This window comes from Falco peregrinus, chromosome 11 (assembly GCF_023634155.1).
Source record: "Falco peregrinus isolate bFalPer1 chromosome 11, bFalPer1.pri, whole genome shotgun sequence".
NCBI classification, from domain to species: domain Eukaryota; kingdom Metazoa; phylum Chordata; class Aves; order Falconiformes; family Falconidae; genus Falco; species Falco peregrinus.
The window spans coordinates 12,427,528-12,498,817 of record NC_073731.1 but is presented as its reverse complement, the minus strand read 5'-3'; the positions used below and the strand labels follow the sequence as shown (position 1 = coordinate 12,498,817).

Here is a 71,290-nt window from a genome sequence, read left to right as displayed (position 1 = left end):
AGGTGTCATAATCCTGAGGAAGACAGACATTTTTACACTGGCCGTCTGAGAAATCATTTGAGACTAGAGTAAAATTCACCTCTGAGCCAGCAGCCAACAGCTCAGCACCTCAGCAATGTGGCAAGCCACAGAAAGCCCTTACCCAAAACAGGTGGGTCAGGAGCTGACCTGGGAACATGTCTCTTGCTATGCTGTCACGTAGGTTTTTTTTTTATTTGAGGGGCCAGCTTTTTGGACCCAGGTGCTTCTAAGCTTCTTTTGATCCCTGTAGGCTTCAGTGTTTCTGCTACACTCTTCTGTCTCCCACCATTTCTCTGAAACTGGACCCAGTCTCAGCTGGTCTTGTCCTCCAGTAGCAGACCTGAGCAGACCAGATACCAGTGCTCCACCTCAGAGACAAGCAAGTTAGTTTCAATAGCAGTTTAGATGCCAAACTCCCTTGTGGCTCTACCCCCCAGCTGGAGCTTTGCTCTAGACACAATACTCAAGCTCTCAGCCTGGAATTTCTTGCAGCTCACAAAGACTTAGCCTATGGGGACCTGCATTTGGCCGTGGATGAATCCAAATAAGAGATGGGAGTCAGTGGCAAGGAAGCAGCAGCAGGTGGTGCGACACGCTGGTTGAAGACAAACAGTTGGCACCTGTGGTCAAGCTGGTCAGAAGTGCAGAGCCAGAGGGTTAGTCTGTCCCACCTCAAAGGAACACAGCACAACAACAAACTCCTCCCTGCTGCTCCAGCTGCACAGCAGCCCAGTGCCACCAAGGATTTGAAAGTCAGGTAGGCTTGTAGGCAAACATAAAGCAGGGCCTGGCAGCTGTATCACAGATGCCTATGGTAGCTCTGACTGCATAAACACCACATCAGATCAGACCATCATTCTGGCTGAGACTCCTGTTTGTGCAAATAGCAGGGAGCACATTCACACGGCAGAGAGGTGTTGGTAACCTGGGATCACTCATGGACCAAAGCCCTTAGGTGACAGCAAACATGCAGGGCTCCAGCCCCATGAAGGACAGGCATCAACACGGGGTTCTTCCCTGTGTCAGAATGTTCACATGGGTCCTTGCCCTTTTCCTTCACTGAGGTCTTGCCTCTCCTCTGCCTGTGAAAGTCCAAGGGGAGAAGACAGTGGTGCAGCAGCCACAGCCACAGTACCATACTGCAGTGACACCCTGCAGCCTCCTAACTATGCTGTCTAAATGCTATGGGCTTCCACCAGTTCCTGGGGGATCGTGGTTGGGATCCATCCCTTCACCAGGCAGAGGCTCTGCCTCTCCAGTCCTCCCAGTCTGACACGTCTGACACAGAGACCAGACATCTCTCCCTTGCCATCCAGCCCCTAAGCCCTTAAATGTGGTAGTGGAAAGGGGTGAGGTGTAAAGGCATAAAGGACACCCCTGTTGATCCCATGGCTGGGCCAGCACCAGCTCCTTCAACAGATGGGCCTTCAAAGAAAGGGCCACAAAGCGACATGGGCATGTTGTGAGTGTGCCCCACAGCAGCACATCTGTGACCCAGCTGCACACAGCTGGCAGCACTGGCAGCATCCAGAGCCTTCCCAAGGGGAGAGGAATTGCCAACCCATGTGTGCTGCATGGACTGTTCCTCTGACTCTGAGCAAGGGCCCAGTACCCTGCTACCAGCCTTTGAAGCGGGAGCTGGCTGGTACCCCGTGGAGGATTCTCCTCAGCAGGGCTTTGTGTCCAGATGTCACCACACAGGAATATCCAGTGAGGAAGGAGGATGGTGGCAAGGCCTTGCCTGTTCCCTGGTCACCTCCAGATCACTCACCACCTTGTCATGGTGACCCAGACAGTTGGTCTCTAGTGATTGCTTCCCCACCCCGAACACCCACCAGTGTTAATTCCTTCCATCTTAGCAGAAATGTCTCACAATGCAACAAGACTTCCCTTGTTTCCTCAATACCTGAGATTTAGAGCTTTGATTGCCCAACATTCATCTGATGGGCTTAAAGGGAGGGGGAGGAAGGTCCAGCTAACATCCTCAGAACTGATGAGTATCATCCTAAAACTGCCTCAAGCTTGTCGTGAAGGTCTGCCCAGAGTCATTCTCTGTTGAATTCAACAGAGTCATAGAGTAAACATCCCAGTCTTCAGTGCAGCAATGTCAGACGCCAAATGTCCCAATTGGCTGCTCACGTACACTACTCATGTATTATTAGAGAGCATTTACATCTTCATCACAGCATCAGAGTGGGGTTGTATTTTTCCAGTCTGTTGTGAGTCAGGGGGTGAGCAAGTGGGGACATGTGGGCTGTGTCTGGTGATGGTGTGCCATGCGCACGCATGTCTGGGACAGTAATTAGATGCATGGCCACGCTCTAACCTCAGCCCTCCTCTGTGGTCCCACACTCAACCTGAAAGCCAGAGACCCAGGGCAGAATCTGGGCCCTCTGACCCCAGGTCAGGGAGACTTCTGGTTTGAGGACGTGGCTGGGGTGAAAGATACTCCAGTGTTCACTTCAGCCCTCGCTACCCAGTGCCTTACAGGCAGGGTGAATGGCAGCAAGGTGATGAAAGGGGGAAGGGTGCTGGCGAGGCTCTCGGTTCCCAAGGCCCAGTACCACATCCTGCAGTGCACACCCCCCAGGTGCACCGTTCCCAGCCCCGACCACCCCCGTCACTCCACACAGACCCTCAGCTCAGCAGCATGTCAGGCAGGGCATCTTCCAGCAGGCACAGCCGGTGGGAAGGACAGGCACGCGCAGCTATGGGAGATGAGGCCCCATTCCTCAGGAGTCCCATGCTGGACATGCAGAGATGACATCCACAAAAATTTGCTCCATATTTGTAAAAGACCCTTTCCTTTCCTTACACCCCATCTCTCTCTCCCCACCACTGGGAGCCCTCCTACCTGTACTCCCAAGGAGGAGGCTATGATAACAGCAGAGCTGGATAATATCACTTCTCTGATGCCCAGAAAACCTTTGTATGTTTGCTAAGAGCTGTCTCAGGGTAGCTGCAGCCCGGGCTCAGGCAGGCTGAGGCACAGGGGAGGTTTTCTGCTGCCCACAACTCAGAAGGTGAGGACAGGCATTCTCCAGGCTAGGTGAAGGTGTGAGCATCATCACCCTGGCCCCTGCAGATAAACACCAGGGGTGAGACAGGGTGCAGCTGCTGGGAAGTGCCGGGGGGGGGGGGGGGGGGGGGGGGGGGGGGGGGGAAGCTACCCAGCTCTGCAGGGGAATCCTTCCAGATGAAGGATGGCTGTAACTTAAGAAATATAAAGTTTTCCCATATTTTCTTACCAGTGCACTCTCTACCCCACCTCACTTAACATCAGATCTCCAGCAACATGCAAGGAGCAGGACCATTGCAGGCAGCAGCGGAAAACCCACACACCCTCTGGCAGAGTCACTATCACCCACCAGTTCACACCAGTGAATATTCCTCCTCAGGGGCCAAAACACAACCGATTTTCTACACGGAGGGCTGCTGCAGGGCCATGGGATGGATGCTTCCCCCTCCCCAGTTCTGCCAAAGGGAGGGTAAGACATCCAAATCTGTAAACTGCCTGCATCCATTTTGAAAAATCCCTTCATCAGCATAACGAATCCTTCCTAACAACATATATCAAGGGTATCTGTGCTTCCATGCTCCGTATCAGAGCTAAGGCCTCCTGGCAAAGCCAGGCTGGGCTGGCAAAACCTGCTTGGCTATTACGGCCTGGCACAGTGGTTTGGGGGTTTCACACTGTTGCCTTTCAATGGCTCCTTAACACACAAAACATAAAAGCAGAAAGCTGCTCAACCTCTGCTCTCTACAGAGGAAGGAGAAGTGAGTGTTTGCAGGCTGCTTTTAGAGAAGACTAGCCTAGTCCAGCCCACCCTAGCCCTCCCCTTCACTCACAGCCAGGGAAAGGGCCCACCAGCCCCAGCTGTCTCCCCACCCCAGCTACCTTGCCAGATGTTGGCCATTAACAGGGACCAGCCTGAAGCAGGGCTGGCCTCTGGGAGCAGCCTCCATGTGCTGTTAGTGGTACATGTGTGTGAGCAAGAGCGTGCGTGTGCAAGCCAGCATCTGTGTTTGCAAGTGTGTCTCCAAGGGCTGCACTAACCGCTCCTTTGGCGCACTGCCAGAGGTGAAACGTCTTTCTCACACATGCACGCTCTTGGCTCTTTGCTCACCCTTGCCCCCTTGCTGTTTTGCAAAGCCCCAGACCCAGCTGACTCAACAGCTGAACTATCCAGAGGCCCAGAGCTGGAGGTCTCCCCCCTCCTCGGCCACGTTCACATCCAGCACACACCGCTTTCCTGGCGCGTGGAGGTGCCAGCTTCTGACGCCACTTCCACTATTCCCATTCAGCTCACTTGCTCGTCAGCCCACCTCAGCCTCACACACACAAAAAAGTACAGCTTTCTGATTCATCTGCCATGAGTCCTGAGGAAAATGAATCCTCAGCTTTTGTTTTGTGAGGATGGAGTGGGATCTGTTTACTCAGGGAGGCAATGAAGTAATTTTTGTCTCGTTTAAGCCAATAGCGGAAAACCATTTCAAAGGAAAAGGAGTGGGTTTGGATCTGGCCTCAGACAGAAGTTGAATGAACCCAGACCAGAATCAAAGGCAAACAAAGCTTCTGGGTGGCTTGTCCATAATACTGATAAGCCTGACCCATGTTCTCTGCCACCACAATCAAAAAAAGACTCTCTGTTATGGACAGGGTTACAGCCTACGAATCCTGGCTCCTCATCTTTCTGCCCACCCAACCTCACCCCCTCCCAGTTCTAGGACATGATTTCAGCCAGCTTGCCTCCTGGGGGCCTGCTTCATCCATTAGGTCAATTAGTCTGTGGAGCTGGAAGGGAAGCCCTGGAGTCCTGCTCCAGTTATTTGGCATGGGTATTTCGAAGAGCTCTTGTTCCACCCACTGAATCCAGCAGGAGCTGTGGAGGTGCCTAGGGATAAAGCATAAAGCAGGGATGACTTCATCTACACACATCGACCCTTCAAAACATGGATGTAGGATCCTCAGATCATGCCCAGCTCAATGCCGGTTGGATCTGAGGTCGGGTACATCTCAGAAGGATGCAGGAAAAGCCTTTGACCCAAACTGAATCTACAACAACATTTTCTCATGTAAGGTTTTTTCTCCTCAAATCTTTGTCTCGTCTTAAGGTTCTTCATCATCTGGCATTTACATGTTGCAGCACAGATCCCCAGCAGGTGCAACCAGAGTGCATCAGACACTGGGTGACTGCTTAGGAAGATGAGCAGAAGCTTGTTGCCTGCTTTGCTGAAGGATCACAACAACCATTGCTCCCACTGTTCAGTTGTAAGGAGCAGCACCCAGGAGGTGGCTGGTAGAGCCTAGTGGCTGATAGCTTCAGCATTTCCACAACTTTCTTGGCTACAGTGGGTCAGTGGTCCTAGGGGTGGCCCCAGCTCTCACACAGGCCTTTGCATGCAGGAAAAAAAATCACAGCAGAGTACAGAGCCATGGACAATGTATTTATGAAAACCTGTGTTGCTAAGCAGACATGCAGCTGGGATTCACACCAGTTGAAGTCTCCTTCATTCCCCCTTGGCTCTGTTCCCAGATATAATGAGTTGTACTCAAGGAGCTGAAGGGTCCTGCTGCCAGATCTGTGTCCAACAGAATAGGCATGGGGGCGATCCATGGTCGTGTAACCCCCCAGGACTGGAAATATCATCATTGACTTCACCGGGTACATTTCACTGTACTCCAGAACCCCACAGAGCGACTCACTGACATCATTCCTATGGCTGGACTTGGCAGAGGCAGTGGGGATGAGGTCCACAACAGCCAGCAGGCCAGGGATGGTTTGCATGGTTTCCATATGTTATTCTCGGGACTCTGTCTTTGCTGCTCAAAAGCCTCAAGTGCCCTCTTTAGCTCACTGGTGCAACAACCATGGCTGCTGCTATGTATGCAATTTCAAAAGACCTGCAGCGAGACGCCCTGGCTAATGGGGCAACCAACTGGAAATCCTTTAGCTGCTTCTGCTGTAGGCAAAGGGAAATTAACTGAGTCATCCATGCAAAGCCCTTTCTTTTTGTTGAGTTGGCTATGAAATGTAGCATTTTCACCACTGCTGGAATACTTTCAACAAGTCACAGTAGGATTTTGGACTATAGACATATCTGTGCTTCCCCAAAGGTACCTGGACAGTGGGCAAGTGGGACGTAAAGGTGCAAGCCAAGGGATGGGCAGAGGGGAAGGGGAGAGGAGGAGGGACAGCTGGAGAAGCACAATAGCAGAGCACCGCTCCAAAAATGATCAGCAGAAGAAGAATAATGGTTGCTGTTATTATTGAACATCATTACACCCCAACAGTTGAGGTCCACAGCATCCATAAAGTGTCACAAGAAGCTTCCTCCCAGTAATATTTTTCCCCAAAAGGAAATTGACCTCATCTGGAGCAAAAAGCACAAACCAAACCACGATGTTGTCCACAAACAGCCAATAAGAGTGACTGCACCTCAGCACTTCAAAGAGAGGAAAAAAAGGGCTGTAAGAATTATAACAAAAAGAATAAACATATCTTGTCCTAATGAGCAAGAGAACTAGCTCCTCAAATACACTAACAAATTAATGTATGTGCACAAAGCAATGTGTCTGAACTGAGGAGAGATTCCACTGCAGTTTGGAAACTGAGATGGTTTCTTACACACACACACACACACACACACACACAAGACTTCCACACACAGTCTTGGTCAGGATACTATAAACAGGGTTTTACTTTCTCACGAAAAATACCACTGGACTCTTCACTGATGAAGAGGAAGATGACAGGTCTGTTATCTCTGCCGGAAGATAGCACTTCCTACAGCCTACAGTTTCTCCTGGCACTAGGATGTGACATCGGGTTCAGCGAGAGAAAGTGCCAAATCTTGAATCATCAGGGCTTCCTGTTCACTGCAATGACTCAGAAGATACCTTTCTGACATCTACCCACTTCTTGTTTCCCTTTTCACCATGTTCATATTAAATATGGGTAGTCAGGCAGAAAATATTACACAGCCTGATTTCTGTTACCTGGTGTGTAAAAGTAAAGCTCCCTTATGTTTTTTCACTTGCATATACTAGTAGGCAAAATGCTTACTGGTAGGTTTACAGTGCATTTTTTTTTTCTATGAGATTGAGCTGGTGCAAAATGATTTCTGGTGCAGATTTTCTTCTGGGAAGAAGATTGACGTGTCTGGACTAGATTTTATTTGATATTTCTCAGCAAGCTTTTTTTTTTTATTATTTGATTGGAAATGAACCTCCTTGTGGAAACTTATCAGCGCTACCAGATCACACAGGCCAAGGTTAGGTACTCAAGTAGGATGTGGGAGACCCAGATTCATGGTCTGCATCAAATGGACCAGAGAGACTGATTCATTTACACTGCTGTGGTTCCTCTGGCAGGATGAGGCCTGTGCTCAGAACCCTCACCTAATGAATACTGAATCCCTTACACAACATGAAACAGCTCCTTGGGAAGAAGGAGAGCACCTCCAAACAAAAACTTGCAAGATGGGGAAAATGTCTGGGACGCTAGAGACTGAGATCTAGGTCCCTGCTTCAATTTTAGCAAGCAAATATTTAAGCAGCTCTCACTTACAGCATCTTCAAAATACTTTGTGCCACATTGCCCACGGTGCTCTGGGTGGCTACTGTGCTCACTGCTACTGCAGCGATCCTCATCTGGCAGATCTGACCTGAAGCACCACTTGTGTCCTTTCACTCAGGGAGATCAGTGAGGACAGCTGAGCTGCTCCCAAAGCACAAACCTCGTTGTTAAAGAGCTGAAGCAAAGGCCTGAACCCTGGCAGAGATCAGCCAAGTACCTACTACAAGGGTAGTAAATGGTGACCACAGGAGAGGTTAAACACTGTCTGGGCAGCCAGCTGATGAGCCAACTCATTGCCAGGAAAACAGCGAGGCCTAAGTCTCCTACAAAGTTCCCACTGGCACCCCAAAAAGCAGATGGGATTTCAGGTTCTTCAGGCTGCTCACTGGAGGCCCTTCTCCTTACAGGTCCTGGACAGCCCCTGCAGGCAGCACACAGTGGCCCCAGGCAAGTATTTTACCTCATCCTCCCCCCAGACCCCCTTGCCTGAGCAGCTCCCTAAACTGGTAAGAAGCTGGCACCTCCAGGAAGACTGAAAAACAAGACAGACCAGAGCAAATAAAAGCCACACTGCACACCTACTCCTCTCCAGCAGAAAGCCCACGGTATGAGTCCACAAGCCACATCCTGGTCATTCAGCCCCCAGTGTCTCAGCGCTCCTTATCGGGAGCATGGCCCCCACCACAGACCACATTCTGTCGTCACTGATGGACAGTAACTCTGACCCCCAGTGAGCCGCAACAGCCTGACAGACCAAGAACAAAACAATAATCAAACAAAACAACAAAGCTCAGACCTTGTGTCCTTTTTCTCTACCAACCTACACCTGATGTTGTAAGAGGCCACCTCTGGAGCCGGACACCAGCTGCAGGTTTGTTTTTCACAAGGGGAAAGCAAGCGTCCTCTGCTCGCTGCAGGGACTTAGAGCCTCTGCCTGCCTGCAGCAGCCCTGCGGTTGGGCACGTGTTTGCCATTCTGTGGGAAACTTGGCTATCAGGAGAGCTTTTCAAGCTGCTCCTTGGCAAAGCTGCTTTCTGGAGGAAGGAATTCCCCATCACTAGCTGGTTGCCATAGGCTAAGGAGGGCTGTACCTTCCCGGCATTCCTCCTGTTCTTCCTTCCCACTCCTGGGTGCTAGCCCTCACCCAGCTGGGAAGCAATCACTTGCTGCTCTTCTTCAGGGACAGCAACTCCTGGTCTGCAGGACCAGCCCTCCTGAGCTGGAGGACCAGCCCTCCTGACTGCAGAAAGGCTCTGTGCAAGGCAGCTACCCCGGACCCTGCCCCCTAAGGCAGCCCCATCCTGCTCCAAAAGCCCTGTTGGCAGAGTTCCTCCTGGCTCCTGAGAAAGCATCCCCTCGGGGGCTGTTCCTAATTGGTGGTTTCCTCCTTTTTCTCTTATGTCACTGCATTTTGCTTCCTAGCTCATATTTTATAAGGCTGGTTTTTAATAAGCCTTGCAGGCTGCCAGACCTGAGTCTACCTTCAAACTTCTACTACTGGGAGAAAACGTCCTGTTTGTAAACCAGAGGATAGCTGGGTCTTTGTGTCTGGATGCAGGCAGGGCCAGTGGGCCCATGCAGAGGCCAGTAAGAGCTCTGAGCTTTATCACAGTGATGGGCACTGCAGCCCAAAGAAGACAACCCGGGGGTGGTTTCCAGCATGCACTCCTGGGATCTGCTAACCCACGGCATGGTGTATGTGATGGGCAAGAAAGACCTTCATAGACTGTACACAGCCTAAATATTACCCTCTCGTCATTGGTATATCCTCCTTCTCCAGGGGATCACCAGCTGGGACAGGGAATAGATGAACCTGAAAACAGCACTGCCTGGAATGCAGGCAGGTTCTACTGCTGTATGCCCCAGCTGCTGAGAAAAGAGTGACTAGACACAGGTAATTTTCCAAGACATGACAAACACAGGAGGAGCCTTATGCTTCCTTCAATGAGCCAGGCATAGAAGACAGAGGTTGGCAGATGCAGCACGCTCCCTTCCCGCTGCCTTGGTCCTTTGTGTCTCCATCCTGCCCCCGAGAACCAGGTCCCCCCTGAGAGACAAGACACTGCTGTCTCCAAGGCTCCTTTGGCCCTTTCTTCCCATGCAGGGACTTGAGGGGTGGTCTGGGCAGCAAAGTTGATATACTGAATCTGAACGCCTACAGCACACCAGAAGCAACTGGGCCTGGCAGCATCTTTCCCTTTGACCTGAGAGCAAGTCTTGGTTCTGGCAGGGCTGTCTCAGCAGCAGGGCTTGTGTCCACTCCCAGATGAGCCTCCACTTGTCTGAACAGTCCTACTCCACACTCAAGGAGGAGGAGGTATGGAGGCACATGGCTATGGCTGATCAAAGCCACAAGCGGTTCTCCAAAAGGAAGCCCAGGCTGAACTCTGCAGCGGCAGCTGCAGTCCCGGTCCCTGAAGGCAGACCATAGTGAGGAGGAAGCCAAAAAAAGCCCCACACATGAGCACAGACAAAATCTTCCTCCCTCCTTCCAGCAGACCTGCTGCCCTGCCAGCTGCTCAGCTCCTCACCTCCAGATCCCCACCAGCTCCTAGATCTAAGCAAATCCACAATTTATCAAACCTCACCTGCCTCTTTGCTCAGAACCAATCTGGTGAGCCATCACCCTCCCTGCTACCACCTCTCACCTTCATCACAGTTCCACTGCTGCTTGGAAAGGTTTCTCCTCTGCAAGGAGCCCACACACGGTGTGACTAGTGAACCCCACACGTGGCTGGCAAGTCATGAGGGTCTGTTTGTGCTCCCGCTCCAATCTGCAGAACTGGCCAACATACCATGAATTACAAGTGTCAGATATCACAAGCATATCTCCAGCTGGATTTTCCATTCAGAGGGAAGGTATTGGTTCAACAAACAGCAGAAAGTGCCTCCCAAGTGTAAGAATGAGGGGTGACTGTCAGAGAAGGGTCAGGGCTGGATTCCCTGCATCCATCTCTCCTCCTCACTCACTTGTGAGCTGAGGATGGGTTGCTCTGAAGTCCATCCCCTGTCACTGCCTGAGGCAAATATACAGGCAGTCTATCTCGTATCTCTGAGCCTTTGATCCTATTTGCATACAAATGTCCTCGAAGATAAGGGGCAAAGGAAAGAGACAGAGGCAGGATTGTTTCTAGAGGGAATGGTGTGCCCTCTGCTTTCCCATAGAGAATCAGGAGCACTGCATCCCTTCCAAGGCACTGGCCCGGTTGTGCTCTGGGGATGAGCCCCACACCAAGCCTGGGCACCAGGTCACCAAGAAGGAGCTCTCAGCTCAGCCCTGTGAATTGCAGAGCAGGGTTTATTTAAGTGTGAATTATTGCCAATTGCGGTATGCACTAAAGCAGAACGTAGAGGTTCCAGTTGAAATCATGGTTTGCAGGCACAAACATATATACACAAAAGCTCATCCCTGCCACAGAGCTTATAGTCTAAAGAGGAGCAGATGCTGATGAAAAAGGTCACAGCAGGAGACAGACCAGAGGATGTCTCAGTCCAAGCTGAGTGCCCCAGCTATCACGTAACACATGTAGGGAGGGAAAAACACTGAAGGGAAGCAGGGTCTGTAAAAGTAAGCAGGTAAAGTACGTGGGAGACTCAAGCAAAGTGATTCACTGGCACAAATCCCCAGCCCCATGCATTCTTGCAACCAGAAGGCATCCTGATGAAAGCATACAAAATACAGAGCTAAAGACAACTGGGTGTTGCTGTTGTCCTTGGACACACAAGGGTGAACAGATACTCAATAAGATGAAAAAGCAACCAGTCCAAACTTCATCAAAGTGAATAATTTCCTTCACATCATCTGTAACTGGACTAAGCCATCCCTAACACAAGAAGCTGGGGAAGCCAAGAACTTAGCAAACGTTAGAAAAAGATTGGACAATGATGTGGATGAAAAGGAAAAAAAAAAAAAAAAAAGCTGCTAGCTAATAACACTTTTGGAAAATATGTTAAAATTCATATTCCTGGTCCCAATCCCATCTCTAATGGGTAAGAAAGCAATGTTAAGTGTGGAATAGATTATGTTACATCTGCCTACTGCAAAGATCTTGCATCTTCCCCTGAAGCATCTGGCAAAGGCATCAGAGAAAGTATCAGAGCATTAGAGACAGGATCCAGGAATAAATGGATTTGGGGGCTCACCTAGATTGACCATTTCAAGGCTCCAGCACTTCCAGGGTTATGATTGCAATCTCCATATTTGCGTATATAAAGTCCTTGCAGACACCAGTGAAGTGAAGCCATTTGAAGTGGTATTGCTATTGCTAGTGCTTGTGATAGGTTGTGGATCTCATTATACTGTTCCTGTCTTTCCTTAAAGCTCCAGATCCTGACGACAGATGATTAGGTGAGAAACATATTTTTTACATAAGACAAGTTTCTAGTCCTCTTGTTTGTGAGGAAAACTGATTATGACCCCAATGCAGCATGTTTTCTACATGAGAGACATTTCTAGCGCTCTTCACTGTGGGAAAAACTACAAAATGTGATTTGAAGGCAACTCTAAGGCTCAGAAAGCAAGAGGCAAAGAGTGAAAATGCAGCATTTATTCTCTTACAAAAGCTCATTATTTTAAAGTTATCACAAATTTTTGTGGTCCAGCTTGAAATGTCTAAAACCTTGGGGTTTAGAATACCGAATTTAAGGCAATATGAACTGTTGTAAGCTCCCTCATATCTCAGTTCTTGCCAGCTTCTCTCAGTTCCAGGACTTCTGCTCAGTAGCTCTTCAGAAGCCCTCCTCAGCAGGGTCTGTCTCCCCTGTGCTGCTGACTTTCTAGATTTCACCAGACATCCCATTTGAGTCACTGTTTTTCTTAAAGCTCCAGCTCTCAGACTCACTCAATTATGTGAAAACATACGTCTTATAAGGGAAAGTTCCTACTCTCCATAGCTGCCAGGAAAAGCTAGCAATGGAGCCTGACTGTAACCTAAAAGCCCAATATTGCAGGGCTGAGAAAAACACCCGTATCTTCTTACACTACCGAGACATTTATGATTTGAGAGGTTTGGGTCTTGGATCGTGCATCTGAACTCCTTCTCCTGGCAACATTGCTTTCCCCACCCCTTGATTTTGAATGGGTCTCTCTTGCCTCCAGCCTGCTGCTTATGCCCTCCTAAACTTACGCTACCACTTCCTAAAAAGGCTAAAAAGGGCTCCGCAGTAGTACGGATTCTGAATGAAAAGGAGATTGATGTTCAGTTTCTTCCTTTGAATGCCAGAGCTCTGGCAGAGTTCAGTCCAGCTCAGGCACTAGTGGCATGTCCTTAGCACGGTCCTGAGCCTTGACCCAGTAAATGTCACCATCATGCCCGCCACCCACCCTCCAGCTGAGCTGTGTCCCTCTCCCTCATCCCAAGGCACAGCATCCCCTGGTGCCACAGAGAGAAAGCAGCTCTCCCACCTCTGCTCCATTGCTGGCTCCCCAATCAGTTGAGCAGTTAACTAGGAGCTGGTAAAGATTACAACCAGTTTCCCAGTGCTGTTGTAATTTGGCTCTTGTTTCTGCAGCACAGCACCCAGTCAAAGCTGGGCTTTCAGAGCCCCAAAGGCTTTCTGACGGAAGATGGAAGGAGTTGGACCTGAGGGTTAGGGCATTCACGGTTTGCACGGGAAGCAAGTTAGTGCTCAAACCCAGGCTCTGACCCAGGTTTAGCATACAATGTGAACGTACCCACATACTACATCTTGTCCTGGGGCCAAAGTCTTATGGCAGCATCTTGAAAGTGAATGTATGCATCTCCTAACTTTGTGCAACCTGCTCAGCAAGGGGTTTCCAGAGTGTCCCTCACCCTGGTATGCAGGTGTGTGAGATTTGCATCTGTGGCTTCTGCACAGGTCAGAGCTCTCCAGGGAAGGTGTGTTTTCCAGCTCTTTCCTGTGCCAGGATTGCCGCCACCTGGAGATGAGAGGAATGAAGGGCTCCCAGCCATTTCCCTACCTTCATCCCTCTGCCTTTTCTCAGCCACCAAGCACCCTCCTCTATTTCAGCTGGAAGGAGAGCTGGCAGCCTCCCAGGTCCTGTGGTTATGATGTCCCATGCATGCAGCCTGTTGTAAGTCCTGCTCTGAGAAGGATGGGGCCCTTACACTCTTGGTAAAAACACAGCTCCTGGGTACTAGGGGAGGCTTTGGTGAAAGAAAGCAACCCCCACTCAGCGCACTCTCAGTGCTGCACCTTCTGGGAGGAGGCAACTTGCCCTGGGCTTTCCTGTCCTTGTTAGTTTAGAATTTAAGTTGCAGATCTGTGCGAATGAATACAGGCTTGTGTGTTCAGCAGAGCTGTGCACGTAAAGAAGGGGTTTCTGCACTTATTTTATGGCACTGTCTGGGTACAGAGATGGGAGGAAGCCTGTGCACTGCATGTGCACGTGCACATTTTCATGTTGTCTGCACGTGTGTGCATGTGTATATGCATTTCCATATTGTGTCTAATAGGCTCTTTGTTTCTCCAGAGAAGAAGGAAAAGGAAATCCGCATGTAATGAATCCATTTATTTTATGGAGCTCCCCTGGAGAGGGGCAGGGGAGCACAATTTATGCAAAAAAACAGGCAGCTGCTGTTGGGAGGGGGACATCAATCTGGTTTTGATTTTCTTTCATAAGTGGAGGTGGCCACACAAGCCAAGGCCTCGTAAACTCCCTGTAGAGGAGAGTGGCCCGTTGGTGTGAGGCTGTCAGAGCCTATCTGGCCATTAGTATCGAGCTGCTCTCCTCTGCATCTGACTAATTCCCGCCCTGTTGTTCTGCCTTCCTAGGACGTGTTTCCCCGTGCTGAGGCCTCCCATTAGAAGAAAGAGGCAGAGCTGCACCGGGGCACAGACTGAAATCTTTGTATTGAAGTGCAAAAAGCCCTTTACAGAGCATTTGCAGTTCATGTCACAATCCAATGTATAATGCACATTATTTAAAAAAAAATAGCAAACAAACAACCAAAACCAAAAGCAGCATCACTTGTATGCTACAGTCCAGTTCTCCTCTGCCATATATAAAAACAAAGGGAGTGAGATGGGATGGAAAGATTCCTGGGCTGGAAGAAATGGCCTGGAAACTAGGTACCACTCACCAGTCTGTTTTCCACCCCCGCCATTTTGCAAAATGCAATGCATATTTTCAGGCCTGTGAGTGCAAAGGGACAGTGGCGAGTTTACCAGTGGGAAAGGTGTCTTAACAGGGGCAGAGCTCTCAACAGAATTCTGTTTTATTATCTGATTGCTCATCAGATTAAGGTTCCATGGAGTTTATCCATCAGCAGCATAAGAGAAAACTTCCCTTAGCATACTCTAACTCACACTATGACTGCCCCATATGACAAGGAAGTTACATTTGGCTTTCTGATGATCTGCCCCCAGCCATCTGTGCCAGACACAGCTTATATGCAAAGAATCTTGCCCAAAATCTAGCTGAGGTTCCGTATTCTTCACCATCACCTTGTGCATGCCTGGTAGAGGTAGGCAGGTAAACAGACAGAGAGACAGATCAACTCAGGAAACCAAGAATGAAAGTTAGTCTCTTATGAAAGCTGTCCTCACATGCTACCATCAATTAATTACTGGACAAAGTTAATAAATCTTGTATTTTAGTTACTCTCTGTAACTTAAGTCCCTACAGACAACACAGATTCTCTAGTTCTCAACATAGAATGGTATTTTTAGATCCCTCAGATACATGTTGTCCTTACAGAGAACAGACAGCACTTGCCTGTTGACACTGAACTTTAAAAAAAATTTCCTTGGCAGAATTAAGGCCCAGTGGTGGGTCAGTGAGAAGAATTTGGAAGAAGAGGTGTGGTTCACTTACCACTCCCTAAAATGCCCAAACCACCTTGCAGGAGAAGGATTCATTTTGAGACCTGCCAAAAGGAAGGTGGGTTATTCACATGTAACACCTTTGTTGATTTTCCAGGTAGTCTTTCAAGAGCTTTCTAAGAACTATCTTTGCCACCAGCTTGTAAGACAAGCATGTTTACACTATCCTGCCAGCAATACAACTCCTGGCATCACACTGCTCTTGCATTACCAGACATTCTGAACCTCTTGTTCCCCAGTATCTGGGAGGGGAAAAAAAAAACAAAAACCAAAAACCCAACACCAAAAAACACAAAGCTGCTTTAAAAGTATAAAGGCCAAGTATGCACTGATGTGAAATGCTGACTTTAGAGAAGCAGCCACAAGGAATGTTTGTTTCTGAAAGCAGTGGGATCAGGGCCTCTTCCTGAAGCCAAAAGTGGTAGGTCAACTGGGCCATCAGTTTTCAGGCCAAGAGAAGGAGATGCTTTTACAGGCCACACTGGAAAAAGTTCCTGTAACAGAGTCTGATCTGGGGAGGAATGGATCAGGTCACAGAGCTTTCACCAGCAGAAACATTCAAGGGTAGAGGTGGATCCATTTCAAAATTTTGTTTTGAAAGAGACTTTACTGCGCACTAAATCTTAGAACTGCTAGGGAGAAAATACCAAAGATCAGCTGAAAGGCCTCAAATTTGCAGTAAAGTGCCATTATCCACACTTGCCCCTTGAGAATCCCCGATTCAATGATTTCACTCCTTTTGAGAGTCAAGACTGAGAACCAATGACCAAAACACTGTGTAAGCCAGGTGAGCAGGTAAAAGTAAACAGATCACCTTAATGGTCTCCTGGTTTACATTTTCCTTCCTTGTATATAAACATGGGTATGTTTAGTAGCATTGCAAAGGATATTTAGAATTAGGGAAATGTTGAACTGATCTACCTCTCCACCTCGTGCATGTTCTCACTTCCACTTACCAAATGCACACATTTCAAGTCATCTTCTGAACTGAACATCTTATGAAAACTTGGTTGAATGATACTGTATCTATGAAAGTTTTTCAATGGTCCCTTCAGCTACAGCTTGTGCAGCTCTTAACTTTAATGTGTTCATCTTCATACAGACCTACAAGAAAGCAAGGCCCAGTTATGTCCCAGTTACAGTTAAGTCCCTGAGGAACCCAAAGTCTAAGGTTTGTCCCATACTGTAAAGCTCAAGCAGCCAAAGAGGGCTGCCAATGTAACTGTGCCAGTAAAAACTCTCATGTAGATGCATTTAACCTGATGCAACCCTATACTGTCCCCATTTTTGTCACTGGGTAAACAAGGAAATGGCCCTAGAGGCTGGGAAGAGAGGAGGCAGTAAATGATGCCCAGTCCAGCAGAAAGACTTCTAGACATGCAGACCATATTCCCACTAGGTGGCTCTGCCAATAGTTATGCTCTTGAGCGTTCAGTAATTACTGTAAGTTATTTCTCAAGCACAACCACATAGACCACATGCAGGTACTCTGTACTTCATGAATGGCCAGCATGCAAAAGTTTATTCTTGCTGTTCTCTTGGAGTTTGACTTTTGCTTCTACATGTTGAAGAAATCACTTCATGACTTGCCAAGGTCATGCAGAAAGTCTGGGGTAAAGCTGAGAATTAAACCATGTGGCCTGCATCCTCAGCTAGTCACCTAAGAAAATGGATCAGATGCTGCATTAGAAGCCGGACAGCCTGGAAGCATCCTGAGAAAATTTCTGCTATCATCAAGATGCAGCAACCCAGAACACAGGAAGCAAAATAATGCTGGGAGAAAGGGTGAGCTACCTTGATAGGTAGACACAAGGACATGCTCACATATGCTACTGCATGGCTAGAGACATGGCACGACGAATATCCCACAACACAGCACCACATAAATTAACATGTCGTGCTATGATATGCTCTTCTCTAAATAGATGGCTCTGAGGACAATGAGATTAAATAGTTTCCTGCAGTATGTCTGAAGATCAAGAGAAGCCTCCATACAGCTGGGGTGAGGACTACACACAGTGGAATTAGACAGCAGCTGTAGGCAGAGAAGATTCCAGCCTGGCCTCAGGGCACCGACGAAGGACATAGTAAATTCTGCTGCTCCAAACTATAGGTCCATTGCTGCCTGTTTGGAAAGACTCTTAGTATACAATGAGAAAAAACTTAAAGAGCCTCATCTAGTTCATCTGATCAAAACCAAAGTCCCTTCTAGCAGCAAATAACTCAGCATGGCCTTGACTTCTTCATCTAGGAGGTGACTTCCATCCAAGAGCTCCTCACCAGGAATTATACCTTTTCAGCCAGCTCTCTGCAGTTCCTACTGACTTGGCCTAATGAAAGTGGCTCCTCACAAGACTGGTTTAGTAAAGTTCCTACCCAGATCAAAACTGACCTCAGCTGGCTCCTGTTGTTTCCAAAAAGCTCCTGCTGATTTGGCTGACTATCAGAGCACTCCAGGAAAATTGCATGTAAGCCCTGCATTTGCAGAGGGTAAATTCTCCCTTGCTGGAACACAAAGGAGACAGGAGCAAAGCCAACAGGAACAAACAGAGTCAATTTGTCTGGATGAAAATGTTTGCAGCTAGGACTACTGACCCTAAGCAGGACACCAACACACCCTGGGCAAGCCAGCATCTCAGGCCTCAGCGACAAAAGCTTCCCCAGCCCCTCAGCCACTTTCTTTCTAGCTTGTTTTGACTCTTCCAGGCCTGGACACCAGCACAACTTCATGCTGCAGCCACTTGCAGAGAGAATTATCCTTACGAAGAGTTGTTTCGTCTTGCAAGGGGCCAATAATTTCATCCCAAAAAGGACATACAGAAGCACCCCATACTTTGGAGGTGAGCCCAGCAGGACTTTCAGGCACTTCCTTTACCCATCTCAAGCCCTTGGCAGAACTGGGATTCAAAATGATTGCTTTGATTAGAGGCTTACGGCCACTTAAGCATCTGACTTCCATGCATGGCCCACCTGGCAAGGCAGGCACACCTCCCCCAAACCCACGCCAGACCCATAACATTTGCAGGCTGTGTGGGCTGCTCTGCTTCAGGGCCGAGGAGCCTGCCGTGTTCCCCTCCAGCTGCATCATTGGCAGCGTCATGCTGACAGGTTCAAGCCATGCAGAGAGGGTTATTTTTATAACCCACTTTCTTTTAACAAAACTTTCCCAAGCTTATTCCTCTATGTTATAGTCAAGATGACCTGCTGCTCAAGGGGATCCAGATTCTTAAAGGAAAATGAAAAAAAAAAAAAAACCACCCACCAGGAAAGATTGACACATAGTGGCAACCAAGGAAGAAGAAAGCACCCAGCACTAACCAGTTACTCCAAATACTGAGCTTTGCCAACATCCCTCATTCCTGACTGGCAATTGCCTTCCTTTCTCTGTTGTTCCCCGGTGTCACCACAGCAGACTCTGCAGATGCTCCTCATACTGTCATACAGGTCTCCTACTATTCCAGCTCTGGGACCACAACATATTGCCCGGTAGTTGTCTCTGAGCCTTCATCAATAGCCCCAGTGTCAGTTACCTGCTGGTCTACTCACAAGTTCATCACAACTCAGCTCTGTGATACCATAACCCATCTCTGCTGGCACACCTTAGCCTTCGCTTATGACACCCCAACTGTTCTTGCCCGATTCACAGCACAGCTCCTTCCGTGCACATCAGTCCTGACTTTCCACCTCGTTTACCCCATAAAGACAGAAGCCAGCAGATACGGATCATGTCAGTCACTCTGCTAGACCAGTCCCAAGGCCTCTACAGTTCAGTATTTCCCCTCCAGAAAAAGCTATCAGACAAGTCAGGAGAGGATGTAAAATCCACTTACTAATCTGTCCACCATCCAAATTTGAACTGATATTAGTTTAAAAGTCTGCAGCATCATGTTTATTCTCGTTTTCAATTTTGTTATTAATAATTACAGTGACTCTCCACATACTTGCCATCCACACACTGTCCAGTCAAGTATATTCTCAGTAATATTGATGAGCACACTGAGTAGCGGTGCTCAGGTCTTTTCCTAAACTAAAAGAATTAAATTAGAGCACTTCAAGATGTCTGAGTAAACGAGTTTTCTCCCAATCATGCATTATCTTCTGGCATTATACAAGGAACTTAATTTGCCATTGAGCTGCCTTTTCAGTAAGTTTAGCTGGGTCTCTCTGAACTCCCTCCCAGTTCCTCTCTTGTCTTGACCAACATAAATTTGGCTAGTGCTCACATAGTAATATTTAAAGCTCCCACAGTGCAAATGAAAAAAACATGCTATAACAGGATTCTAAACAATGCCATTTGTTTTTTGTTTTAAAATTTTTGTATTGAATTTCATGCTCTTGAATCCACAGCCCTGGAGACCAAAGCTCCCTTCCTACCCAAAAGGAGCTGCACAGGCAAGACAAGAACAAGTTTCTTCACAGTGTGCGGGAGGATCAACTTGTATGTTCCCTAACGAGTTTAGACTGTGAGGAATATTAGTCCACAACTTCTTTGATTAAGCTATCAATGAGTGCAATGAAATCCCAATGCCTTATTTGAGACAGGGATATTCTTCCCCACTAGGAATTGGACTACAAAAAACCAACTTATTTCACACATGTGCTGCCAAAGGGCTGTCAGATGGAAACAGCTTATTGTGAAATGTTTTTGTCATGAGAATGAATATTCACTGAAGAACAAAACAAAACCTATCAACCTCTCCGATTTTAAAAACAAAAAGCCCTCTGGCCAAGAGTTTCAACCACCCTCAGTTGGCTTGAGATCCAGGATCCAACAAAGTTCAAGAGCTGCTGCCCAGTAGGGCAGGGAATGAGATCCCAAACAGGTGTGGACCAGGTGTGAAAAAGTAGAAGGTTAACACACCCCATCCATCACTGAACAGCACAACTGTAAAAATGGAAATAAATATTAACTCAAGTCAAAATCTTGTCTGGAGATGAGCAGAATTCTCCCCAGTGGAAACTAAAGAATATCATGCGGTGAGGACTGCAGCTGAGCTGATTTACTGCTAAACTGTGCATGTAGGGCTGCAGGAGGCTCTCATTCCCTTGCTGCTGGATTGCTTCTTCTCAATACAAGAGACAAAGAGTTCTAGTGCTCCTCTGAATATCTCTCTGGTTCATTTTTCCAGTTGCAAAGCAAACGGTTTGAAGTTTCATTGTCTTGCCAGACTCATAAAAAGAAACTATCAAGCACTAGCCAAATTGTGAAGAACAGCATGTTTTATGAAAACCCAATTAAACTCTGGCCATCAGTATCTCACTTTCATCTCCGCTGAGCACTGTCTCAGCTTTCTTGTTGCATGCCAAGCTCATATTCGTCTGTGATTCACTCAGTGAGATTACAGTTAACAGTTTTGTTCTGTTGTTTGGGGGGTATGAAAGCAGAGTCCTTCTTGTTTGTATACTAGATCCGCAGGGTACCAAGAACAAGTATCTTTGGGGTCAGGAGAGGAGTTTATTTCCATGTCTCAAATATCAAAATGGGAATTGCGTGTCATTATCACTCACAGAAGCAGACACTGAATGCCTTTCCCAGAAAAAAACTGACAGAAATTAAATTAAAAGAGAAGCAGCACTGCACTGCGATAAACTTTGGAAATCCTCAACAGTGGAATAGCCCTCTGAGCTGCACAACATAGCAGAAGCCCATGCAGACCCTACAGCGTACCAGGAGAACTGGAAAGTGTCATAAAAGTACTCCCATCCTCTTCTTTCCCCAAGGGAAATTATCTTTTCCCTTACCTATCTCTAAATAGATAAGGTATCCAGCCAGCTGTGACTCACATTAGGAAGCCATAAGAAATGCAAGAGCAAAAGAGCATTTTCACCTGACTGGCAAGGAAGCCAACACTATTATTTTCCAGCAGCTTCTAAGGCTCTTCCAGGCCACTGATTCATGAAAGTAAAGAATTCACTAAAAAATGCAATGCAACAGATTGCAAAGCAGAAAGCACATACAGTTAGGGATAAGTAAAACTGATTTTAACAGACCAACAACCATCACTGCAGCCCATCTGATCTTTTTTCCAACATGTCAGTCCAGAAAGCAAGCTTGATGATGACAGACACTAAACAAACAGACATGTCCTACTGTCTTGTGCTGTTATCACTCTTCTATTGTCTTCTACTGTCTTCTATTCAGAAGACCATCTAATAAGACTGTCCCCTATTGTCTGCTTCATGTAATTTTGGTGCTAAGTGATAAATATGCAGTGAGAAGGGCAGTCCCTGCTTTTATTTTTCATTATATTTGATGTTTTTCATGCTGAACAATATCAGAAAACGCAAAAAAATAACCTAGAGAGAAATTATGTTCTTTCCAGATTTGCAAAATGCAAACACAAATCAAGGTTCAGATAACTGTGCTCTGTTGATCAGACAAATCTGCTAGGACTCAGGGTGGCACCAAACATCAGTGTGTACAAAAAGTGTCACATTCTGAACTCCTAACCAGCTGGAAAACAGCAGCATCACAAAGAAACACCACTCTGAGAGCTACACCAACAGCACAGTTGTCTAAGTGAGCGTTCTTCTCAGAAATACTGAGAGGAGTTACATGACTGACAGCCTCCAGAAGTGAAGGGATTTGAGGTGAATCCAGCTGATATATTTGTTATATGGTGCCAGCACAATTTCCCCGAATGGCTAGAGAAAAGGGGAAGCATGAAAAGGGTCAGCTGGGAATATAAGTGCATGTGGGGGAGGGGGGCAAAGAAAAGGCAAAACTAGCTGAGAACAGGCTCCATTTAAATTGCATACAGACCTCACACAAAGCACAGAGAATTGGTCAGTAGATTGAAGCCATCTGGCTGAAGGAGCCATAAGAGTAAAACCCTGCTGGAGATCTCCCCATCATGTCCCATCATGGTCCAACATCAGAGCACAGCATGGGTTTCCCCCACTCCAATCTCATGGAGCTAAATATGGGAAGAAGAGCAAGAAGAGGACTGCAAAGTTCCTCGTTATGACAGAGCCTCTACTCTTCTCACAAACTATAAACCCAGCTGGCACTCTCTTCTGCAAACTATTTCTGTCTTGACTCTATGCCTTGCTACAAAAATCCCACTTCACTTAAAATCTAGGTGTTTGATTCCTGACTGGAACATGCTGCAGAGCCTGCTCTGTGTTCAGCCAGCCTTGTGCAAATCTTGACTGGAATGATCTGAAGCTGAGCTTGTGGATCCTCCTGCACCCAGAGACAGGGATGTGAAGCTTGCAGCTGTCCACACCAAATAATGAAGCAGTTTCTACAGCAACAAAGCAGTTTGCTAGAAGGAAGGACTGGGCATCACTGGTTTTGTCTACGCAGTTCCAACGCCTCTCTGGTAAACCTCAGGCTCTGATGGCAACAAGAAAGAAACTGAGTCAAGGCTATACATGCTTCAGCCAACGGCAAAAAACACTGACACAGACAGATGACTTCAGGTTCTCATGACTCCCCAGTGAAAGAGCACCCCAAGGCTTGCCTCATGTGAATGAACCAGAGGACTTCATGTCTCCTGCTCATCCTTACCATTTACAAGCACACCTGTCATTGAAGGCAAACTGCATTAGTGACAAAGCAGTGTGGAAAGGTCTGAAGACACATCATTTTTACTGTAAAAACATACAAACATATTTTAAAACTTATAAACCATATCATTTTTATATCCCAGAAAAAAACCTCTAACTTCATTTCATGCGAATTAATACTGCTTGTATTTCAGTGCACTGGTATCTGGACATTTAAGGATGTGGTGATCTTTACACCAACCATCCTTTATAAATTCAATGTTTTTCACTGTTTTTCTGAAGTTCCTCCTTCACCTGGGTTGGAAAAAAAAAGGCACTTAACATCTGGAAAAATTAAAGCTTTGGAAGTTTGCCGGTCTGATTGCCATGGTGTTGTTACAGAGGTTTTTTTCCTTATGATTCTCCCATGCAGCCCAAATATTAATTACCAGAGATCAAATCTCAGTACAAGTGGTTCAGTTGTTTTCCATCATTTTGACTTGCCCATATGGAACATTTCCAAAATGTCAAAAGTCATTAATATTTTTTAAACACTGAAAATCTCAGAACTTATCATTTCTGTATCAGAAGTGATTTTCAGTGATCCTAAAGGTTTCTCCCTCTAACAAATGCCATCAATGAGGTATTTCAGCTGGTGTCAGCAATGCCGCAGATACAGGGTATAAGAACAGTAGCAGTGAAAATATACAAGGAGAGGGGTGGGGGGAGAAACAGAACTGAAGTGCTCTCAAGAAAGGAAGTTAGATTAATTTTCCCACTGGATTTTTCTTGTTTACACTTAACTTGAAATCTTGGAAGGAAATGTAATGAAATTATTACTTGGTTATTTTACTTTGAAAAATAACCGTATCCACTGGGAAAATAAGAAAACCTTAAAAATATAAACAAGTTATTTTCAAGTGAGTCGCTGATTCTTCTACCAGAGTGCCATCTCTCCCTGCTCTCTTTGCGGCATTTCCTTCTTACCATTTTCTGCTACCTTTTCATCCCCCTTTGCACTTCAAATTATTAATTTCTGTCCCAATATCATTCTCTTCCAGCCTCTAAAGTCTATTTCAGAAGCTGGTTGTCACTTCTTCACAGTCACAGACATTTGGGGTAAGCTGCTGTTGTGTGGAACAGGCAGGGCTTTCCTGCTGACGAGGACGTGGCCACTCTTGACCAGGACACCTGCTTCACATACACGAGATGAACGCTGCCGGAGCCTCCAAGCCCTAACAGACTCATGATGCTGGACAATCTTCAGAAAGGTTTCTGTATCACAGTGGTTGAGTAGGATGAACTGCATTTTTGGTGCACATGATTGTTATTCTCTTCCCTTATTCAGTCTCAAGAGGGTTTCTGTCACTTTTGGTTTTTACAATCAGAAATATAATTTGAATTATCCAGATATTTTTCATGTAACTATAAAATATTATTGTAATATTATTTTTCTCAGTATGGACTACCCAACAGGATAAACCTGTGACTCTGTGTCTTTCTTACTACAACTGAACAGTTCTCAGGATCTGTAGCATTTGATATACGTACATAGCTAACAAGTCATTCTGAAGAGCTCACTACATTTCCTCATTTAAAATCTTGGATGATCAATTGTTAGACTTAAACACATTTCTTCTGCTTTTCATCACCCAACATCAAATTACAAGCTATAATATAAATTCTAGACATTTCGCAACCTACTCGACACCAGATTCAGGTTTCCTGATTTTTCAAGAAGGGGGAAGGGAGACATGCTGTTGGATGCAAAGTGAACGCTGACCTGCACTGACCCCTTCTGGAAAGCACCAAAAATGTACCATTGGAAACAAACCTGTACTGGTCCAGGGGGTGCGTGTGGGAACTACGTGACCTAATAGCTTTTTCCATCTCGATTTCTATGACTTTTAATCATGTTTGGTTGGAACAGCCTCAGTCTTCATAAGCTATTTGCACGGGTAAGGCTCTGGAGCAGATATACATGTCATCCATTAGCATCCGATGGACCAGAAAAGGCCCAAAGGACCTGAAAAGTTTCCTTGCAGTTGGAAGCAGAAACCAGTAATACATTATAGGAAATAATAAAAAAGACAAAACATATTCCATTTTTCAGACAAGAACCGAACACAAATTAGTATGAAAAGAAAAATGAAGCCTTACAGAACATCTACAATGTCTAATCACAAAGCAGTTCAAACAAGGGAATATCATTTCTTTGAGAACAGTCCCGCAAAACCTCTAGAGGACATAAGCAATTAGGACATAAGTTTCTTATCTAAAAGATGATACTTCCCTGCTCCTGACCAGACCCACACTTGGGAGCACAGGTTTAATTTTAATTCAAAAGGAAAAGGAGTCGTTCTTTAACGGCCGGTGACATCCCATTCCGTTCCTTGGAAACGTCCAGTTCTATCTAAACTGGACGACCCTCCACAGTGCTAACAGATCACAGAGCATGGCTGAAGCAATTTACAGAAAGAAAATAACTGTCTTCTCTCTCTGTGTGCATGGACACAGCACTCAGGGCTATTTTTCTTTTCCCCTGAATACAAGGGCTTGATGAAATAAACACATTCAAAAATTATCTCCAAGAAATCAGAAATATGTCAAATTTCCAAACTTGGAAAGAGGTGATGGGCTTCAACTCAAATTGGCACATGCTTTGTTTGTCTCCTTGGGACTCGATGGGCTGCATTGCTAACAGTTGTAGGAAATAGTCAGAACACAAAGAAAACATCTTGGGAGAAGAAACCGTTCGCTCAATGCAGAGGCTGCAGGTTTTTAAGAAAGCAATTATTTTCCTTCTTTGCATTAAATTATGTGCCACTTAAATTCCTTTAGAGAGGATTTGTTTTAAGGTGAGGCGAGCAAGAGGAGTACTAACTGTATCATCTGAACTATCACCATGTTGGCCTTTCTGTCCAACCAACAGCCATAGTGCTGCTGAAGTATCTGCATCAAAAATCCTATGACATGTGGAAACTCTTGAAAAGCACATAACCCTCTGTCTACATATCTCTGTGTAGCTCACTATGGTGAGCTAGTGCTGTTCTTACCAACTGTTGGTTTCTATCCCATGAAGAGAGTCACCCCTTCAGTTTTCCACATCACAAGAGCCAAGGAAGCCAGCAGAAGAGATTGCATTTAATTTAACCCATTGAATAAACTCTCCTATTAGATTATTGCAGCCAAACTCCTTCCACTAGGATAAAAGCCTCTATATAAAGAAAAAAAGAAAACAAATAATCTCATAAAAAATGTGACATCGTTATACCACTGTGCCTAGCAATGTTCCTTCTCCTCATAAGGAAGTTATCCCTAGGCTGGATGGCAGTAAATATTTTGTTTGGCTCTTACTTTTAAGCTTTTGGACAAGCTAAAGATCACCCTGATTCTAGAAATCATTATATAGCATAATGCGGCGAGAGAGGAAAAGATCTCTTCCGGCAAACATTCTTAGTCAATTTGTACTCTGAATAACTGGGATGGCCCTGTTTTCATTGCTTGGCATAGAGCACAAGAGTCTGGACAGAAGCCCTGCCTTCATTCTGGCTTCTTCGGAAAGTCCCAAAGTTGACTGCTTAGGTCTGCCACAGAAAGAGATTTGCAAACTAAACTGTTACAAGAAGCAGAAGTAACTGTAACACACAAGGAGGTGGAAGAACTCCTGAAACAGGAAGATCAAATTTTATTTTATGTCACATTTTATATTTTACATCACATTTTAGCTAGAAACTCAGAAAAACATACGGAACATCTCCAACAAGTACTGTTGACCACTGATGGAATAAAATAGCATGAATATCCATCAATGCACATGAACTTCCAAGGGATTTTATCTCACTCTGTTAGGTTTGCTTCCTGGATTTTTTAGAGATGACAAAGAGAATGCAAATAAGCACTTGGAGAAATCCCATGAATGACCTTTGCTGTTGAGTACAACCTTAAGTACACTCTTCATGAAGACGCAGCATTGAATGGTTTATTGGTATCTAAAGTCCCAACTATCTGACACACCCCCTCAACAGGCACCTCTAGACTACCTTCCACCAAAGGCAGGTGGAAGCAGCTAAGAGATGAGGCATGCTAAGAAAGGTGATGGGAAAAGTTATCACTCAGCAGCCTACAAGCTGCCCAAGACATGCCAAAGGCAAGTGACATTAAAACAAAAATGGAAAGCATCTAAACTGGCCTGACTGGTTACAAGTTTAAAGCCTGGCAACATGCCGTTTCCAATCTTCACCTGCCAAATTACACAAGCCAGTGCAGGAACATGCACTGACCTCAGCATCCCTGGCGGAGAGAGATGTGAAACTAGCAGATTTGAAACAAGCCCCTTCCCTGCACCCCACAGCTGGCCTGAAACACCCCAGATACAGGAGTCATCCTGGAGCCTATCCAAACAAAGAGGCCTCTCCACCACATAGTTTAAGCTAAATCACCCCGTGCTCTTCCTCTCACTAGAGAGTCAGGACTCAGGAGCTGTTCCAGGACTGTAGCTTAGGCCTCTGTAACAGGAAGCCAGCACTACCTCTAGATTCACCTCCACCCCAAGCTGACACAAGCTCAAAGAAAAACCCTAAAAAACTCAAACCCCAAAACAGTAACAACAAAAAAACCCTGAAAACAAACGGACAAACAAATGAAAAAAATAAGGAAAACCACTCCAGCGGGGGAATATGCTGGGCAGGGGAATATGCTGGGCGGGGGAACAACAGCCTCCCGCCTCCGCCCTCCTCTCAGGCGACAGGGGCGGGGAAGAGGCGCGCATCAAAATGGCGCCAGCAGAGCCCGCCCCCCCGCCGGCGGAAGCGGGAGTGACGGCACGGCTGGCGACGGCAAGATGGCGGCGCCCAGCCTGCTGCGAGGGGGCTTGAGGCGGTTGTTCACCGGACTCTTTGGAACCGGTTGGGCCTCACCGCCTACCCGAGCTCTCCGGGAGGGTGAGTCCGGGGCTGGCCTCGGGCCGCCCAGTGCTGCCCCACTGCCTTACCGCTGTCGGTAGACACGGTTGCGTTCAGTGTATTTCACCATCTTCCCCCACCGAAAATACTGGGGTTTTTAGGCTAATGGGTCTCATTTTGTCCTCACATCTCTTTTTTTGCAGTCGTGGAGGTGACTGAAGGCAACACGACCACAGTAAGTCCCTGCACCCCTTGTACTTGGTAGCTGCTTTGCCGTTGCTTCTCCATCCTTCAGCCTCCCGTTGTGCCTGTGTGTCCATGTCCGACCCCCAGCCCCCTGCCCCAAGGGGAAAAAAACGGGCAAAAGGGTCGCTTTTCTTCCTGAAAGACATCTCAGGGTGTGAAGGCAAAACCAGGGTGAGTGTGCCTTGTGAGTGCAGGTAAATGGTGGAGGGTTTGGCAGCCGAAGGTCTGATCATCACCTGTTGCTGTTGAGTGCCTCCAGTCAGAGCCACCCATGGGCGCGAAAGCCCTCGCTGCACCGCTGGTAGAGCTGGCAGCCCCGACTGGTTGGGACCCAACGCGCAAGAGGTGATTCTTCAGGTGGGTTTGTTTCTTAAAGTATTTGGCATCATCTTGAATGTGGGCGGACAAGAAGGAGGTTTGCCTAGTGGCTTTGTCACTTCAGCCTAGGCCAGCAACACAATGTGGCATCACAGGATGGCTCTGTGCTAGCTGCATGCCACGCACGTCACTCGCCTTTGATCTGTGTCATGTTTGCTAATCACTATCTGCCGTAGTGACTACAGGTAATACAAAGTTTGCATCTTGTAACACTCTTTGTAAGAAAACATTTTCAGTGAAAGGAAGATCTTAAATACTAAATGAAAACTGCTCCTGAAAATAAAACAGAAGTTCTGAAGGAACTGATAAAAACAACCATTTTCTCAGCTGCAGTTCAAGACAGGATGGAAGAGACCAAAGGAGCAGAATTAGGCTTTTACTTAATTAACACCATGTGATCTATTGTACTTCATGAAGAGAATTGTCATTTTTTAGAAGAAGCACTGAAATTACTGGGGAGGAAAGGAGATTGCATTATTCTGCTCACATATTTCAGTAGCAATCTATGCATTAGCTGGAGATAGGTGGCACAGGTATCTTGGAATGTGTAAATACAGTGAGAGTGGAGCAGGAATTATTTGGTAATAGCTAGAAGACAGTGCGCCTAAATGCTAATGTCTATGAACATAAGTAATAAAGAGGGGACAGACCTTTTTGCTTGCTAATGAAACAGACAAAACCTGTTTTTTCATGCCTTTAAAATTCTGAGATTCCTTCTTGTTGTATTTGTGTTAGTGGATGTTATCAGGTTTGAAACCTGGATGGAGCAGGTTACTTACATTTTAGGTATATAATATCAAATAGAATATGGCAGTTAACAAGACCTCTAGGACTGTCAACAAAAGTAAGTTTAAAGTGTGATAGTAGGTGTGATGGAAAGTCTCTTTTTCTTCAAGTGACAGACTAATCTTTGCCCAGAGACCTGGAAAGAAGAGCTTGTAAGAATGTCCTGAAGTTGTTGTAACCAAAACAAGGGGGGAGTGTGCACACCGACACAACACATACAGTGGAGTGCTGCACTTTGCTGTCAGTTTCCAGTGGGATGTAAATTATAATTGCAAAGTACATTAACTGAGGCTTGAAGTAAAAACAGTATGCAATTACAGTAGCAGAGCACTTCAGAAAAATAAATTTTCCAGGCCCATTGTAGAAGCATAAGGAATATTATATATATTCCTTATATCTTATCATATCATACAGATATTTCTACTGTATGATATCCTAGTATCAATCTAGGACCCGTCAGTGCCCCTAGATGAAAATCTTGTAACAAATGGTGTAAATTGACCAACCAAAGAGGCGATACATTTCTTGGCATATCCTTTGGTCACTCCATTTATCCTGCTCTGCATTAGTCTTTCCTGAATCGATCTTTCTATTCTCATTGTTCTGTGCATGCTTGCTTTTATCAGTATTGAAGGAGGTGTTTGATATGAACCAGAGGAATGAATCCCAGAGAAATCTGGATTTCATCAGCACACTGAGAGTGTACAGCCCCTGTATTCCCTCTTAGTTCTTTAAGGGAAGAGTAATAACTGAGCGGGTTAATAATATGAAAGCACTCAGTAGTTGGGGGAGTAATTGCCAAAATCTGTATACTGAAATTTATCTGAAGAAAAACTGATACTGACATAGCATTCTGAATCTGTATTAGTTTCCAAGATGGAATTACAGTCTGAAGCCAGACTGGCAAGAATCAAGACCAGATACACTAGCTTCCCAAAATATAACTTTACCAATGAATAGAAAATTAGATACTGGCCTATGTTTTGTATTCAAACTGGCTGTTCTACTTGTGGGGGGAGGAATCTTACTTAAAAATTGACAATATTCTCTCTCTTTGAGGTACTAAGATGCTTGAACTACAAATAACTTCAATTTTGCCATCACTAGACAAGGAAGACACAAATCCATGGTGTAAAATAGTTCTGACAGTTCAGCTGGATGTCAGTTTCCCATGTACACTTAACAGAAAAATATCATGCTTTTCTTTTCCCAGGTTTTCCGGCACTGAACCTGATGGTGCAGTCTAAATCAGTCCACTTTTTTCTTCAGAATAACATTGCATTCCACGCATGGTTTCTTTTTAAACTCTGATGTTTGCACTATTTGAGGCTGTCAGTTGGTGTTCAAAATCTGATTTTAATCCTAATTTGACCAGAGGAAACTTCCAGAATACTTTGGAGGAAAAAATGGCTTAGTTTTATTGTCTCTTTTGTCTCTTCAGCTGCAATTTGAGATAGCTCTTGCTTCTATTCGTAAGTCCTCAAAAATGACAAGCGTGCATGTAGATAGACTTCATGTTCCTAACATATCTACATTTAGAAAACAAATGTCTCAAGTTCTTCACACACACCCCTTCTACATCTCTTTGTATGTTACTTTTGAGGAAAAGTGTTAGATGTCACCACTTTGTAGTAATATAGAAAAGATTATAAAATGATCTCCTGAAGGAATTTTTCAGGGAATTAAACTGGATAAAACATTGGTGTATTTTAAAAATAAAAAAACCCAAATAAACAAAACAAAAAAAAAAAAAAGAAAACCACAAACCCACAGACATCTCCTAACAGTTCTTTTGTAAATTTAACTTTTGCTCAGAATTTTCCCTGTTGGTGATTTATAGCAAGCCGCTGCATGTTTTCATTCACGACATGCATCTGCTATTCTGTGACACTCTTTTATGCTCATAAAAAAATGTTCTAAAGCTTTTGGCTAAAGGGCCTCTACAATTTCAAGGCATGGTCTTTCAAAAGACTACTACAATAAATGGAATTCAGGCAAATATGAGAACTTCACACTGACTGTGAACTAGTTTACATTTAGTAAAACATACAAGAATTTACCAAATGGTTCTCTCCGCCCTTTGGATTTGTTCTTCCCCCATATTCTGTGTACATCCAAAGTGGTTGTTAAATTTATATGTAAGTGAGTTGGCATGATGCAGATGCTGTTCCCCTTAAATCTGCTCAGTACTGACCAACGTGATGTGGACTTGATGATAAGTATTCCTCAAGTCACAGGTGCAGGTAGAAGACTAAACTACACCTGATCTTTATATCCTTTGCATTGTTTTCTAGATTGAAGGGAGAATTATAGAGGATGCTCAAGCACCAGCTCCTCCAAACCCCTCTGGCCAGTGTCCCATCTGTCGCTGGAACCTGAAGCATAAGTACGATTACGTGGTAAGTTCCATGAAGGAGCATTCCCTCATCCTCATAGCTAGGTAAATACTGCTGTCAGATCTACATACTACACAGCCTGCCCTTCTTGTCTTTTGCTGGGTGTAGTAAAGATACAACTCCATCTCTGCTTCTCTTGAGTGTAGCAAGGGCTTCCCACATAGTAATTGTTTCCCTTGGCTGATAGTGTTCCTGGCAAAAAGGATGAGCTCATATAAAATAGGAGGTTTGGAATTGTACACATGGCCATCTGATCTGAGGCGGCCATATATATCTCTTTTGTGCCCAGGTGCCTTTCAGCATTGTATTTCCAGGAGACTCAAACTAGAACGCAACATTAATCAACTGATTCAGGCCTGTTCTACCTCCAGAGAGGCCAAAAGACTTGGCTAGATCAATTGCATGTCTTGAAGCACTACAATTTCTCATTGGGTCATTTTCACTAAGGTAATGACTGTTATATATAACTTTCAAAACTCTCGATGGGCATGAAGGAGAGTATATGTGTTTACATCTCTTGCAACAGGAAAAAATAGGTTTGATTAAAGCTTTTTGCAGGAAATGCTGATGAGAAGTTTATTAGTTAATGAGACAATTACTAACACGAAATGTAGAAGATGGCAGGGAAATCCTGTAATGCTTTTAAACAAAAGAACAGCAGTCAAGAACACTTTAGATTAAGAAGTGTAAGACAGAAGATGCAGAATGTAACTTTACAAGAGGTCATTCAAACATGAGAGTTTACAAAAGGACTAAGTGCTCTCCTTGCAAGCTAAAAACCCAGTACTAGAATTAGAAAAGAAGACGACCAGACAGGAACATGCTGATACTAAGATAAAGCCACAGAAAACTCAGAATAAGTTAATGTCATTAGGATTAGAGCGAGGGAGATACAAATGCTTCTGGAGGAAAAGAAATCTTTCTGAGAAAGTGCATTAATGAGACAAGTGGACTGAAAGCCATGTTGGCTGCAGAAAGACTAAGCTGCTCACATGCAGTCCTAGTGCACACACACAAAAGGAAAATTATGTTTTAATATCTAGATAGTAACGGCAATCTTGCAAATGTGAAACAACAGGAAAAAACAGGTACAGAAATAACTTAAGCATTGAATTAGGTACAGATCAGCAGGCCTGGATTGCATGTAGCCCCAGGATCTTAAGGGAAGTAGTTAGCAAATGTATCATTTCACTTGCAGGATTTTTTGAAAGCATTAAAAAAATCCTAAGGAATCACCAAATGGTTTGAAAATAGCAGCTGAAATACTAAGTAGCTGAGAGAGGAAGGAGAATGTTGCTGATGATTATTACTTGGTAAATCAAACACTGCAAATAACCAAGTAAAATGGTACCAACTAGGAGTAAAAACAATAACCTATTGGATAGGATGAATTATGACTCATGAATTACGAATTATGAGTACAGCAATAGTGCCAGACTACAGGCAGGTGAAACAACAGATGTGAGATGTAAATGAAATATCAATTCAGTATCTTTCAAAGCCTGTGTTGCAGAAATCGTTTAGGATCTGAGTGTTGTCAGTGTGATTCGGACTGGATGCAGTATTAAACAGTGAAATATGTTTGGGGCAGGGGAGTATTTAGTGTTCTCTAGTCTCGACAATCTGGAAAGATAAAATATACAGTGAATTTGCAGGTGATAGTAAATTAGGAGAAATGGCAAATACCATTAAGGTATGGAAAGTACTACAAAAACAGATCACATTTGGTTTGTGTTGCCTTCTTTGAATGCAGTGATTTCTTGCAACTCTTCTTCATGGTTGCTGAATTGTGTTGTGATCAAAAACAGACCAATTGCTTAAACTGGAAAATGCTTTAAGGTTAATATAAGTTTTATTTGACTTTTAAATGCGAGGAGTCAAGAGCATGATTAAATTGGGTAGTTCTACAGATTTCCAGCAAGCATTCCATGAGTCACACATCAGCAACTCCAGAGAAACTATAAACTGATGCTCAGGGATGAAAGGAGCCATGGGAGCAGATTAAATCTTGGCAATTCATGTATAGGCTCACTTTCTGCTGCTGTCTGGTAGAAGGCTCTGTTGGCATGTAGAGATAACAGTGCCATCAAGAACTAAAGAAGCAGGTTTTTAGACAGTGTGATGCTGTAGAGCCTGATTTCCAGGATTATAAGTAGGTTGTTGATCTCAACAGGCAACGTAAAGCACGAGTCTTAGGTGTGTTTGTAGACTGAAATAAGGTTATGAGATTTCTTCCACACTTCAGTTTGATTCTCAGATCTTGATTTCTACTGGTCAGTATTGAGGCAAGAGAGAAACCAAATGTGAGGGGAAATCCTTCAGCCACAGTCTTGAAAATCATTGCCTGAGATCATTCCTAAGAAATTGTCGTCCTGAGAGACAAACTAGGAACATGTCCATCCTGGCTGTCATGTAGGTTTTTAAGTGCATATGCTTCTGATGTATGTATATCCAGTACTCCCGCTGTAGAGCAGAGGAAAACCTGGACAAAAAGCTAGAGAGAGCAGTGTGAACTGGCATTTCAGAATTGTAGACGTTTCTTACCTCAGCATGTAGAAGTGTTCCTCTGTGGGGCTGATGAGAACTGGGAGAAATTTCAGTTCTGGAGCAGGCCACCTCTTCTTCTTGAATAACTCCCTTATATGTTTGGATGCTTTGTACCAGTCATGGATTTTCATGGTTCTAAATGTCAAGGTGAATAAAATCTCCCTTTTCTGCACAAAAGCAGTCTGCTATTTTTCTTTGCTGCAGCAGTGATGAGCAGCAGAATCTTTAAATGCTTAAATAATAAAGTGCAAGTATTTAACTCTGTGGGTAATTAAACAGTGGCACCATTTACTTACTGGTGGTTAATTGTCCTAAAAGTCTGTAAATTGAGAACAGCTATTTTTGTTAAAGATATAGCCCAGTTCATACAGCATATAACCTATAATCTGTCTTGGTAAGAGATCAGAATGGATGGATCACAGTGATTCCTTTGAGATTGATAAGCTGAGATCAGTCAGTTGCACAGAAGGGAAAGTGTGAGCTATTTTGCTTGGGAGGCTTGTAATTGGACTGAATGAGGCCCTATGAAAAGGGAAGTGTTGAATTAGCCCCTGAGGGAGCTGAGTAATATGACCTCACAGGACTTTTCTTTTGTCATGTGCAGCTAGCACAGTCTAAAGTAGTGGCATAATGAGTTACTTTGGCTGTCAGAGAACTGGGGGACCAATGTCTCCAAAGTTATTAATCAACTGAACAGGCATTGTGAGCACTAGCAGTTCATGATTCCAACCTGCCTCCGCTGTGGTGTGGAGGGCTGTAGTTGTCTTTGCCAGTTCTGTCCTTAGTCTCTGCTGAGGCTCAGGATAACAGAGCCTAAGGTATAAATTCCCACAGTTTGTGGTCTGTGTGTGTCTGTCCATTGAATCTGAGACCTCAGTTGATTTTTTTCACATCCATTGGAGATAAAAAATTATTTTGGTCATTGTTAGGATGCAGCTGGATTGAAACCTGCAGTCCTGTTATGAAATGCCTGGAGAATGGTGTACAGCTCCCAGGAGTAAGGGAGAAAAGAAAAACTAGACTCTTGTATAACTGGAAATAATGACTGGCAGACTTGCGTGATACAGCTCAGTAGTAATTTGGCTACACAGACAGAACTCTTCTTGTGGTAAATGAAGGTTTTAATGAACCGCATGTAAGCAGTCAAGGATCCTGCTTTTCAGAGTGTCTGCAGATATTAAAATGCAGAGATGCATCTGCATTTTGGTTGCCATCCATTCACAGGAACGTGCTGTACATAGTGTTTCGTTTAGCAAGTTTATCCAGCCCTTTTAGAGGTGAAGGCTAAACTTGTTTTTCGTTTTCCCCCTTATCCACTTCAAATATCATTAGTCTGAGTAGGCAGTAAATATGTCATCTTGCTTTGGCAGCAATGAGAGGAAACCAAACTGCAAGCTTTGCCTATTAGCCCTAGATTAATTAGATCCAAGTTGTTTTCATCAAATGCTGCAGATTACAGGGGTGGGATTCTGGGTCCAGCCTCATGGGAGCTGTCCAGTGATTAAAGCAAATCCGTGGTTACAGGCTTGGCTGTCCACTAGCACAAAATGTGAATTTCATGGAACATGACGGCACCATGAGAACTTGCCAGGCATATTTTTTTCTTTGGCCGCTCTACATACTTGCTTCCCTCCACAGCTGCCCCATAAAGTTGGCTGTACCTGTTTGCTTTCTCCCTGTGGTAAGATGCATCTGTGCAAGTATTCTGGGAGAGGCACCTGGCCTGTTAACTGTGGGGATCTTCAGAAATGGACAAATCGTTTGTCAAGCATGCAGAATTTTAAGCCAAACAGTGTGAGCATAACCTGGAGCTGCAGCGGCTGGGACATAGATGATTTCAGTTAAGAAATGACTGCCACACAAGGGTGTTGGTCAGTTGGTGACACTGTTGATCAGAGATGATAACAGAGAGCAGATTTTCCTGATGTTTTTCCACAGAGGGGAAAAAGAAAGGCTACCTCCCTTTGCTTCCCACCACCCCCCTTTGCATGGAAACACTTGATAACAAGCCTGTGACTCCATGAGGCGTGGTGGTAATATGAAAAATCAGTTGGACCACACACACCCTTCACAAGATTCTGTAGCCTGCTTAGACTTTCACAGATTCAAAGACTGGAACAGCCTCAAATTTGCCATCAGATCCCTTTTTCCTCTTCCCTACAGAGTAATGCAGCAGACTAGTAGAAAAGTCTCGTAAGTTTTTCTTTTTCTAGGCACTTGGAGCTAAACAGCCCTTCTTCACTTAAGGAAGTGGTATGTTTGCGCTAAATGGCAAATTGAGCTGTGGGTGATTTGGAGAACTGGATGGCTAAAGAAGCAGCAAAAGGGGGATGGAGTCTTGCTCTGGCTTCCTGAATCCAGTCCAGTGCATTTCAGGAGGGGCTGAAAGTCAGTGCCCTTGGACTGTTTGGCTGGCCTCCGTCCAGTTTCCAATGCAGCTGGCACCAACTGTTCCCCTGGTTACTGTTCTCATTGGCAAGGCCATGTATTAGCTGGGCTGAGGACACTTTGCTTCCGTTTTAACCACAGAAGGCCTCTCAGGAACTTGCTGCTAGTTGCTCAGCTATGCTTTTCTTGTTCTTCGGGTACAGCATCACTCTGTATGGTGGTTGATAAGTCATTCTGTATCAGTGAGAAGTTGCCTAACCTGCCATGTTTTCAAAGGAGCTGGATCTGAAAGTCAGTCTGAACACATCCGTTGTAGAAAGGAAGCCAGATAAGGGAAGACGGAAATTGTGTTATTGATTGTGTTGTGGTATTAGTGAGGGTGGGATTGAAGGTGGGGAGGGGTGGGGGACAAAAAAACTGAAAAACCCAAACCAACAAAAAAACCTCTAAATTTTGACTGCAGCACTTGTATGACAGCATCTGTCAGAATCGGTCATTACCAGAAAGCCATGTTGAATTCCAGCAGCCCCCTTCAGAGCTGAGCTGGTCTTGTGCAGTGGAAGTGGATGTATAATTCCTAGATAGCTAGATTCATTTTATATCCACTTGTGATTGTTTGATTTTGCAAGGCTAGGATGAAGCTAGGAGTGGTCCATGGAGCTCTTCATAAAAGAACAAACATATGGGGGTGGGAGTAGGTCTGTGAATCTGTAACAGGCAGAGTCAGGGTCACCCAACATGAAAAGCAACAAGTACTCTTTGTTCTTGCCTGTTGCTGTTGACAGAGAGTGTGTAAAGTGCTGTCGTACCTCGTATGAATTCTCATTCTGTCAGGGTGCTTGCTGGCAGCTTGCTGAACATGCTTACAACAGCAGCGGAGAAGTAAACTCTACCAGCAACAAGTCTGTCAACAGGTAGGGGAAGAAACGAGCACAAAGTCTCCAGGGGCCTTTTGGGCCAACTTATGCTGATGTCAGCATGTCAGGGGGAGCTGTCTATATCGGCCTGAGGGGTAGCTTTGCACTGGTGCTGTATGTGGAAATGGAGAGCATGTATCAAAATACTGCGCTGCTATACTGTTAACAGTTAATGGGACACTTGTGCAACAGCTGTTGCTGCTGTGTTTAAAAATTTTTCATCCCAGGCCTGTGATACTATCTGATCCTAGAGGTCCCTTTAATTGTTTTTATTAAGAGTGCTTTACATTTCCAGAGCTGTGACCATTGGAAAGGTCAACAGCAGTGTAATTTCAATGATTCTTGAACCACAGACAAACCCTCGGCATGCTCTGAATGCTCCTTCCATCCAGCATGGCTGTAACAGCCCCACCTAATGCATGCAGTTGAAGAGCTGAAGGCAGCAATTTATCCTGTTAGGTCTTTCTCATCAGCACACGTTCTTTTCATACAAAAAGCTTCTTCATGCAAGATCTTGGATCATTTCCCTGCTCTCCACCCCTCCAAAGAGACATGAGAGAAGTTCCACCATGGGAAACTGGATAAAAGTTTGAGGAGTAGATAGCAGAGAACAGTCCTGCTCTGAGGGAACAAGGAGGGGGCCAGAGGTGATCTAACAGATCTGTGACCTTTAGGATAGCAGCTGTGACGGCATTTCAAGTTGTGTAAACATTATCCATCTGTAGGTCTTGTGTAACTGCCTGACTACCTAGGACACATTATCTTAGCTAGAATCTTGGAGCAAGCAACAGTAAAGTAGCAGGGATTGCAGCTGACATCATGTGTTTACACTAGTGAAGTCAAGGGAAGACTCAGACCATCTGAGTGACCTTACTGCGCTAAGCTGGCAGGCATAGTGACAGCAAGCAAAAGCCCCTTGTTGTGAAGCTGCAGCCAAAATGCGTAGGAAGGAGTCATTGTTTTGTTTTGCTTTGTTTTGAGTTCTGTAGACAGCACGAGGGTCAGCCCAACACCTAAGAATCACAGCAGCTAAAGTAGCTATAGCACTGATGGATTTGCCCTTCTCTTGCTCCTTCAGGACGTCTTGCTGCTGAGTCAGTTTATCCGTTCTGATGGAGGGATGCTGCCACGAAGGATCACAGGCCTCTGTTTGGAGGAGCACAAGAAGATTGCTGTCTGTGTGCAGATGGCTCACCGTGCAGGTACCTAGCCTCCTCCTGAGACAACCCCTTACTGTGGGGTACCTATAGAACCCCTTGAGAGGGGTCTCCAACCCAATTGGTATAGCTCAGTGAGATGTCATTGTCCAGTCACCCAGCAAACTTGTTATAGTCCAAGTGCTGGGACAGGATGATGGACTAGAGGCTACTCCTTCCGCTTTCTATGTGTCTTGGCTCCTGCCTTGGCAGCAGACATTTATCCCTTTAGATGACACTGCCATTGCAGAAAGATCTGGGAAGTGGCTCAGTCTCTAGTAACTAATGATTAATACCAGCTTCTGAAATCACTCAATTTAGCGTAAGCTTGACCAACCCCATTAATAACATGCACAGTCTACCATCTGCCATGTGAAGAATTTTTTTGCTATACCCTAGGAGTGGGACCAAGGTTGACATAGTTGGAGTGTTGAGCTGATCTTTGTGTGTGGTACCTGAGTTGTATCCAGGTTAAATAGACTGAGGATTTTAATGGTCAGATTTTCATCCTGGAGATAGAATCTGATTGGACACCAGTGGCCTGTGCCATCTCAAAAAGCCTCTTCATTGAGCCCAAGTGGCTGTGTCTTCGGTGTGTATTTCCTCTCTGTACCCAGCAGAACCTTCTAGCATCTCTTTGGCTGGAGTGCAGGTTCAAGCAATGACATAAAATACCCTTTCTACTGTAGTTTTTTGAGTTTTTGCTGTGCTCTTCTAATACGGACCTGGGTTGCCTGGCTTATGAAGTGTAATGTAATTTCTAGATGCTGTAGAGGCAAGGAGACACTGCAAAATATTCTCACGCCTTTCTTTTTTTTGTTTCAGGTTTGTTGCCAAACCACAGGCCTCCACTTCCTGAAGGGCATATTCCCAAGAAACACAAGTTGAACAGGTGAATAGTCTTGTCTTTCCACATCTTTTTTTTCAGGAGTAGATTGGAAGAGGAAAAGCAGTTCCTTATAACTAGGTAAAACATGCCTCAGGCAGCAGGGCTTATAAAGAGTACTCACAGTATTTCGGAGAAGGAGAGTCTGTCATGATATTCTCTTGTCAGTCTTTTAAGGACAAACCACATCTCATTCAAAGCATTTATCCCCACAGGATTAAAACTGCCACACGTGTTAAGAGTCTGCCCTCCCTTCTTCAGCTGTGCTCACCCTCCTTATAACTCACACTCAGTAGGCAGTTGCAGGAGGATGCCACTGAGATGGAGTCCCAGCCTCACAGAGTAGTTGAGGTTGGAAGGAGCCTCTGGACATAGTCTAGGCCAAGCCCCCTGCTCAAGCAGGATCACCTAGAACAGGTTACGTAGGTCTACGTCCAGTCAGGTTTTTAATATCTCCAAGGATGGACCTTCTGCAGTCTCTTTGGGCAGCTTGTTCTGAAGAACCACCCTCATAGTGAAACAGTTTCCTTATGTTCAGACAGAATTTCTTGTGTTTCAGTTTGTGCCCATTGCCTCTTATTCTGTTACTGGGCTCCACTGGGAAGAGCCTGGCTCTGCTTCTTTACACCCTCCCTTGAAGTATTTGTGAACATTGGTAAGACCCCTCTGAGTCATCTTTTCTCCAGGCTGAACAGTTGTTCTCTCTTAGGCTTTTGGTGTCTGGCCCCTGACAGCAGGAGGGTGCCCAGGAGCGGTATCAGCAGTGAGCAGGGGGCTGAGCAGCCAGCAGGGTCCCATGACAAGCCTGTTCCCCTCTGCCCCATCCCTGTTTCCCCCAGTCAGTGATTTGCTCTTTGCCTGCCCTTGCTATGCAACAGGGTCTCGTCCCCCTTCCTGGCCTGAATGGCCCCTGGCCTTTGGTGGGCGAAGGGAAAGCCTGTGGCTGCCTCCTGCTCGGTGCTGGGCGCTCAGAGGTGCTAATCCCCTGTTTATGACCTCACACTCTGTTTCCATGGGAATGCCAGAGCGGTTTATGAACCTCGCATTAGCAAGCTGTGGGGTTACCAGAGGCCATGGGGCTGTTGCTGGGAGAGCTTAGGCTGCAGGGCTAGGGATGGCTGGAGACTCCTACATTTCAGGTCTTAAGCTCTTGGAAATGTCCCTTGGATGCTGGCAGGCTGTGTACTGGGTATCAGTGAGGATCAAATAAGAGGACTCCACATTTGATGTAGCCTTGTAGCCATCAGATATTTCAACTCTGAAAACCTCTTTCCTGTGTCTTACAAATCTTTGGGATTCTTTAGAGGCTGTGTCTATTTAGCAGCTGTGGGGTGGAGCACATTATCTAGTTCACATTCACATAGCAACCCTGCAGAGCAGGTTGAGACAGGAAATGGTAAATCCTTTATCTTGCTAGAATCACACCAGGACTCCAGATTAATGCCCTGACTCTTAGAATTGTTCCATAGACTGGTATAGTGAGAACAAAGAATGGATACCTCTGGATACGTTCTACATGCAAGTAGATGTGCTGCACCTCTAAAATTAAGAGATTTAAATTGGAGATTAGTATCAAAGCCCTCCCTATTGCATTGCTAGTCCTTCCCTACACCACCCTTGTGGTTTTTTTGTCCCAGCAAGGGAACGTAGCAAGCAGGGTGGAAGCAGAGTTTAGAAAAAGAGAGCAGAGCTGTTGCTGAGGAGGTGGAACAGCATTGAAACAGGCAGGCTTTGGAGTCTGGGTTGAGACAGGAGAATGAGATCAAGAAATTGGATTGAGCATTTTGATGGTGGGGCTGGAACTAAACAAATGAGTCCCAGAGCCAGGATAGAGTGCAGGGGCACTTCAGAAGTGCTCTCCTGGTCTCTCATGATACTGTCTTCTCAGCATACTGGAAGGGGAAAGCTCTTCATGTTGGACCCTTGCAAAATCTTTGCCATTGCGGTTATGTGAGAGTTTTGACTGTGTGTACCCCTGCCTGCACCTCCTGCATGGCTCTCTGGAACCACATAAGGCAGGGGATACAAATTTATTCCTTCCTCTAGCACCTCATCAAAAGTTTCCCACATAAATGAATTGTCTAATCTTACCTTGTCTTTGCGTCTGTACTTGTTTCTAAGGCTTTCTGTAAGTCTGTAGTAATTTGGGAAGCACTCAGCCTGTGGTGCTGCCAGATGCAAGTGAGCTGACAGGGAAGGACAGGGGCAGAACTGGGCTGGGACTTTTGAGTGGAACAAGCTGCCTTGTTCAGTGCCATGCGAACATGACCAGGTCATCCTCTAATCCTGTCTGGTATAATGTCAGGGCCGCACACCTAACTTAATCTGTTCCTTCACTGTGTTTGTGTCTGCTGTGTTTGTAAGTGCTAGTTCAAGAAGGGATCAACAGGATCTAGGTAGAGCCTATTACAGCAGGCAGTACATTACACAGTTAAGTAATATATTTTTCAAATCCTTGAGCTTAAACTCTTCTTGAGATCACTGTATTGACTGCTCTAGTTGTTTTTACCTCCCTGCTTAAATGAGAGGTAATAGTGCCTTTTTGCACTGCTGCTGTAGCCCTAGGAATGCCAACAGGAAGAAACTGAGGTGCCTCATAATATGCTTGGGCCCCTTGTAAAAGCTCTTCCAAGACAGAAACACAGGTAATGTACATTCCTTAATGTCAGTTTAACCAGTCCTTGTGGTCTCTAGCTCCGCCTGCAGTGATGGCTTTTTCCTTGCTCTGCCAGTGGGTCAACTCTGAGTGTGGTGTTGAAATAGGCTTTTCTGTACCCCATCCCCTCCAAAATAACCCTGACCAGCCACACTTCAGGAGCAGACTGAAGTGCCAATATTGCAGGTGCTGGAACTATTGAATTGCTATCAGCTCCTTGAGGGACTTTTAACCTGTTCTGTGAAGGAACCAGGGATCCTGGCACAGCAGCTTGCCCATTGCTGTGCACTGATGCTGGCAGAGGTGAAAGAGGCATCACTTTCTTGGCTCTGCAGGAATCTGGTCCTCCTTGATCAGAAGAAAGTAGTCATGCAGCAACAAGCCAGCGAACAGAGACAAACTTGTATCAAGGCTGCAAATTGAGATGGATAGTTCACACAGGTGGCTAATAGTATCCAGTATACTGAGATTTTAGTCCATTCCCAGTCACATGGCCTCCATTCCTGCTGACTCCTGCTTGCTCACCTGCACTTACTCTCTTGCCATCAGGAGTTTGCATTGCACATAGAAGAAAGCTTTGTATACAGAAGACAGTTCCTGCTGTCTTAAAATAGGAAGGTGCAAGGTGAAAAGAACAGAGCACTGTAAAGGCATATAGTCTGTCTCAAGACTGTGACAATAAGCTTTGCCCTGATGAAGGACAGCATTTCTCTCAGAGTCTTATCTGTACTTTTGTGTGCTCATCCCTTCTGCTCTGAATTCCCTCTCATTACCCCTGTAATCAATCCAACTCTTCACTCTGAATTTAGACATCTTTCACTTTTTTGAAGAGGGGACTTACAAGAAGTCACTGGCTACTCCAGATGTTACCCCACATACTTCTGTGAGAATTCCTACCGTCTGGGGACAGAAGAATCTTACGCTGAGCTGAAGAATGTTTTGCTGATGGTAGGGCTCTTGACATTAGACTTGCACCATCAGCTGCTAGAATGACAGGACCAAGATGAAAGCCTAAGATAACCTTGGGGACTGATGTCACTCACACCACCTGAGACTGAAGGAGATGCATGATGGGGAGTGTAACTTGAAGCAGGAGTCAGAACCCAACACCTCTACCATAATACAGACCTGAGCATTCACTTACTGCATGTAGACTCAGAGCAGCAAGCCCTGCCTGGCTGAAGTCTGGCAGATTACTTCATTTGGATGAGCAATCCCTTTCATTTCTCTCCAGTCTTGCAAAGCTCTTGTTGATGCTCCCTTTGGCCAGGCTTTTTCCAAGGTTGTGTCAGTATTTTTGAGAGCAGCTTCATCTGCTGCCGAAAGAGGGACAGACCAGCTTGATGAAAAACTGCTTTGCCTTGCTCTTTGCCCCTGAGGCAACATACAGGCCAGCTGCATGGGACAAACCCTGTGGCACCTGGGCAAAGGTGCTAAGGAAGTACATAAAAAAGGGTTGAGGAGCTGTGTTAATGTATACTTTTGAGAGTGCCAGAAAAGCTGCTCTTCAGCTTTTCCTTGGCTGCACTTGTGGCCATCTTGGCCAGAATGTTTGGCCCATATCACAGTCACCCTGTATAAAATGAGCGCCCTTAAAATACAAAGTGTCTGGCATGCACTGGCTAGCACCTAGCTGAGATTAAAATGTAACATGCCACTGTATGGAACTATCAGCAAACTGTCTTCTTTTAACAAGGGTCAGGGGTGCTTCCCTGCTGTTGATCTAATCATGTGAAGTATGGATTTATCATCCAGAACCCCTCTACGTGCTCTGCCTCTCCAGAAGGTGTTCTGGTGCTTATTCAGCGATGTTCTCCAAAAAGCAGAATTCCTGCTCTATTTTCTGAAGTGTTTTTATTGTCTCCGTTGTACGAACTTTGGACATTCCCTCCTACATGCCCCAGCTTTCTCTGCAGAGAGGTGAGAATTTCCCTGCTTTGCACTGGGTCACTTGGCAGCTGGCCTCTGCCTACCCACCCCATCTCCCAACCTTGTTTCTACTACTGGAATGCAAGAGGAAGAGCAGAATGCTTTGGGAAGTAGCGGCTTGCAGATCCCGCCTTGTTCTTGGTTAGCCAACTTTCTGACAGAGTATGCAATCAGCCATCCAGGATGTAATATAATGTAGAGGAGGAGACTGGGAACTGCAGAAGGTATAACGTGAAAGTGAAATGCCAGTTTGAGCCAAGCTGTGTGGTCCTGGGTGTGGTAGGAGATGTAGGAGAACACCTTGTGGTTAGAATTCAACTGGGGAGTGCTCCACAGCGCTCTCTTCTACCCACTGCAGTTGGGACACTGTCCAGGTGAGACTTACCATGATATTTCATATTCCTTGGACTTCAGTTCTTTGCCTTTCTGCTTTCTGCCTAATTTATTTTTGACAGCAGAAGCTCATGAACGTTATCACTTGACTGCTTTACTAGCAGTGGGTGCTTTTGAAGAAATACAGCCATGGGAGTACCTACATCATCAACTCTTGAGTCTACTGTCCTTCCCCTTCTCTTCCATATTATTTGTCTGCAGAACCCGGACATGTAAAACCAATGAAGTTTACCCCTGTTGATGTAGAATTACTCCCTGTAGTTCATTTTCTCACGTTTGGCCTAGTCTGGGGCTTTCACTGTTTCCAAGGGATGATTCCACAAGCAAATTTGTCTTGCAGCGAAGGATTGTCCCCCCATCCTTTGCCTGAATTCTCACTTTCATAACTTCCTGCTGTGATTTCTGCATCCATTTGGGCTCCAGCCTGGCATGCTGCAGAAACAAAATATTTTCACTAGCCCATGAAGCCAAGGAAGTTCTCAGGAGTTTCACCAGCACTGCATGGAGTGACTGACTGTTCTGGTATTCCAGAGTCTTGTCAGCACAGGCCACCACACACCAGAACTGTTTGGGAAATGGTCAAACACAGCTGCAGGTCAGACTTCTGTCCTTGGTTTCAGGAATGGAAACTTGAATAGCTCAGCAGTTTTCTTTCCAGCATGGAGGTTGTTACATGGATAGTGTGCACTAACACTCTATCCAGAACAGTCACTAAGTTCAAGCCAGCGTGTAGATGCACTCTTAATGAGAATATAGCACTCATTTTCCTCTGGCAGGTCCAAAATACTGATTGAAGTACAACACTGTGAAGTTGTTCCCATTCCAAAAGGACTAAAGGATGTCACAGGTTCCCTGAGGCTGGGCTTTGTCAGCAAGAGATGCTGTAGATGAGGGAGTACATGATTTTGAGTGCTCAGCTGCCACTCCATTTTCAGCTTCCTACTGGCAGAACAGAAGTTGGCACAGATAATATCCAAGTCAATCCTTCCTCCATCACCTGAACTGAAGAAGTTGCTATGTGGTAGGAAAGAGGCAGGTTCCATATGAACTCCTCATGAATTACAAAGTTCTCGGGCTCTGTGGACACCTCTCGTCCCTGGGAGCAGAATCTGGTTTCACTGCTATCAGCATTTCACTCCAGCAGCATGTGGTTTCTCTCATCTGCATGGAAACTCTTCTGTGCATAGCATGAGAATTCAAAAGCAAAGAGCCAGAGTGGCTGCAGGTGAGCAAAGCCAAGAGGTGTCACGGGAAGGGATGTGGCAGGGAGGAGGCAGTCTTGCCAGCACTTTGATCGAGTGCTTCCTGCAGTCTGTAGCCCTCTGCCTTCTGCTCTTAATCCAAACAAAAGCCAGATTGAAAAAGTTCAGTGAGGGTTCAGAAGTTCAGCCTTGAACTGCACCAACGTGGCCTTTGCTTGGGCTGTGTGCAGGACTGCATTTGCCCCATGGGTAGATCATTTCCCTTACCCAGCACCTGGAAGCCCTTTGCCTGCTCCTGGGTGTTAAGTGGCAGCCTCTGAGTGGGAAGGCTTTGGGGCCTCGCCTGCCCACTGAGTAAAATCCATGGAAACAGGCCTCCTTATGCCACAGAGATTTTAGGTGATTGCAGTGGCTGCAGGTGACTAACTGCAGTTGTTTCCGTCCTCTTTATATCTTGCCTTTTCCCATCAGGGAAATCCCACCAAGATTCCCATCATGCTTTATCCAAACTACTCATTTATGCAGCTGGAGTCTAGGGATTCTGTTTTTTGTCCAGGATCCTGCCATACTGAAGGGGGCAAGCAGAGCCCTGAGGTGAGTAGCCAGTCCCCAAGATTGGCAGTTCTGCCCCCCTTTGTCCATACTGAGAGCTCTGCACTCTGAGATAACGGGTTAGGAGGCTGCCGACCAGCTGCATTTGGCATCCACATGGAGGCTGTGTCCTGACAACCCTTGTCTGGTTGAGAAAATTCAGACCATCTGCCAGTGTGTGTTTGTAGGTTATTATAAAAACTCCTCAAGGCAAACCGTGTGGTTGGATACAATGGAAGGTTGGGTGACTTGGCTGGAAAAGAGGGTACACTACCTTAAATGGACAGCAGAGTTTGCAGAAACATCCTGTGTGCTGGGCTTTGAAGCTCTCATATGTGAGTTTTGTGGATTGTTTTTAGTCTCAGAAAAAAAAAAATATCTGTGAAACAGTAGGAACTGGGGTTAGTCAAAGAGAAAAAGGAATTTTGTAGACTGACTGCTCCCAGGCATCAGGCTTTTGCCACTGCTGAATCAAGGTGGTAAAAAAAAAAAAAAAAAAAAAAAAGGCAGCAAACAAAATAGGACAAGTTTGAGTTTGGGACAAAGCAAGTATTAAAAGCGCTAAAAGCAAATGTGCTCCAGGAAGGGAAAGCGTCCAAATGTCTGTTTCAGCTAACAATGAAAAGCCCCAGCCTGCAGTCCCCAAAGGAAGCCAAAAGCCTGGACCAGAGGGCTGGATTAGACCTGCTCAAAAGAGAAATAACAAAAGCTTTAAAATCAGGCCATTACTAAATCCTCCTTCCTATGCAGAATTGGGGTGTGCACTTCCAGCCCCCACACAGAAACAGAGGGATTTCTTAAAAAGCTACTGTCTGTCTAAACCTGCACACAGCATTGATGTGTATCTGTCTCACATTCACACATTCACTTCTCTCCCAGTGAGATCATTTATTATCACGGGAGCACTTTCCCATAAGCATGTGGACACGTGACCAGAACTGCACTTGGCACGCTGATGCATTAAAACAATTTGGGATTTTTTTTTTCCTCTTTCACTGTAAGTGCAGTCTTGCAATACCAAAACTTGTGCTATAGACCTCCCCCTGCAGCAAGGGGAATATGAAAAGAAGGGCCGAGCCCCATGTGCCCATCTAATACCCCTGCAGCTTCTCCCAAAGGAGCTGCCTTGCCATGGTTCTTTGCCAGATTCCAAACTGGGGACCTGTTTGGTCTCACTGAACTCCCCTTGCATGTGAAATGAAAGGCAAGAGAAATTAGAGTCCTGTCCTGATGTTGTTATGTAAGGGATTCCACTAATGCACTAGCATAACATTGAAGGTCAAAAGAGACTAATATAATGCATACATAGGAGAAGAAGTGGCTGTATCTTGCTCGATACCTTTTCCCAGATTCCCTCCTGCTGTTGCTTCTAGGTGTTTAGTTAACTAACATAAACTTTTCAAAGCAAAAGAAAAGCCTTTTGGAAGTGGCTTCGTTTCAGTAGCAGGTACTTCCAAATATGATTCTTTTTTCAATTTGTGCTGTTCAGGATTGCTGAGGAAGAAAAGTGCTAGGAAAACGGGCTTGCTGTTACATAGTCTGTGGCTGCCTGGCATAGCAAGCTTGCTTTGTAGTTCTCAGGAATGTGCCAAATGCCTTCAAACAAATGCACTACATGGTCTCTGTCCAAAGTTCCTAATATCTCGAATTTGCACGATGCAAAATAAAAGGTAACAAAGCTGTTTGGGGAGAGGATGACTGATTGAGGTTACATTAAGACCATGGGATTACTCAACCAGAGGCATGCAAACATCGCTGGACAAAGTTTATCAGTCTGTTCCAAATTCTAATTTGTTAGAGCATTGTTTGTGCAGATTATGCTAGGGTTTTACTTTGGATCTTTATTGTCTGAAAAGACTCCTCTTTCTCTCAGGACCTCTATTCCCCTCTCTACTGGTAGCAAAAGATTTAAAACCTAACAAAACTCTAGGCCACCCAGCCACAGGGTAAGATTTCCAGTAACTGATTCTGGATCTGAAATCCCCTGCCTGTTTGCAAAGCCAAGTCTAAAACTTCAAATGGTAAAAAACAGAGCATATTTGCCAGACGTTGCTCTTCACAGAGATTTGTAGTTTTGTGATGATAATTCCATTCTAGTACCTCTTACACTGTAGGTTCTGACTTCCTGCACCAGCAAGCTGCAGTAGTATTGTACAGAGAACACTAAAGCAAAGTTGGATGTATGAAAATACAAGACTAGGACAGAAACCCATCACATGCAGAAGAAATAACCGATTATCCACCAGAAGTAAACTAATCCCTTTTTAGAGACTTTATTTCTCACAGAGTTTAGCCTTTGTAATTTGTTTACCTTATTGAGGCCAGCTGTTGAAATAACACCTCCCATAGAGGCTGGATGCATTCAGTCTTGGACTTAGTTGCAATGAAGGGGTTTGGCACTCCAGTTTCGCTACAGGTGGACAACTTGCCAGCAGCCTGGAGACTACACCTGATTTGTAAGACTGGAAGTCAAGCAGGTGCCAGGGGGTTCAGTGCAGAGGTGCAGCTCAGAAGTTCCAAAACAAAGAAAGATTCCTTTCCAGTGGCCCTTTCTGAATTGAGGGGGCTCTGCTCATCGTTATTCCTTTTATAAAGAGGCATGTGTGGAGGCAAAGGCTACAGTGCCTGCTCCTGCTTCAGTTGGAACCTCTTCTCTGTGATCACTCTCAAGCTGAAATGCATTTGTGTTTTTTTGACAGGTATCTGACCCGCTGGTCCGTCAGATCTGCAAAGCCTATCTGGAAGAGGGGCCCTAAGTGGTGCAAAAAACCTCTGCCAGTGGGACACCCTTTGCTGAAGGATAATGTCAAATATACACACAAGCCTCTCTGTTTAAACCACTAGTGGACAGAACTGGCATAGTCAGTAAGCACAGCTGTTTCCCACTGTTCTGCTTTTTTTGCAAGGTTGTCAGTATCCCCAGTTTTCTTATGCCAAAACTCTCATTAGTACTCTATACTGTCTCCAGTGAATGAGCTGCAACCTGCTCCTCTAGCAGAATACAAGATTTAGCAAAGCAAAGTTCAGTGTGCAGAATGATTTGGAGAAAGGAGGGGCAAAGACTTTTACCTCAAAGCTGGAAAGGATCTGAAGGCTTTTGTTTCATCGTGGTTCACGACTGGGTTTGGAAAAGCATGTTTCCCACTTTTTCCAACAATGAATGGTGATTCCCCATTAACCTGTGTTTCAGCTCAGATCTGCCTCATTTGGGCTTTTATACCTGTGACACTAATGGAAGTAAAAGTCTCCTGCAGAACTGTATTTCCTTGGCAGTAACAGAAATTGTTATGACTACCGAAATTATTTTTTTTAATTATCTGTACTATCCATAATTTGCAGCAGAACACCTATGGCAGTGGTAAACAGACATGTGTATCTTACACGTCCCCTTAAGGATTTCTGGCTTGTGCTTCACTCCTGGATCTAGAAAATACAGAATGTTGACATCCTTGATGACTTGGCCTGTGATTTTTTCCCCATGGAAATACATTTGCCTTAAGTCTTCCATATCGGTGGTATGGCTGCTTCCTGGGATAGTTTGGGCCTGATAGATGCGCATAATTTTCCATGCTCTAACTAAAAGGTGGCACCATTTCTCTCCTTGTATAGTAGTACATGCACGTACCTTCCACCTGCTGACCACTGCTACTCGAGATGTGCTACTTATGGGCCTGGTATGAAAAGGTCATTACATTTATCAGGGTCATTATGGCTTTGGCTACGTTTCTTTGATATTTGTCTGGGGGCTACAGATCAACACAGCTTATTTATATACTACTATGCCACTTAACCTTGTACTGCTTTTGCTAATACCTGTCAGCATGGACAGGAACAGAGAGTAAGGATAAACACGTTTTACACAGGAAACCAAGTTATAATGGTTCTTCTTAGCCTTACTTTGTGAAATGGAAGCCCTACATTCAGCCCCTTGAGCTGGCCAAGATTTTTTTGCTTTGGGAGGCAGAGCTAAGACTTCATTAACTATACTGAGATAAAATCTCTGGCTGACCATCTATTTTATGGAGCTTTGAAACTTACAGCCCTTCAGAAAGGAAAAGATTTTTCTTTCTTCTCCTGCGTACACAAGTTACTATGTCTTCTAGCCTAGGTAGCTCTGCTCAGTGAGCTTTACTAATGGAAAAGTCACTGGATTAAACCACTGCCTTGAGATGAACCTGAATGAGCACATTTTGCAAAAGACCAGGTGATGCCCACAGTTAATGTTTTCTACAGTTTAGTGCCACGAGCTGGAAAGACCTCTCTAATTTTCATGAAACCTAACATTTGAAAAACAAAATACTTTCTTCAATATGCCTTTCTGGAGTTCAGGGTTTAGTACAGATCCCTTATAGTATGCATGAGCTTTCTACTCTGAGTGCAGCCCTGTTCTGTTTGTCATTCATGGGTGATAGTAGGCATTCATTCATGCTGTCTCCAAATTAGTTTTTGTGTAAGCATGGTGTCAAGTAAGTGTCATGGTTGTATAAGCATGTGTAACCAGATGGCCTAGGTTTGATTTCTAACCTGGGGCTTCACCCATCGTGGAAGAAAATGCCATTTGTCAGTATCTAAAGGATCTTCAGTGACACATAACAGGGAATTCAACCTGGAGCTGAAGGAGGATCACACACAGCGAAGTCCTAAGAAAAGAACTGGGGCCAGAATCCAGGCACAAAAGAATCCTGCTCAAAGTGCAGAGGTTTCACACATTTATTAGAACAAGCAGTAAACAAGTGTCTCCTAAATATAAAATCTAAATGTTCTCGAGTCCTCATCCCAGACAGGAGAGTCACAGCATGAAGGGCAGATCCAAGTTCTTCTCGCCAGTGCCGAAGTAGACATAGCCGTATTGCTTGGTCATTGGGACATGGTAGAACGTCAGTCCCAGCCACAGCAGGCTCCGCAGCACCACCACAGTGCCTCCCTTCTCTAGCTGGACAGTCCAGGAGCCTGTGCAAGAAAATGCCATTTGTCAGTATGTCACAAGTACAGTCACTGAAAAGGAGCAAAAGGCAGCATTCCCGGAGCAAGCTGTCCCTAAGCTGAGAGGGGGACTGCAGTGCGTTCTGCCTGACCAGTTAACAGTGCACAAGGCTGCACTGGAGTTTGTGACACCTGAGAAAAGGGAAGTGAGGGAGACCAGAAACCTTGATACCTTTTTTTCTTTTGTCAGTTCAGCATTACAGGCTGCCCTCAATTCCAGATGTCTGTGTCTAGCTTCACACAGTAGCATATTCCATGGCTATGATAGTAACGTCATATGCATCACAGGAAGGGACCCCTGGAGCTCCAGACTTGTATACTTGATCCCTAGGAGAGGCTAGAGCTATTCTTGGATGCTTCTGAGTGGGCAGCAGTTACTCTACCAAGCTGCCACCTACTTGGTCTAGCTGCTAGCTATAGAGAGCCAAGACTAGCTATAGCAATCCTGCATAGGTATGAAATTTCTTTTTAAAATAAACTTGTAGCATTAGTAGTGAGAAGAAGAAGACACTTCAGCTCCAGAGAAGACTGGTTTCCCTGATGCAGCAACTGGGAAAGAAGAAGACAGCATGAAAAGCACGGTATTTCTTAGCTCAGAGAATTTTGCAGAAAAGGTTAATTCTCCTCAGTCTTTCCTGGCTCCATCATTGAAGAGGATGTGCGTGGTAGGGGCAAAGGGATTAGTTTCCGCATTAATTTTGCTTTGGCTCTGCAGAGGAGGTTCAGAGCCAGTGTGAAAATGCAATTTCTCCTGGATGCAAGGAGCTCTGAGCCACTGAGTGTTTGTTTTGCATCTGACACGACAGCCTGGGAACAACACAGGAGGGGAGGGGGCTGGAGCATCAGCTTGGATTCAATGCCAGAGGGCAAGGAACTGCCAAAAGAAGAAAATACCAGCTTCAGCACCAAATCAGTAACACCTAGAGGCTACAATGTAAGGAAGAAGGTTCCTGCCAAATCTTCATCTAAAAGCAAAAGCAGCAGGCCCAAATAAAAAAGTGCAGTTGGAGCTGTCATACTACTACAGGCCTGGAGTCAAGTGGTCAGGCTGGCTGCACCCAAAGTCAAAATCTGCCAATTCCAGAGTAAGCAGAAAGCCCATAATGTGTTGGGCCAGTTAGACGGTATTCATCCTTGTAGATAATTTTAGGCTCATCAATTTATGCTGTGACTCATGCTTACTCATGTCATGGTTAGCCTGGGGAAGGGCTTCTGTGATTGCTGTCAGCTGCCAGTCCTCCCCTTCCCACTCACTTCTGACTCTTGGCCAATTTTAGTGACATCCGACAAAGGGTTGAAGCGTTTTAACACCACAAGTTCCTACAACAGGTCTCCACAGGACATGGCCCAAGGGTTGACTGCAGCTCCTGAAGCTATTTGTTTATCTGCCAGCAGCTGTGAGGAAGCACAGGCTGTTTGGCTCGCCCAGCAGCAGCTATCTGGGCAATCAGTGCTTGTAGCTTTGGGCTCTTGCACACTCACTTGCAGTACATGTAGTCTCTTAAGCAATTCATGGCAAACTGCAGTAGTTGAGGGCTTGATGGAGGGGGGAAGTTGAGAGGAAACAATATATATGGTGGCTGCAGAATCAGAAAGGAACACCACAATTCAAAGCCCTGTAAAACCAGGTGTCATGAGTTCTGCTGCTCACCTGTTACCTCCTCTCTCTTCTCTTTGTATTTCTGTACTTTCAAAAGTTTCTTGGACGCCACTGTTTCCCCTGTCTCCTTCAGCAGCAAGTTCCACAGGTTGGTTTTATCATAATATGCACTGTGTCGTCTTTGATCTGTTACCTTTCAAAGTACCCTCTTCAGTTACGTGCAAACATGGAACTAAATGGACAGCAACACCTGCCTTCCATGGCAGTCACTGAACTTTCTAACAAAGTGACTCTGGCTGCAGGATAGAAGTACAAAAGAGACATTCACAGTCTTTAAGGACTCGGGAGATTTCCATACTGGAGATCTTACTTCTGACTCACTCAGCTCCATGTTGCCACTAAAGAGAAACAGCTGGAATCTCAGTAAAGCAAAGCGCTACTTAATACAGAGCAGGATCAGTACAGGTGTGTGCCATCTTCCTTGCACTGTAACATTCCTTGCACACATCCTAGTTAAACCATGAGCTAGTGTCTTCACACACAGTGGTTTCACAGACAAGGCAACCCCAGTCTCCCATGCAGTCTCTCCAGTGCTACTCATATGGACACAAACTGGACTGGACCTTGGTCATAGCTGGAGTAAAGCCACATATTAATGGTTCAACCACTGGGATTACAAATTCTGACTGACTGGGTCTCTGACAAAATCTGCATGTTCTTAAGAAACTTCACTACTTGAACAGCATGGAAACCCAGGTGAAGAACATTTCATGACGAGGCAGATCATCCAGTGGCTGAAGCACTACAGCCATCTGCTGTCAAAGGACAAGCTTTCAAACAGTTTATTGAACTTTGCCTCTAAAAATTTTCACCATTTGCTCGTGGCGGTAGCTAGACTATGCATAGGGGAGTTGAGCAACAAGTAGCAAGCAAATAGGTCTGAATATGTGACAAATAACTTTTTCCATTTCTCCTTTGAACACCGACTCTGCTTTCAGCGCAGAGTTCTTGCAGCTTGCGCTTGCAGAAATGATCTGCAAGCCCTTTATCACGTACTGGTGGTTCTTGCTGCAGCTTTACACATGGGTTTGCAGGGGGGGACTGTAAACTTTTGAGAGAGTTTCTCTGACAAAAAGCTAATGGAATGAGGAACTCTCATTGTCTTTGATTTAGGACCAGTCCTCTGAGAAGCAAGTCTGTCAAGAATAGGACTGTGCCTTGCCTTGCTGGCTGGCGAGAGCCTCTAGGGATTATCTGGTTTGGTAAATGTCTCCCAACATACTGGAAGCATCCAGCAGCCTGGGTACATGCGATAGCTTGTGTGTGTGTGTATGTTCATGTACACAGATGAATCCTCTGCCCAAAACTATTTACAAAGAACAAAAAGAAATGCCTGGAGCATGACAAGTGGGAAAGGTAAGAAGGAAAACAGGTATGTTAATGCTCTCATGAACTGTATCTGGATTCAGACTTCTTTTTGCTGGACAAATTCACAGAGAAGGTAGAGTAAATAGAGTTCAACTTGATTTAATCCCCTTATCTATGCTCTGGGGCAATACAGTACATGGATCCATGATCTCCTCACAACGTTTCCCCAGTGTCACACAGGCTTATCTATCTCTGCAGAGTATTCATCAGCAGTTAACTCTGCTGATCAAAGGAACTTCCCATGTACCTTCACACCCGGCAGAAATGGACAGATGTAATTGAAGACAGCTCCATTCACTTTTATGCTTGATCTCTGAAGGCCGTGATGTGCAGCTGTTTCATTTCCCTACTGTCTGTCCAAGCTGCAAACTCCCAAAGGGCTCAGATTTGTCATTTCACAAATGTGAGACCTTTGGGGAATATTAAATTGTTACAGCTTTCTAGCTCTTCTCTGATACTTGATTCTGCATCTAACTCTATGCAAATAGGGACAATAAAGTTTTGCTGATGCTGCATAAGTCTTCCTGTGAAATAAGGACCTGAACAAAACAAGCAGGTTACTTCAGGGCAATCCCACCAGGACTGACATAGCACTGGTTGAAGACAGGAAAAAAATTACATGAAACTGTCTGAAACTGTAATGTCATTTTCACTCAGATCCTGTTTTCAGCAAGAATTAGTCATAGAGCTGCTCTTTATTCTGCAGAGCCAAAACAGCAGCAGCCGTGCCACCTTCTACCTTTTACTAACCAGATCACTGGGGACATATTTCTAACACAGCAATCAAAGGTGATTTATTGGGTATACTTTTCCAGGCTGGACCTTTGCAACACACAAAATCAGTTCAGAAACTGCACTGATACACAGTGCTGGTGTTTGCCTTCTAAGAAGGCAGTGCATTAAAGTTGTGAAACCTAACCACTTATTTTGGTCCTTTTAGAGCCCATTATCTCAGTCTGTTTTTTCCCATACCTCACCATGTTAGCAGCATTTGAGGAGATAGTCCAGAAGACAAAATTATTTGAACTCATAAGACATGGAGCAAGTTATTCTCCTTGAAAGCTCCAAGACAATTGTGTTTTCCATCACAGCTCAAATCTCACTATATTAATAAAAAATGCTTTTTCAGGCCCACCTTTCTTGTAGGAGTTTGAAATAATGATGTCATAAATCACTCTAAAAGTACTTTAATCAGAAGCTAATGAACAGCATGAAATAATAGCTTAAAATGAATATGCCTTCTTTCCTCCTTCAAGAAAATGCCTTAGAAATGCATTTCATAATAAAATATAAAAAGGGCTGAGGACTGCGAAAATTAAATGCTGCTTTTATCCTTCTTTTTTTTGCTTTTATCCTTTTTCTTTTCTTTTAAACCTCCCTGCTATTACAAATGGTTCTTGGAGTAAAATCATTGCATAGGTAGCTGTAGGTCTCTATTACTATAAAAATGCATAAGTGGGATGCTGGGTTCAAATCCTTTCTAAGATTGGCTCAGAATACCCCATGGCAGTCCCCATACTGTTCATTGCCCCTGTGTCAGACAACATGTCTCTTGCTGGGAGGCTGAGAAACTCAGAGCATCAGTCTGTAAGGTACACCAAGACTCCTAGATAAAAGTTGTCAGGAAAAAAATTTACGAATTATTATTTGCATTGGAGGGAATACAAATAGAACTAAGAGACAGCAAGTAAAAGCTGGCTTTCCTAGAGTTAAATACTGATTTTTACTTGCATCTACGTGTGAGCTGTAGCCTATGTTATCCCTAAATCAGGCAGCAGAGTTAACTTCACTCATCATGCTTGCTGAGGTACAGGGAACCAGAGGTCATTGCTCTCATGCCAGAGATTTCTAACTAACACCGCTCTGGTAAGATTTCCATTCTTCAAAATACATTTTTTAAAAGAGCAAATTAATTCTGAAGCTGCACCCAGCAAACCTAAGGAAGCCAAGCACTGTCTGTGTTGAAACTATTGCCTGTTGCTGCTCCAGAAGGGAAGGGAGGGAGCTGCTGTGTGGGAGGAAAGAGCATGGGAAAAATATCCGCTGGATGAAGATCTGGAGCTTCCTATTCCCTCTTTAGAGCAGGCTGCAGCCTCCACCCCTCCAAACACAGACAGGAATTCTGAGGAGTTCCTTACATCTTTCCCAAACAAGAAAGTGCTTTGAAGATTCTGATGCTCACCCAGTGTTAAACCACTGCCTTTTTTATGGCCCTTCAACAGCTGCCAGGACACCAGAGCTGAATTTCAAAAGTCAACCTACTTCTCAGCTTCTTCTTCCTTTCCAGTCGCCAATAGAAATCACTGTCTCATCCCCCATGTGTCTCAGCTATGGGCTGGATCTTCTAATTCACAGAGGCAATAGGGTGCGTGAGACATTAGCTTTTAAACAAAAGCCTTTTAAGAAGGCTGTTTGCAGAACTTTCCTGTGGTAACTGGTCCACTTTCAGTATGACCTCTCATAACATTGCTGCTTTGGAGGTGATTCAGCAATGCCTCGTTTCAGTACAAGCTTGAGAAGAAACAGCTTTAAGAGCTAGACAGCCTGATAGAGAGGCTCCATGTCACAAAAGCTCACAGAGGGTCATAAAAGTGACATTATCAATTCCTCTTCAAAGCAGGAAATGTCTCAAGGGAAAAGCAGCTACAGCATGGTTGCACTTACCATTAACGCAATATGCTGCCACATGAGCAGGTTATAACCTACCTTGCTGCAGTTCAGTTCTGAGTGAGAGTGAAGTATGGAGTTATAGCACAAATATTAACACCCAGAGAGGGGTAACATAACCATTTCCCTTTGCAAAAGCAGCCACTGCTTGGCTGCGTGACCCCAGGCACTTAGCTCTGACAAAGCTACACTACACCCATGGGATTTAGCTTCCATTTCCCTCCAACAGAAAATCCAGCACTGCAAAGAGCTTCCTACTTCTAATTTGCTGTCGATAGGAAACAAAGACAAACTGCAAAGCAGAGCAGCTGTAAGGAAATTTTGCTGCACGGACATTTGACACACAGCCTACCAGCCATAAGGACACACATCCAAACGCTCTTATATGTGGGGCTCAGACTCCTTCATGCCACTTACTGGCTACAAACTAAATCTTTTTCATTTGCTTGACACACCACCTGCACCCCATATGTTAACACTGCTGTCAATATTTCCAATTCCCCATATAACTATTTAATAATAATTAAATAAAAACAGAGACTGGTTGCAGGTTCGGTACTATTTTTAAAAGCCTCCAGAGCCAGGAAAGCACAGCTTACAAACAGTCAGATGCTTCCAAGTGGCTCTTGCGTGGTCCTAATGCCTGCCACATCTTTGAGACACAAATATAACCATGCCCAAACCTCAAAGTAAAATGATCTTGCTTCAGAGGGTTTTTCTCTCCATTATCCTCTCCCACAGGGGATGCCGCTGCAGCACAAATGATTAAGACAGCCCTGGGCCTTCCATTTACGCACAAAGTACCTGTTTCCTGCTGACAAGGAAGACCCAGGGATTGCAGTGTTGTCCCAGAAGCACAGTATTCAGGTGCCTCCGAGTACTGGCTGAAATGAGGCCGTACTTAGACATCTGACAACAGTGCTGCTTAATCCAGTTGAAGCAGCCTCTGCCCCCAAACCCTTATTCCCCTCCTCATCACTCTTCCATCACAGAGACCACAAAAGTGTTTATTTACTGCTCAGTGAACCAGGGCAGGGAAATGATCTGGCTGAAAAATAGTTTAGCCAAAAATAAAGTTATTTTTCCAGCTGGAATCTGGCTGCACAGCCAGCAATGCCAACACAAAAGAAGGGACAATACAGACATAAATGAGCAGCAAAGGATGGGAAAGACTGAAAAAGCTAGCACAGAAGTAATACACATCAAATTACAGCCTCCCTTATAGCCCAGTTAGTTTGCCCTTTAGTCCTAAATCCACCTGATAATTAGAATAGAGCTAGAATCCTTTTAACATTTGTTGTTCTTGAGAAAAAGATGCAGACTTTGCACAGAAAGCATCCAGAACAAAGATTTGGAACGGGGCTGTGCACTAGAGGAAATAGCAAGACAATATACAATCAAAACTTAGGAGTAGAAAAACTGGTTAAAATCTGTGCTATTTGGATTCTGACAACTGTAATACTGATCATTGTATCTTGGGTCTTCTGTAGTAAATTTACAAATCTCTCAGAGAGGCAAAGCACCCTCCTTCCAAAGCACAAGTTTACGCTGGATCTTGTCACACTCCATATTTCTTGTTCAGCTGGTCGCTGTGGAAACGTTTTTGGAGCGTGCCAGGAGTCACGTAGCATCTACCTGGGGAGCCCCTGCATTAATCCGTCACCTTCGTGGGCTTCTGTGAGCCCATTGGTTGGAAGGAAGAAAAAGAAGGAGTCTCTCGCCCCTCCCTGCTCTGAATGAAAGACGCTTCCTCTAAATCTTGCTACAGGATTTCAGGCTCAATTCAGCTTCTTTGGGGCTTTTGTCACCAAACAAATGTGATGTCTTTGAAAGAAAGATTAACAGTTTGATGAAAGGATGCAATGGACAGCTTTGTTCTAGCCTGCTTCCCCCTAGAGCTTTCGGTCACTGTCACTTTCTTACCCACGGGAGAATATCTGTCTGACTCTCAGAGGAGATTATGGCCACCTTGTAAGATTTTGCCTCTCCTGATAACAAAGCACTGGCCACTTTGAGGAGGTGATAATGATGAACAGGGGCTGGATTAGGGGCAAAGAACCTCACATTGATCTCTGAATTCTGAGAGAACACAAAGCAGTCGATGCTGGGATTCAAAACCCAGATGCTGGGATTCAAAACCCATCGAATGTTTAGAGGACATCCAATTCGCTCTCCTGCAGGAGGGGCAAGGCTACAAGCCCTGTCAGTCCCCAAGTTATACTTCTTACCTCATCATCAAATTAGCAGGACTAGTTAAAAGGGCTTAGGGTGAGGAACAGATGGCATGGATTATTAACTGTTGATGTTTTCATACTAAACTAGATACTAAATTCTGGCCCGAATTACCTGAAGAGCTTACCAGTTTCTGAGAAGACTGTCACTCTGAGCATATCCACACAGCACAGTGCAGTTGTGTTGATATTCAAGCTAATTCTGAACACTAAAGATGGCTAAGCATCTTCTAATGCCTGGGATATCTTAGCTGTCTCTGCACAGCACAACCTGCACAGCACAACTGCCATACAAATATATCCATAGATCAACTGTCTCATCCTCTTCCCTCTACACACAGCCACACACCCATTCAGCATGCAGAATTTCAATCTATATGACATTTGTGTACAGTAAAGCAAGACAACGCCCATTACTTCCCCCCTGCAAAAGTTGTATGGCCAAAGGGGCAGCAAACAGCAAAGCAAAGCTATAAACAGGGCTGGCACCAATGCCAGCTGCTGTGCAGGCAGGAGCTGCCACTCAGAAATAGATCACTCCTAGCAAAAGCTGACCTTGTTGTGACTTCAGTGACATACAGACTGCCCTGGGCTTTCCCCTGCAAGTAATTTTTCATCATTCCCTAGAGAAAGGGCTAGGCCAAGGCTGACTGATGTGGTGATAAAACTACAACTTCCGGTTCTAAGAGGCTTCACCCGCATTTCCCATCAGTTCAGCAAGAAGTTCATCTCCTTTTCATGTCCAATGAACCAGGAGCTGAAATGGAGACAGGGGTGGGCCATGATTTCTTTTACTGAGAACGAAAAAACTTCAAATACAATCCCTGGAAAGTTGCTACGAAGACGCTGCTTCTGTCCTCCTCCTTTCACTGCAGCAGTCAGGAGAGTGAAGGACTCCACCACAGCTCTCGGTTGATGGGCAGCCCTGCTCCAGTATAGACTCATCCAATGCCTCTGACTAAACAAGACCCCTGAGGTGATATAGACCTAGGACCCAAAAGCAGTGAATGCACTGCTTTATTACCCATAGACACAAAGCCCAAGGAAAACAGACTCCTTTCCAGAAATCAAAGCAGACCACAGCCAGCCAGTCAAAAGCTATAATACTAGCTCGCTCTGGAGTCCTCACGTGGCAACATAGCAGGAGAGGTTCCAGTCCGATCTTGAACTCCTGAGCTGGCAGCACCCCAGCTTGTAAGAGGGACATCTTGTATTGCTCCCAGGCAATGCTCTTGGGTCGCTGCAGGCGTAGCCTTAACAGCCTTTAAAGGCTCCTCAGTCCAAAAAAATGAAGAGCGTCTCTACTTTTGAAGGATGTAGGAGACATGCTTATGTATTTGTGTACATCCATTGCATGCCTGTAATCACTAAGGATGCAAAGAAAGCTATTGAAAAGCCCCAGGACCGTTCCAGAAATTGCCTAAGCTTGGAAGGGACAGAGTAGCTTCTCCATACCTACAGTTCAGAAGGTCAATATACCACACACAGCCTGGAAACTCAGGCCATACCTTCTCCTCAATTTGATGCTGCTCTCGGTGCTTTTCTTTCTCATTTTACTTTTCTATAGTCTCCTTTTCTGTGCTCAGCACTGACAACGCCTGGACCACAGTGCGCCCTGCTGGAAAGCCGCAGCTACGGCCAGCCTGGAACTATTTCTAGGGATGGACGACTTCAGTTTTAACAGAGAACTTCAGGTACCAATGCTTTAAGTATTAACCCACTGACCTAACTGTTTGGTTCGATTCTTACATCCAAAAGCCGACTGTTCTGATGCACGCTAATCTGTTTACTCCTTCTGTACTACTGTGTGATGAAGTTTGTCAAAAACACTTCTATAAATGTCAGGTAACTCCATGGGATGCTGTAGCTCAGTTTCACACATTTGCCAAACCTACAGATCACCTCTCCTAACCAGGAATGAGGATAGCTGTGAGCCACACTAGGTATTTTGGTCTATGTTTTGGCTACCTCTTTTTATCCTCCCTAATATGAAGCCCTGCCCTCTCATTCATTATGGGTCTTTTAGTTTGAATTTCAGCAAGACAGCTTGAAAAGCCTTGTCCCCGTGTGGCTCTTGGCAGGCTAAGAAGTAAAGTGCTTTTGCTCTCAGTTTTCACAGAGCTGGGGAGGTGCTGCTTATTGTTAAGCAATGAAAGGGGAGGGCTCAGGTCACATCTGTGAAATGTTAGGGGAGAAGGGAGGCTGGGTGAAAGTAGGTGGCCAGCACAGCATAGCACTGCTGGATTTTGCAAGGCCACTGGGGAGATAGCCATTTGTCTTAGAGCCCTGATAACGGGCAGGCTTGCTCTCTGCTAGCTAGCTGGGGGTTGTAAATACCTCTGCAGACAGACTCTTCAAATGGCTGGAGACTAGGCTGATAGAGGATTAATCGCCTGGAGGGTGGGTCGAAAGGGAGTTAATTAGCTGTGTTAATGCATGGAGATAAAGCAGGTTCATGCCTCCTGGACGCCTTACTTCCAGCACCTGGACTTTTGGGGCAACCAAGATGGAGCTACCAAAATGGGCCTCGAGAGTGGCCAAAGGAAATTATCTCCCACTTAGAAATGCGGCCTCTCTATCTTCAAGGGCCCATTAAGCACCAGCTTTTGCTAAACTGGTAAAAAGCGTGCTAATGAAGCTCAGAGAACAGGAGGTTATGAGTGTTCTAACCCAGGCTACTGTTCAGCAAGTTTGCAGAAAGGCTAGTGCCCAAAGTATTCAGCCAAGGAAACAGCCACAAATCCCATTGCCTGTAACGCTGTGTAAGGAATGCCTCAAAATCACTGCACTTTCAGGTGAAGAAACGGAGCTACAGACTGAGTGGCTGTCACTTCTTCCACAGTCAAAATGGTAAAGGAGCTGAAACGATCTTCTCTCTAGGCACTTCTCTGGCTGAATCATGAAACAGCAACTATGATCCACCCTGCCACTGTATACCCATTTAGAATGACGCTACGAAATCCCAGCATTACGGAGTCAGCAATTACATCTGAGAGGTCTCAGCTCCCCAGTCTACCCTACACAATGCATGGCAATAAGTCAGGAATCTCCTAAGTCCTCTTTTGAGCCCTCATGCATCATAGTTCAGAGTGTAAAGCCAGCTGTACTGAGAGTCCTGTGCTTAGAGTTGCTGTCTCAGGGACACATTGCCACTTTTGCGTTAATGTCACTGACAATGAAGAAGCCCAAACTAAAAATCACCCTCCATGGCTGTCATCAAGTCTGCAGCCAGGCATATCAGGAAATCACCTGTTCTGTACTCCTACATTAAACTTAACTCAGTTACTCATGTCTGGGACTAGCAACTTCTATTTGCCTTTGGCTAAAACACAATTCCCAGGAAGACATCCAGCATGATGCTAAGATACCAAGAGACACAAATTCCTCCATTATCCTTGTTAGCCAGTAATAATTTTACTGTTAAAATTTGTACCTAGTTTCTCATTTTCATTTTTCTGGCTATAATAGTCAGCTGCTGATTCCTGTTATGCCTTTCTCTGCTATACTAAACAGATCTTCAATAATCAATACTTAAACTCCATGGAGTATTTACACAGTGTAATACAGTCATTCTCATGTTCCTTCCTGCAAGATAAACAGATTGAACTGTTTGTGTCTCTCACCAGCCCTTGAATCCTTTTGTGGCTCTTTTCTGTAACTCCAGTTTTGCAATGTGCAGTAATCCAGTCCTGATTCCACTAACAGTATATGCAGAAAAAAAATCACCTCCCTGTTCCTATTTGCTACACCCTTGTTTATACATCTACAGATCAAATTAGCCTTTTAAGTCTCAGGATCAGACTGGGAGCTGATGTTCAGTGGGTTGTGCCTGGACGTCCTTTCAGAGCCACAGCTTCCAGAATACAACTCTCAAAATCTGGTTTCCAGTCCCTGCTCTTAGGTCTGTGACTTTGCAAGTAGCTACAACAAAATGTACTTTCTTTAAGCAAGCCCAGTTTACCAGATCTCTGTAGCTGTCCTGCCCTTGTCATTATTTGCCTCTCCACCAATTCTTTACTTCTAGATCATTTATAAATAAGTTGAAGAATATCGGTACTGGCACTAGTCCCAGCTGAATCCCCTTCTGACCCTCTCCAGAAATACGCCCATTCAGTGATTCAGATCACATAGCGATCACAGCTACTAATTAAGATAAGTTTAGGGAATATTTCTGCAATGCTGGGATTTATTAAAGGTTAGCATCGTAAGTATGCCACAAGTCTCCAGCAGTAACTTATCTGGCTCAGCCATTTTCATTTTTTGACACACAGTAAAGGTTGTCTAACTACCCTCCCATAGCAAACAGTCTGAAAACTGTCTGAAAGAGTATTTTATTGTCTTCATTTCATGTGAGTCCATATTCTTCCCCAAAACAAACCAGAAAAAAAAAATTGAGCATTTCTGCTCTTCCACATTTCTTATCAGCCTTTTTACCTTCACCATTTAGTGACAGTTTCCAGTACCATTACTATGCTTTCTTTTCCTATCAATATAGTTGAAAAAGTCCTCCTTATAGTTGTCAGGGACTACTGCAGGTTATCCTGGCTTCCTTGTCATTTTCTACTCAATATAAATTCCAATTTATATCAATCATTAATTGTTCCCAACTTTCTGTATTTCCTTTTATATTGCTTTTTTTAATTCTAATTCCTACCCTTATTCCACCAGTGAACTGTGGTAGGCTTTCAGCCAGAAGCAGCTCTTTATTGACTGGGAGTCATGACTTGTGAATAAAGTCTTCTTTTATAAATCCTATTTCCACTCATATCTTTTCCTATCCACATTTTTCTTTTCCTTTGCCTCCAACATACCTCCCCTCCCGCATCAGTTTTTAACTGCATCAGTTTTTTAACCTGTTGCTGTCCCTTATCTCCATATCAAAGTGATCTGAGTCAGTAATCTGTAACAAAACTCAGAGTTGATTTATTGCTTTTCTGAACTGTACTTTGAAAGCACCAAAGACCTGAATTCTGCATCCCCTGTTTTACTTCCTCCCAAGCTTTCCAGTCTATGCTAGTACCTTAGGCTTTCTCCCATCCCCTTTCATTTGTCCTTGCAGAATGTAGCATAGCCTGATCTGATACTATGGTGACAGTAAAATCATCCTTCCCCCTCCATTTTCACTTTTCCCATCATGTCAATGCTTGACAAGTGACTATTATTTCATACCTATGCAACATTAGGTCATCAAGTGAAAATGCTGTAGGCACGCTAGGAATTACTGCTATTTATTTCACCCTTCCATTACCTACAAGCACATGTAAAACTGCCACAACTCTAGTTCCCAAGATGCTATCACCCAGGGTGCCAAACTCCATGCAACAGAAAGGACCACACTGGCAATCTGCCAGCAGCTGAAAGGCTATATCTAATTGTGCATAAAGTTGAGCAGATTGTCTGCTTAGACTAGAGCAAACAAGCTTATCTTTAATGCAGACATATGGCCAGCAAAACCTACAGATCCCAGCATGCAACATTATGGCCAGCTGGCCATTTGGATCAGAATGAAGCATTACATGATCTGATACTGTGGTGACAGAAGATCAGTATCACAGCCCCTCCATGTTCAAAAATCATGAGTCGGGCCACTCAAATTCATGAGTTTGGCTCAGAGAGCTGGCGACTTTAGAGGGGATAAGCCAATTGAATTTGCTTTTGAGACAGGGTTTGCATTCTCCCACTTTTCTCTACAATCATTTAAAAAATGTATTTTTAAAGTAAAATCTAAGTTACACAGTCACTTGTCTCTGGGAGCTGAGACACCAAGAAAAAACAGACAGACTCACAGTATGATTAGGGGAGGAGCAGCAACATAGTCTGAACTCTTAAAGTGCACAGATAACCCAATAGACAGACACACAGACAGAATCTGGAACCTGCAGTCACCAGAGATATCACTGATAAGGGTGGCAGACAGTTTTGTTACAAAACTCCAGGTTCTCCAATCTTGCACTAAACTCTGCTTTTACCATTGTTTCCTTTATTCAATCTGGTTTAACTTCCTTTCTTCCCACCTCTCAGCTGTCATATAAAATGTTCTCTCTGCCTCCAATTTTCCATTCTGTAAGACACCTCTGCTTTCCTATTATGACACCCCATACATTTTATGACAGTTACACCCTTGACAGCCATCACAGATGTTCAGTTTCCAATTAATAAAGAAAACTATTCCAAAAGAGTTGTTACTTTTAGACAGGTTAAAATCAGCCCTTAATCTCTCAATCCTGTTCTTTAGGTCTTTTAAGGGAGATTTCTAATGCATGCTGGGAGCATCACTCACATGTTACTCAACCCGGTCAATTTTTTGTGTATTTATTGAGAGCAAAGATGATTTTGGCTTCAGTCACAATTCTAGAGTCAATATATTTGGGAATTCCTACTTCTGCTCTGACAATAACTGTTCAAAAGTGGATCTAGCCAAGAAAGACAAGAAAAGCTTCAGGTCAAAATGAGGGGATTTGCCAGAGCTACGAACAACATGTCAGGAAACAGAAAAGGCACTGTCTGCGCTGGGTCAGGACCAACATGAACTAGCAGAATTGAAGGAGGGTAATTCAAGAACCAGAGTTTGAGTACCTTGCAACCTGGAGTGAGGGACTTCGGCAGAGCCGTGCAGATAAAATCAGCAGAAAGCCCGTGTCTACCTCCTGTTCTTTTTTTTCCCCTACATTTTCACAAGCAACCAGTACTTCAGGCAACCTGAATGCTTGTTAAAGGGGGGTGGATTGATTTTTCTTTAATGTCAGAGCTCCTATCTGCATGTGATAGAGTGCAATTAGAGAGGCTACATGCCTTGCTGATCCTGTAACCAGTTCCTGTCTTACTTCCTTCGCCTGACAAGCTCATTCCATCAATCCTCAGGTTCAGTCCAAAAAGGAGCAGAACAGAGCAGCCAGAGCTGCACAGGCACCATGATGAATCTTCTTTTCTTCCATTAAGAAGCACTCAGCTGCACTTGAGCTCAGGTAGTCTTTGAGAAATAACTTTTTTGAGGAGACAGAGATCTGCACTAACAGCAACAACCTCCCAGGAATGGGGCAAAGGTTCACACTTACTCAGACCTCAGGTTGCAACAGGAAGACAAACACGACAGTGGCACAGCTGAGCCTCACTTTCTATCTGCCACTGTGTAAAATTTGACTACAAGTCAAATTTGATTTAAAGACTTCAATAAAACCGCCATCTTCATGTCTAACACACAGCATGACCTGCCAGTTGCCTGGTCCCTTGAACTAGATGTGAAACACTGCAGAATTATATCTGTAATCTTTCAAAGGTGCCATTCTTCATCACAGCTGAAGGTGGCTAAAACTAGCTCTATGATGCAAATTAGTCTCCAGGCTCTTAGCCCTTGGTGCCTGTTTTCTAGTGGAAACATAGAAAGCACCCCAGATTTATCGCCTGTTGCAGTGGCTCTATGGTTTCAGGCCTCACAAAATTAAAAAGTCTCCCTACCACAAACCCTAGGAAAAAAAGGGTGGGCAGGGAATGCAAACAGTAACAATGCCTGAACTACCATACAAAACTGCAGCTAAAATTTTCTTAGGAGGTATCTAGGAGCTAATCTCCCTTGCAATACTCCTTTTTGAGTCAAAAGGGCCAGCTCAATGGGCCAGCATACATAAAAATGTGCAGTCCCTCCAGACTACACCTTTGTAAAAGGACTGCAGCAAGGACACTCCCAGTAAATTGAACAATGGTTTACATTTTAGCACTGTTTATGCTCTGAACAGTCAGAAATGTTCAGAATTCAGGAAGGAGCTCACTAGGTTCCTTCTCAGTCAAAGGAAAGATTGGACAAGATAGATAGATAGATAGATATTGTCCAATCACACACACATAAAGTCTGAAAGTCAGAGCACTGGTAATTCACTGTCCTTCCAGCCAAATCCATCAGGCACAGGTCACCTACTATCCTATCCTGCTACTCCAGGATAGGAATAGCAAACTTAAGTTCTGACTATGACCCAAGAATCTTTCTTTCTGTTCTTTCTAGACAGCAGGACATGAAAACACTTGTCCCAATCCAAAAAATGCAACAAATCAGCAAAAGGTAGTTAGAAGCAAATAAAAATCATGCCCATCTCTTTAGAGAAATATCCTGCCACAGGAAGAAGCTTTAAATATACTTAACAGTTGTCCAGCAGAACAATAGAGATGTGAACTGAAAATACATTCCAGTAGGCACATCTTCCTTTCTCCTTCCAGTGTAATCCTACTAAAATACAGATTATTCCACACTACAGCATTTCTAACACAGTTTATCAAAGGAACGTTTGAATTCAGCCTCTCAGAGATACCAGCTTAGTGTTAACGAGAGCCCATTTAGATAAAGAGCAGCAATACTGGGTGAGACAAGAGGTCTCTTCAATACTTCAAACCACATATATTCCCTCTATCACTGGTGGAGTTATCTCTCCCCGTAGGGACACCAGCTGTCACAGGCTTTACAGAAGTCAAGAGACAATACGCCACTCAGGCAGAGGGGTTAACTGCTGATGTGTGTCAGCTCTGGTACACTTACGTCTTACCACTGTAAGCATTTAGATTTGCTTAAGAAGGGAATTAAGTACAATATTTAGTAAAGGATACAATTCCTTTACAGATTTGCAGGAGCTCCTCACAAGCATACCAAACTCCATAGTAACCTGCATCCTGTCACCTCAGCATTTCCCAGACTACTCAAGACTGCCTTCCCTTTCATTGCATCTGTTGATTCTTCTACCTTTACCTTGTGGGATATCATGCTCCAGAGAGTCTAGAAAGTCAGTGGATGGGTCCAGGTCAGCCTTTTCCAGCAGGGTTTTATTCTTCAGGTTAACAGGCTCAGTGAAATGGAAATAGGAACTTAACTTTTTTGCCTCCATCAAAGAAAGACCTGCAAACAGCCATTGGTGACCATTAATAGAGTGAGCTAGGCTAACATTCGTCACACCATAGAGTATCATATAGTTTCTCTAATGCCCACAACATAGGAAAGAATCACAATCTTTCTTCAGTGGACTCCACAGAAGACCAAGGACTTGCCGGAAATGGGTGGCATCAACCATCAATGATGTGCCTTGCAGGCCATACTAACTGCAGTCCTAGATAAGCAATGGGCACTGAGTTGAGACCAACCCTCTGTGCCCATTTGGTTACATCCTATATCTAGAGAACTCACTGCAGCTGTAAGTGCTAACCACTGATATAAACTATGTACAGACAAATGAAACTACAGGTTTAATGACTCAGAGCCATTACTGACTCTCCTCCCACCTTCCAGAGTTGAATCATGCACCTGAACATTAGTGGCATTGGATTCTCTCCTCCCTGTTCATCTTAGCCAAGGAAAAACTAAACCTGAAATCAAAACATCAGCTAGAGAAAGTAATCTTAATTTACAGCCTTTATGATCAAAGTACAGTTGATCCTGATAAAGACAATGAGAATTTACCTTCAAAGTTTCTGTTTTCATGCACAGACCCAAGAGGAGTCTTCACAAATGCCCCCCGGGGGATGATACCAACTGCTCTGTCTATCAGTTCTATCGTAGCTACGAGGCGGGCCTCCTCCTTGATCATGGGCTTTAAAGAAAAATAGGCAAATGTTAAAGGCAGGGCTTTCCTTGTCATTTCTGGGAATAAACTCGAGGTGACAGTAGAAACCACAATGGACTCATCAGCTTGGAGCCCAATGGCACTAAGAAGACGACCACAAATCGGACATTCTTTTCATAAGATATGACAGAAAATGTGGCTAGGAGCAAACAGTCTAGACTCACCAGAGAGCTAACAATCTCTCCCATCATCCATCCTTTCCTCCCTCTCAATTAAGTTACTTACGACTTGTCTATTCATTTATAGAGAATCGTGCCTGTGGTTCCCATTAAAGCCTCAGAAACTGCAATGAGGATCTGTACCAATGGGGCAAAGTAAACCGTAAGGGAGATACAGTATTTCTGAGCCATGTCTCACTTCAGGAGCAATGGAAGTATGAGTTCAATCAAGAAGGTGTCTCTATGCAATGACAGCAACGAGGATATTGTATATACTCTGCCTGAGCACAGGCTCAGGCTGCTTACTACAAAGGAGGAGGAGCTACCAGCCGTCCAGCCTGAGGTGTACAACTGTAGCAAAAAGTTCAAAAGCGCTTTGCTGTATTTACCTCCTTACCATCTCCAAACAATCTTTTGGCATCTTCTGTATTTATCTCGGTATACTCGTACTCAAAAGAAGGATCCCCCTGGAAGCGGCCCTTCAGCTGCTCAGCCTGGGCAACCACCTCCTGGGTCGCTGGTGGCAGGAGGCTCCATTCCACGCAGTTCAAGCTGCCAGCGACAAGCACGACACAGGCCCGAGCGCGCTGAAGAACAGGGCTCGGTGCAGCCAAGCCTGGCCCCTCAGGGCGCAGCAAGGCTCCCTTCAGGAGAGCCGGGCAGCCCCCTCCGGGTCCCCAGTCCTCTCTCCTCTCTCCCCAGCCCTCACACCAGCCCCCCGAGGTCGTGCAGGCCTGCCCTGTCCCACCTCCCCGCAGCGGTGCCCCCCCCGCCCGCAGGGAGCGGCGTCCAGGCCCGGCCTGCGCACCTGTAGAGGCGGCGGCGGGGCGCGGCGCGGTCGGGGCCCAGCCCCTCGGCGATGTAGTAGGCGCCGCGCACGCCCTGGATGCAGCCCCAGAACCAGACCCGCTCGAAGCGGTAGTCGCGCTGGAGGAGCAGCAGCGAGGCCCCCAGCACCGCCCGCTTCTCCGGGCTCAGCCCCGCGCCGCCGCCGGCCACCAGCTCCAGCGCGGCAGGCAGCGCCGCCGCCTCCATGGCGGCTCCGCGTCGCCGTTGCCAAGCAACCGTCGGGCGTGCGGGCGCCGCGCCTTGCCGCGGTGCTGGAGTCAAAGGTGACAGCGTGCTTCCGCCGGAGGGAACGGCCCGAGGCGTCAATCAATGTCGGCGCCCTGGTAACGAGAGGGGGGACGGCGCCGCCACGGCAACGGCGGGTTCCACCTCCCCGGTGGCGCCGGTGGGCGCAGGCGGCCGGTGCGCCGGGGCTCAGGGCCCGGTGTACCTCAGCGCCTGGCGGGAGGCGGCGGCCGTTCCCGCGCGGTGCGGGGCTGAGGGGAGCGGGGCGGCCGCGGGCCGGAGGCCGTGCGCAGGCCTGGGGCACCGCGGGCTTCGGGGCAACGGCGGAGAAAGCAGGGCCCTGGCGAGCCTGGGCAGGCAGGGCAGGCTGCGCCGGGCCTGTGGGGAGCCAGCCCCGGCCCTGAGGGGCAGCAGCCCGCTCGGAATGCAGGTGGGGTGGCTGCCCTGCCTAGGTCAATGGCCTCCATTGCAAGAGGCCCAAATCCAAATGTATGTCCAAAAAGTAGGAGAGCATACAATTACACTGCACCTTCGCTGGGATACCACAAAGGGCTCCACCTTCCACATTTGTTACATGAACGGCAGCAAAAAAAAAAAAAAATTCCAAACCTCTGAATCTCACTACTTGCAGTGTCTTTTTTACAGTTCTTATCTAGCTCGTGTACATCTATAATCAATTGTCTTGTTTATAAACGACAGCACTCTTTGTGCTTTCACTCTTTGTGAAAGTCACTCTTTGGGAGCTCATTTTGCTGAATCCCATACAGACAGCCATGAAACTGTCCCTTGCCCTTGCAATCTGACTTAATACAAAATGCAATAAATAATGAGATTGTGTGGCTGTTTAAACAGAATTTGTTTGACATCTACAGGAAGTTTAAGCTTTTATATGTGTGCAGTATATAAATAAATATATGCGTATGCACTTACATTTAAATCCATTGTCACATCATAAATTCTTGGGTTTCTTTTTCATATGTTTCCTGTTCATTTCTAAGGAAAACAGTGATCCTGGAACTGCTGCCTGTAACAATTGTCACCTGCTGATCTGTCACATGAAATCTTTAATGAGCTGTGCAGCACACCATCTGACCCATTAGTTTTATGTATGCCACACAAAAAGCAACTCAGATTCCTGAAGATTAACCACCTCTCTTAGACATGAATCAGGCAGAACTTGCAGCAGTGACTGCAAACTTTTTGTCCATGCTGTCACCTACCACTGTGCCATAGTCTG

General features: G+C 45.2%; 2 protein-coding genes across 3 annotated transcripts; one reads left to right on the top strand and one right to left on the bottom strand.

Moving 5' to 3' along the window:
* Positions 1-27,686: 27,686 nt before the first annotated feature.
* On the top strand, positions 27,687-60,896 carry MRPS18A (mitochondrial ribosomal protein S18A). Of its 2 annotated transcripts, none has more exons than XM_055816291.1 (6): positions 27,687-27,841; positions 28,006-28,037; positions 31,507-31,611; positions 38,539-38,662; positions 39,482-39,548; positions 60,809-60,896. In XM_055816291.1, exons 1-6 carry the CDS (start codon positions 27,742-27,744, stop codon positions 60,879-60,881), a joined length of 501 nt encoding a protein of 166 aa, XP_055672266.1. In that variant the 5' UTR covers positions 27,687-27,741; the 3' UTR covers positions 60,882-60,896. The 2 variants fall into 2 exon arrangements, with proteins under 2 accessions (XP_055672266.1, XP_005238800.2); XM_005238743.4 differs by lacking the exon at positions 60,809-60,896 and adding an exon at positions 49,013-49,766 and having other exon boundaries at positions 27,688-27,841.
* RSPH9 (radial spoke head component 9) lies at positions 51,010-70,113 on the bottom strand. Its single transcript, XM_055816290.1, has 5 exons — positions 69,788-70,113; positions 69,369-69,531; positions 68,659-68,788; positions 67,954-68,100; positions 51,010-51,263 (listed from the first exon to the last, which is right to left on the bottom strand). Exons 1-5 carry the CDS (start codon positions 70,012-70,014, stop codon positions 51,103-51,105), a joined length of 828 nt encoding a protein of 275 aa, XP_055672265.1. The 5' UTR covers positions 70,015-70,113; the 3' UTR covers positions 51,010-51,102.
* Positions 70,114-71,290: the final 1,177 nt, after the last annotated feature.

Bases quoted from the DNA above. Each gene is read 5' to 3' on its own strand.
- MRPS18A (XM_005238743.4), top strand. From the start codon at position 27,742: ATGGCGGCGCCCAGCCTGCTGCGAGGGGGCTTGAGGCGGTTGTTCACC. The intron at 28,038-31,506 runs GTAAGTCCCTGC...ATTGTTTTCTAG, and splicing joins CTGAAGGCAACACGACCACA to ATTGAAGGGAGAATTATAGA. The intron at 31,612-38,538 runs GTAAGTTCCATG...TTGCTCCTTCAG, and splicing joins AGCATAAGTACGATTACGTG to GACGTCTTGCTGCTGAGTCA.
- RSPH9 (XM_055816290.1), bottom strand. From the start codon at position 70,014: ATGGAGGCGGCGGCGCTGCCTGCCGCGCTGGAGCTGGTGGCCGGCGGC. The intron at 69,532-69,787 runs GTGCGCAGGCCG...TGTCGCTGGCAG, and splicing joins CCCCGCCGCCGCCTCTACAG to CTTGAACTGCGTGGAATGGA. The intron at 68,789-69,368 runs GTAAATACAGCA...TTTTCTTTAAAG, and splicing joins TGTTTGGAGATGGTAAGGAG to CCCATGATCAAGGAGGAGGC.